At 37.6% G+C, this 72,089-nt stretch overlaps 2 protein-coding genes across 2 annotated transcripts in view; both read left to right on the forward strand.

Moving 5' to 3' along the window:
• Nucleotides 1-9,888: 9,888 nt before the first annotated feature.
• On the forward strand, nt 9,889-40,253 carry CRISP1 (cysteine rich secretory protein 1). The gene is given in 9 exon segments (XM_029243273.1): nt 9,889-10,023; nt 13,549-13,621; nt 26,922-26,989; nt 29,715-29,843; nt 33,665-33,755; nt 35,014-35,162; nt 36,692-36,783; nt 38,913-39,001; nt 40,126-40,253. Coding segments are annotated over 9 exon segments (954 nt in total).
• An 11,740-nt stretch (nt 40,254-51,993) lies between these two features.
• CRISP2 (cysteine rich secretory protein 2) overlaps nt 51,994-72,089 on the forward strand; it is a 26,311-nt gene continuing 6,215 nt past the window's right edge. The window contains 7 exon segments of the mRNA XM_029243768.1: nt 51,994-52,021; nt 54,087-54,157; nt 58,433-58,549; nt 59,341-59,428; nt 63,302-63,447; nt 64,172-64,284; nt 68,471-68,559. Coding sequence (XP_029099601.1) covers nt 54,089-54,157; nt 58,433-58,549; nt 59,341-59,428; nt 63,302-63,447; nt 64,172-64,284; nt 68,471-68,559 — 622 coding nt within the window. The 5' untranslated portion in view covers nt 51,994-52,021; nt 54,087-54,088.

Here is a 72,089-nt window from a genome sequence, read left to right on the forward strand (position 1 = left end):
CCAGTTATTCCTCTCAGTATGCCAAATACTCCCCTTAGTAACCCAGAATTCGTACTTTCACAGAAGGTAGAGCTGCTGTTTTTATATATATATATATATATATATATATATATATATATATATATACACACACACACACATACGTATATATTTTATATATCATTATATGTTATTTAAATCTTCCTGGGACATATTAAGAGGTCACACAGTAATTTCAAAAGCATAGAAATTGCTTTGCTGTTAAAAATAAAATGTCAGAACCTTATTAATATCATGATTGGTGTTCCTTGTACTAGATTTTGTTGTTATCACGCAGGTGAAAAACTGCTATCTGATTTACAATCTTAAAAAAGGAAGACAGGTAGCAAAATATATCCTCATAATGCTCTACAAGCTGTATCGTATTAAAATTAAGAATATCAATTACATTCAGTAATATTTTGTAATTGATTGATTACTGAAAAATTATTTATAACTTTCTTGTTGCTGAATGCCTGCCTTGACAGGATATTGTCAATTCTCATATAACAGATTGGGTCAGATTTGACTGTTGCCTTAATTATTCTTTACTTCTGTGTTGGAATTGTTTTTTTGTTCACTGGCTATAAACACTAAATTCGTGTGTAAATTCTGGTTATCTGACCCTATATTTGCTGCGGAAATAACTTAGTGGTAGAATTGGAATTATAATTTGGGGGATTAGGTAGAAGGGGGAATCTCTTCTCAAATTCTCATTAATCTTATTTGCTGTTAGAAAGAAATGTACCTAGAGAAGATAGAGCATTGTGTCTACAGTTCTTAGCTGTAGGCTTCAGCCTGCCTCTGATCCCCTAACAATGCTTTGTGTTTGGTTCCTAGAAGATACTGACAGACTGTTTCAACTAAACCTACTTGTGATTTCTTGTTCTGACACAAGGACCAGAGCAACAGCAGGGGTGTCCTTATCATCATCAGTATCACTGGCAGGGAAAGAAGAGTGCCAGCACTGAGCAGTCTGTTCAGGCCTCTCTTGGCACCAGCAATCGTGGTGGTGACAGCTTCTTGGCTCTGTGAACGTTGCTAACATACCACACAATCTAGACCCCGAGGGCCTCAATGGGCTACACCTATGTTTTTCTTCTTATTTAGTATTAAGTAGAGTCACGTATGCCTAAAACGATTTAACAAATGTTCTGTAACCATTTAAACTATTGCAATAAATACATTTTTTATTGTAAAAATAGTACTTCAATAGCCATCTGACAGATGATGTTTTTTCCCCTGGAAATATTGTCTAAATGGAATAGTAGTGGCCGAGTGAGCATGGAGGACCCTGGAAGTAATAAATGATGATCAGAGCTCTGTAGAAGGCTAAGATTTGTGGCTATTTCAAGTAGATGACTGTAAGATCTTAGGTGTTAGGGAATTTGAGGACATGACCAGTTTACTTACTTTAAATAAATTCTTAAGATATATGCTGCTCGTTTTCCCTCCTAGCTCTGATTTTCACAAGGCGACTCATAAAAATGTAGGCTCTTCAAGGCATTGTTAGGTTAAGGGCTGTTAATGTGGTTTAGGGGGAAGATACTTCATTGACTCAGGAAACCTTGACATTAAATCTTAAGGCTTTATTTTTTTTCTACCAGGCAGAGTCGAAGCTTTATTGAGGGTCATCCAACTGGGGGTTGTTTAGTGGATAATAACCCTGTGAAATCCCAGATTCTTTCAGGACAAAATCACTTCCATCCATTCAATCTTGAAGGAGCAAAAGACTTCTTCTGCAAGTGAGGGTTAATACATTTGAATGTTCTTGTTTCTGAGATTACGAATGCATTCTTTCTCCATATCCAACAGTTCTTGATCCATATCCAACTGTTTTTGTTTCATAGCCTTCTGTTTATTTTTAGAATGCTAGTCATATTTTTTGAGACGCTTATTCAGTTTATGGTAATTCCTTTTTTTAGATTACTCGTTTATTTATGTTAGTTCAGGAGTGATCTTTCATTGGGATCGTTCCATTAAATTAATTTTTCTCACGGTAGCCATATCGTGGCTGGTTGGATAGTTTCTGTCCATGCTTACTCCTCCGTGTTTGATTTCTCTGCACTGACTTTTCCAGGACCCCAGGGTTCCCAGATGAGAACCAACTCTTATATTTCTGATTCTGTGTTATTGTCTTAAGGAAATATAACCAATCGGTTTCGAGAATGACACCCGGTTTCGGGTGTCATTTGGCCCAGCTCTTCGTCGGAGGATTGTCACTGACCTTCTTTGACATTCCGGTGATATTGCTTATTATGTATGCTATATTGCTCAGATCCTAACCAGAGTCCAAGCTATTTCCAGCCTCCATTTGCAGACCCAGCGCTCTGTTCCCTCACAGAGGGTAGAGCATTGTTAGAGCTAGATCTCATGGGAGTTGAACACAAAGATGCCACGAGTCATTTCCAGTAATGGAGCCTGTGGGTTTGCCTCTTCGAGGTCTTATTTTCTGTGTTTTCATTCCATTCTGCTCCCCAGATAAAGTTAATCCACTTTTGACCATGAATATATCTTTTGAAATATGTACTAATAATATTTCAACTGTCATGTTGTGTTTCTGTGTATGAGGATTCAGTGCCTACTGTCTCTAACGTATTTGCCAGAAGACCTTCCAAAAACATATTTTAAAATACATGTTTTATATTGTCCAAACTAACCTTGGACAGTTTCATAATAGGTTATGTTTTCTACAGAATCCAAAGATTGGAAGGAATACCGAACATGTTAGTTCTCAAATAAAAGCAGGATATTTATCTGGGCATGAAGCATCTAAACACAAGAATGGAGAAACCTGGAATATAAATTTTAAGATTGGTATACAGGATATTTTACAGTTTTAATATATTTAACCTATGGATACAAAATTTAAAAGGTGTCAAAACATACCTATCGGGATCTATCAATCGACTAATCAATTAATAGATAGATAGATATAATAAGCATAGTTTAGAGATTCTGAGACCTGAATATGTGATTGCTCGGTATATAATTCTCCAACAAAAGACATGTTCAGAATGCTATCGAGAATGTGCAGTTGGGCTTCCCTGGTGGCGCAGTGGTTGAGAAGCTGCCTGCCAATGCAGTGGACACAGGTTCGAGCCCTGGTCCGGGAAGATCCCACATGCCGCGGAGCAACTGGGCCCGTGAGCCACAATTACTGAGCCTGCGTGTCTGGAGCCTGTACTCCGCAACAAGAGAGGCCGAGATAGTGAGAGGCCCGCGCGCCGCGATGAAGAGTGGCCCCCACTTGCCACAACTAGAGAAAGCCCTCGCACAGAAACGAAGACCCAACACAGCCATAAATAAATTAAAAAAAAAAAAAAAAGAATGTGCAATTGACTTTATCTTGTAAAATACCTTACTCCATAAAATATCTTACTCTATAAAAATATTTTAAAGTGTCATCAATTCATATTTGACACAAAATGTTGATGTTTTTAAAATCTAATATCACATTAAATCACTTTATTGATTCAGTACAAAAAAAGCTTAAATTGGCAATATGAATATTTAAAATAAGTAGCATGAATCAACTTTCTTCCTAGGTTATTAAACTTAAAATTGCAGAAACCAAATGAGGAAATATACATGCTATTCAGAAATAGGTGGGATAATTTTTTCCTCCATTGGAAAAAATCCATTTATTTCAAGTATTTACATATTGATCTTATCAGTGCTAATAATACTAATACAATTCAAACTTTCAATTGTGCCAAACTTTCAAAATTTTTCCATGCTAGTTTTCCAATGAGAATGTGGCAATATGTATAAAAGTATATATGAACCATTCATTTTTTTAGCCAACCAGTATTTAGGGACATCTACTTTGTATAGAGCATAACTAAGTTTTAAGTAGAACTCAAATAAGTCACACATTTTGCTATGGTAACCATCTGTTATTTTTGTCTACACAGCATCGTTTTCTTTGGGGAATTTTCTATCCCACAGAGCACCTGAACATGGTATGTCAACTTTCAATATGTAGGGGCTCTATCAATATAAATTAAATAATTAAGATGCTTTCTTATAATATGATTCAAATGCAATAACAAATGAAAAGAACAAAGAATTTAAGAACGTAAGAAAAAGAATACAACTTTAAGCAAATGAGAGCCATGAAAATGACTACATTATATCTAATATTTTTTAAAAATAATTTTCTTACTCATACAGAACACAAGAAACAAATTGTTTCTGTATATACAAGCCCATGGTAAGAATTTTTCCAGCATTCAATGAATACTTCTTGGATTTTAAGAGACTATCATTCTGAGATATTCCATTCTGGGGGACTCTCCAGCGTTACATTTTATTACTCTCAGCCACCAGGTCCTCAGTTCTCGCTTCTTCTGTCTCCTTAAATTTCTATGTTCTACCCTTAATGACACCTTTGGAATATGTAGATAAAGATATGCACTTTGTTTTTTTTGTTTCCATCAGATAGCACTGCCATCCCTCCACATGTGTAAAGCACTGTCCTTCCAAGATTGAATCTGACAGAAAATGTCACAGGGATTTTATGTGTCAATATTTCTCCTAGTTGCTCCCAATTTTATCCTTTCCATTACCTGTTTATTTTAAAATGAAACACATTTTTATAAAGGGCATTTGTGTTGAAACTTCCAACCATGATCTTTCTTAGAGGACTGTTCTTTTCTTTAAAATACCAGGATTTGCATATCCAAATTCAGTTTAACCTCCTTGCTTTCATTATCCCAAACTTTCACATATTAGGAAGCTGGTTACCATTCTAAGTTGAAGGGGAAAGTTGGGATGGTAAGAAGTAAAAGACCATTGAGTTGACAATAGCTTTCTGTTGGCTACTGAAGGCTACACTACTTTGAGGAGATGTTTCAAAGGAGAAAAAGGAGCACTTGAAAGTCATATTGAATTTATTTTCAATACATTACAAGATTACAACTTTTTATAATTATTTACCTTTTTAAAACAGCACTTGCAATAAATACTTTGTATTTCTAAAGTCTTACTATTTCGTTATCTTGCCATTTCTTTCCCTTTTAGTTGCCATCCTGAAGGAAGAGTTAAAATTGCATGCAGATGTGTCACTTGTAATAACCAAATTTCAAACACTCTACTGGGAAATAATGTTACTTGAGAAACACACTGATAGCAAAACTCTCAAATCAAAGAATAACAAGAGCTTTCTGTAAAATTAGATTCACCAAATGGTGTGAAACGTTGATGCTCACATAGTCAACCCAGGCACTCTTAATAACCAATGTCACTAGTTAAAGACTAAATATTTAAGTATATATTTAAGTATTAAGGTACTTTATAAACTTGCTTTAGAATAAAAGAATAAATCTTATTAGGTGGAAGAAATTCAACATGCTTGAAATGAATAGAATTAACTATGCATCTCCAATATTATACATTTTGATTTATATGTCAATACCTAATTTATTAATTGACAGCATAGCTCTTTGACTTCTATCAAAATGCTGGTGTCTACACTGAAGAGTCTAATATTGAGAAAAAGTGTTCATAAGATAAAATCAATGTCATGCACAGGAAAGACTATAAACAGAGAAGTGCAAAAGAATCACAGCTCAAGAATTTCATAGCTATGTGACCTTAGGTAAGAACTTAACCTCTTTGTCTTCTGTAAAGAGAACTCACTACAAGCTTGTTCCAAGAGTTATAGTGGCTAGCTGAGTGTCTGGCAGTAAAACTACAAAATAATAATTTAGATTATATCATATTCATTATTATTATCATCAAAATTACTTTAACGGTATATGCTATTTCTCTATACCTTCAGTCGAAGTTCAGGCACTGAGATATTTTGAACATATACTTTGCTCACAAAATATTTTGCAAAGCTGTTACATATTCAAGAGGGAAGAGTAAAGACTTTACATCATAGGTATACTCATAAAGACAGGTACTTAACACTAAATGTAAAATAATGACTCTCCATCTTACCATCTATTATAGAGTCAGACATGGTAAACATATTTTTTGAGTTACCTATAATAAAGAGTAAAAAGCATGCTAGAAAGTTGGTAACTAAGAAAATCCTTCAGAACAGATTTAAGCTTGGTTGATTATAACAAGAACAATAGTCAAGTAATTTTTTTTCTTACAGCTTTCTTAAGAATAAATCAACATTGTCAGTTTGGAACTGTCTACTCATCAAATACGAGCTTTTTAGTTTCAATCCTCTTACTTTATTAAAAAGGAAATATCTATAAAGAGCAAATTAATGAATGTTTATAAATGATGAGTTGAATTCATTTTGCATACACAGAAAAATATCATATTTTAGGAAGATTGTTTTGGAATTATTTCCCCTAAAATGAGTGAGCTTCTTATAACCATGCCAGTATATCTATAAACAGAAAAATAAGTAGAAACAAGTTCTAGGTTAACTGGTCATGATACTAGAACAAATCCTTTAAGTATAAAGGGACTAGATAAAATTACAAGTTTCATATCTTTCTGTCTAGAATAAACTTCTCTTCGTCAAGTCAGCTGGCTCCTCTTTGTCTATAAATCCTCTGAAGAGGCAGTTTACACATAACACAGGTGTTAAATATAATCTACCCCTTTGGTTATTTACCTTTGAGATTAGATATATTCATTGGTTTAAGAGAACAGAAGCCTTGACTGCTTATGTGTTAGGGAGGAAAAGAAATTTTAGGGACATATTCTAGCCTAAGTCAAAGTTAACACGTCTTGGCTTTCATTACTCAAAGGAATGCCAAGTCTAGTTGGGAATAGGACCTGCCACTGTGTCATCACCTCACAACTGTTAGATGCTGACAATAACCCATTTTGGAGGTAATATCCTGACAAACACCACTCTCCCATGATTTAGTTTTGGCATATTTGCAAGTATTCATGAACACTGCCAGAAAAATAAGTTATTCCTACGGGAATTCTTGGAATAAATTAAAAAATACTCATTTCCTTAGTTATGATTTTTATGTACTGATAAAAAGTAGTGAAGCAGGAAAATTTGTGGGCAAAATGAGCTCTTAATCATGTTGATTACATACTTGTAAAACATTAAACATGATTTCATGATGTGCTCTTGAAATCATAAGAAAAGAGAAGCTCAGAATTACAACCTAAGAGGCAAGGGAAAAAATTCTCATGAATGACTATGTGTTATGTAAAATGTTTATAATTAAAATAAAAAGTGACTGCGTTGCTATTCTTCACTCAGACCCTGTATTTTTAAAACTGGGATTCCAGTGGCATTTTTCTAACTATGAGCCACGATACACCTAAAACCTAGTTCTTAAAGAGAAAAGGAGGCAGGAATTTCCAGCCTCTAATTTAGCCAGCTCAACTGTTCAGATGTTAAAACCGGGAATATAAAATCTCACTATATTGTGTGAAGAGCCAAGTAATATATAGATAGCTATAAAAATAAGAACACATAAATATCAGAATTACTTCTTTTAAAAAAATCTGTGATTTGAGGACAACTTAGAAAGTAAGAATTCTTACAAAAACTAAAAGATATTGTAAAGAATGGAATTATACAACTTAAAGTATCTGGATATTAGCTTGAAATTTCCCCCTCAACTTAAATACCCCTATAATTGCATTTATATTTGAGGTAAAATTTAGATTTATATCATAACAATCCTTTCTTGAAATCAAAACATGATTCATTGACTGTCTTTGAGTGACAGTGGTGCTCACCAAATAGGCCCTCTGCTTCCCTATACTTCTTCCTCACCCCCAGGAAGTTAGTGGGACCACGTTAATATCTCCAGCCATTAAACTTTGAGCAAACGTGGTATGAGTTCCTTCTTGGCCTATACAGGTATATGCACGGCTGAGTCGCTTTGCTGTGCACATGAAACTTTCACAACATTGTTAATCAGCTATACTCCAATATAAAATAAAAAGTGGAAAAAACTAGTAAACAATACTCTGTTTCTTCCAAAGCCACAGTGATTCAAGAGTTTACATGTTGCAGAGCCTAAATTATTGCCTTGTCACTTTACGTGTGTGTGTTTCATTTAGTACTCTCAGTTGTCCTATGGAGTAGTGTTATATCTATTTGATAAATTCGGAAACTGAGAATAAAATTGGTCATCACTGACATGATGGACATCGTAAAAATATATGTGTTGAGATCAGACAGAAAAGCGTTCAAGTCCTATCTTTGCCAACTTGCTTCTTATGTGATCTTGGCCAGGTTATATTTTAAAGCCTCAGATCCTTCACCTGAAAAATGGGAATTATTGCAGTACCTCTTTGTGAGATTATAGTGAGAATTTAGTGACATATGTTAAGTTCTTAACATGTTGTAGAAACTCAATAATGGAGACCTATTTTTCTTATATTGTCACAAACCCACAGGCTGTTTGACATCTTTTAATCTTTGACTTTTTTCTAACGGTTAGGATAGGACATAGGGAAAATCAGCTTTAAGATTAAGGGCATTTTCATATTACAGAGAATCAGGTACAGTCAAGTGTGCCACCATGGCACAAAGATATATATTCCTTAGATGGAAAAGATTCTTTCTTTGGTTCTTCTTTTTTTTTTTTTTTTAATGTGGGCAATATACTTTACTACACTTGTCCAAAAATTAAATATTGCAGAATTATAAATTCTGGGTTCCATAGTAAATTCTTTAGAAAACGTTTGTTTTTTTAACCTTTTGTCAATTTTAGGAGAAACACATTTTGAGGTAGGAAGATGGAATTGTAAGAGGAGATCCATTGTTAAGAGTTCTCTGTTAAGATTCCAGGGAATCTTTGAAGAATATTTGTACCTAAGAACACAAGGATGATAAAGGTGATCTTTCTAAATGATTATCTAAAGCTGTCTATTGCCTGATTACATCTTTCCATTTTTTCCCCTCAAGAATAAGGTTTAAATTTTGTAGCATTTGTGTAGACTGATCTGCTTTCTGTTGATGTTTCAGACTCACCACCATCTTTTTCTTGTAAGCATTAAATCAAGCTATATTCAATTTCTCAAGTGATCCATATTCATTTATCCCCCCAGTCATTATACATGCAAACCTATGATAACATTTCCATTGCAGACCTGGGGCTTATTGTTCTCTAGGGTGAGAATATAAACCAATTAAGAACAGAGTCATTTTTAGGGATGAGTAAAGAAGTTGTTTGGAAGATAAACCTTCCTGAAGAGACAAGCACACCTGAGAAATGGAAAAATATCAGGAGAAACAGCATTTGAGCATCTGGATCTAGCCATACACAAAGTCAAAACTATACCATCTGACTTCCCATGTACAGACGACAAACATAATTTCTTTCATTTGCAATTATACTTATTCACAGATTTTCATTTTTATAATTTTCCCCCAAATTTCCTTAAGGGTGTGGACGCTAAATTTAGCGTGCCTAGGAATCTCTGGAGAAGCTTGTTAGTGACAGATTTATGGCTTCACTTTTAGAATTTCTGATTTAACCATTTGGAGAAAGAACCCAGGAATTTGTATTTTTTAGCCAATATCTCATGTGTTTCTTATATATCTGAGGTTTTCATACATTAAGAAAAATTGGCTTTAAGGATTAAGAAATTACATGTTTTGACAGTACTTGAAAAACATAGCAACATACATCGGCAACTTTGCCTGGTACAAATATTGGGTGTTCTTCTTATCCCTGCAAATACACCTACAATGAATAATATTTGTTTTACTCAATCAGATAACTGAAAATATGAAATCAATGACGGTATTTTTTATAGAGTCATCCCTCTGATCAATAACCACTGGCTGCCTTTACCTAACCCTCAACACCAGGGCACACTAACAGATAATCACTGAATTTACTGACTTCATATTGCCCTAGGTTCAGGACAGCTGTTCCAGAAACTTCTGATGTGAACTGATACTTCTCACTGCTGATGGCGACCGTGGCCCATGCTATCGCGCCATCTGCTCAGCTGGCACTCGCAGCGGCTGCTGCTCTTGCCTTGGCAGCCTCGGCCTGGCTATCTGTCCTCGCACCTGCACTACTCCTCTGCGCTGCTAAAATCACAGTACGCTTCACCCTCCGCTCCTAAACAGAGGAATTCCTTAGTCATTTCTCCTTTTAGATTCAGAGAAGCCCTTTGTGAAACATCTACAGGGCTCACTTTAAAAATCCCTTTCTTCTCAAACTTAGCAATTTCATAGTATTAATGATTTCTTAAATTGGAAGTGGGGGCGGGGGGAGGGGCGGGGGGACGGGCTTAGCCTTGTTTGCCACAGCAGAAATACAGAGCTTCACAAATGCAATTGTAATGATACTAGTTTGGATGATGCTTGCTCTTAAAAAAATAATAATAATAAAATAATTTTTAAGGACTCAAAAAATTTACTAAATACAGAAGAGAATAAGCCCTTAGAGATTTTTGCAATTTATTCATATATATTTTTATATATAAATATATATATATAAACAAATGTGATGTCTATAAGCTTACCATATATTTGATTAACAGAGAGAAAAGTAGTATGCTACTCTCAGTGAGAAATATAAAATTTTAGAAACATGAATTTATAAGCCAGTTTGGGAAATATAAATACATAGAAATGATTGAAATATAAGACACAGAATGATCGATTAAAGTGTTTCTTTAGAAGAGCTCATCTCCCCAACAGTTCTTCAGTGCCCTGCTTTATCTCTAAAGGCAGATGACTCCTCCCCTGCAGAAAATGGAAGGTTTATAAATTAGGGAAATTAAACAAGAAGAGCTTTGGATTCAGGGATGCAAAATGAAGCACAAGGCAAGGATGCAATAGAAGGAAAAATTAAGGGAGAGGCTAGTACATGATAATCTCTACATGCTGCGTCAGAATTCTAAGTTCTAATCTTCCTCCCTGCTCCTAGAATACCAGCAGTCAATTCTATAACTATCCATACTCTTTAAATTAGGAGATTATATTTTCCCTTTGGTGTGTGTGTAGGGGGCGGGGACCCTCCACATTTTTGTATTTGAGGTGTTTAAAGAATTTTTTAAAGAGAGAAAATCATGGTTCTTGTACAAGTATAACATAATCGTGTCAAACAAAAAACAAATCCGAATTAGTACAGACAGACCTCGTTCAGAAGGATTATTGTGAGGGAGGGAAAGAGGCTATTGCCTGGAAGAGAGACCAGAAGACTAAGTATGAACTTTATTATGCTGAAGCAGAGGGCAGTCGGATTTCTAAGGGCTGGGTGAGCTAGAAGAAAAGTACTGGAGAAGATTGGGAGGAGGTCAAATGCTATCTGTGCTTGTGAATTGGTTTCTCCTATCTTTAGGACAGGAGGTAGTTTCATAGCTCAGAATAAGGCACCCCACTACAATCAGGGTCCCATCTCCCACAGAAACAGAGAGAGAGTAGTGCTATCTCTTTTGAAATAATTAAAAATAATTCTGATAAGACTAGGGGTCTTTGTCTAGGCACATTATGAAGGTAAATAATAATCTTTCCTATTGTAGAGGAAGACATGAATCAACAAAACAAAGAAGCAAGACCATGGGAACTCAGTAAACTTTGAAAAACATTTATATATATATATGTCATGGCTTCTTTCCAGACTCAGCTATGATAGAAAAGTTTTGCCTTTCTCTGTGTGTTAATTGCTACTTATGCTTTCATATTCTAGAATAAACTGATACTTGAAGATAAAATTATACTATTTCTCCTTGGGAAAAAAATAATATACACACATGTATTTCTCTGTCACTGTTGCTCCTCGTATAGACTTAACTAGCAATAGCAATTGTAACTCTTAATACAAATAACCTAATTTCCATGTACAGAGAAAAACATGGAAGGTAGAAAAGTAAGAATTAACTGTCATACACAAACATTTTAAGAAAGTAACTGAATACATGTAACTGGCAATGTTGAATTGTATCTGAGTTCTATGTTCCTGGAAAGTAGTAACAAATCCAGAAATCCCCAAGCCTTGTGTGTTCCAAGAAAAGGCTAGCCATAAAGGACCTTCCAACTCTCACATATTTAGAAATAAGATACTTCTCCCTCCTTCCTCATGACTCTCATATACTTGTGTATGATTCTTTTGTTTAGTTGCCTCTATAAAACCCCAGACTCCTCCTTTTCTTTGAGACGTACTTCATCTCTATTTCCCTATCACAGTAGGCTGAACACAGTTACCTCCTTAATTGTCCTGTGCATTTGTTTTTCACATAGCACAAGTTTCTACAGCCATGTACACCCCTTTTATAATAATTTACTAATAATTTCTGGAGGTAGGAAAACATTTCACACACAATGAAGGTCAAGGCTTTTCTTAATTACAGACACACCGACTCCCAGACATAAAACAAACACATGAGAGCCTAGTTTCAGCTCTACAATCTCAGCCACAGGTCACAAGTAAAAATACACAAAAACTCGCACATTCCTTCCCAGCAGGCACGAATTTATTTATTTATTTGAGGTGGCAAACAGACAAATCAATGAAAATAACAAACTGGATTCTCCACCATCTCTTACCTAGTGGAGAACAGGTTAATACCATTGATCAACCAAGAACACCAAACGGTCAGACGATAAAACCAAATTATCAATTACTGCTGCCACCCACCAATGCGGAATCATTTAGTGGTTGTACAGGAACCAGAGACAAAAAGGAAAATACAGAATCAGAAGAGAGGAGGAAAAAAAGCAAGAGTAAAAGAGAGTCACAAGTTTTAAAATTTCATTATCATTTGGAATTCACTCAGGGAGCAAAGAAAAGCCATGCCTGGGGTTAAGCATCCCCGTAAGCACTCTTCTCCATCAGTACAGTTTACTGTACTGAATGGTAAAACCCCACGAGTATCTTGGGGTTATCTCTAAAATGAAAGCCACATTGTTGTTTGATTCCTCTATGGTCAAGTGTACCAGTTGCTAATTCTGCCCTCACAGATTGAGCTTCCTTGTCAGCGTCTGTAGTGTTTCATTCTCAAATATAAGCTGACAGCCATAGATCAGCAAATATTTTGAGCATAAGAATAAAAGATATCAAAGCCAACAAACAAGGCAAGTCATTATAAAGTAAAAAGAGCCCATTCAGTTTACAGGTTTTTAAAACGGGAGAAAAAATGATTTTGCATATTACACAAATATGCTCATTGTGTTATCTTATCCACCCCTACCAGAAGCAGCTATCAAATAATTTACTCAAGAAACAAAAACGCAGAGATTTGCAAATGAAGTTTAAGTGGTTAAGAAGGCAAAGGAGAACAAAGAGGTAGGCAGGATCACTTTTTGAGGGAAGTGATTTGTTCATTAATACTATGAAATATATCATAAAAGCTATAAAGAACCACTGGGGAATTCTGTGTAGGATATGATAGTGTACACAGTACTTTCACAAATATTAACATTTTTTGAAACATAGCACATTATAAATTCACTTCAGGATTTTCTAATGTCCATCCTAATAGAGAAACCAAATGCTTAAAATAAGTCACGAACAATTTGCTTCTAGGTGACTCTGTTCTAGAAGTTAGAGCCCATATTTTCATTCCTATTCTAGATTTAAGATATAGAAGTACATATAGGATAGTCTCTCCATTTCCCAGGGTTACTGGAGATTGATAAAAGAGAGGCAACTGGGGAAGTACAGGGAGTGTGTCTTACACTACCGCCAGTTAGGTGAGTTATCTTCTCTGACTACACATCCAAAGAGAAAGATTAATCTTCCTACTGACCCTTCAGAAGCTGAGGAGCCCGCTTCTGCATCCAAATGTGTTGTGCACCAAAAATGTACAAAACTCATGGGTTACTTAGGGAAGGCTTAAGGAATTTTGTTTCTTTTTTGCATTTTTAAAATTGTTTAGCATTTTCTAATTTATCTCTCTCTGTCTCTCTCTCTCTTTTTTCCTGATTCTCTAAGTGACCTGTATTTCTTCTACTGTCTTGTCTTTAAGTATTTCTTATCCACTACTTCTTGAAAATAGTTATATCCCTTTGTTCTTCTTGTTCCTTTCTTACTCTGCCATTTCAAGCGGAATATAAAGGATATCATTCTCCACCTACAGTGCTGCTGGGTCTGAAGTTGGGAGGGGTAAACTCTGCTCCCATTGGAGGATGGTGACATTTGCAATTTTAATCTAACCCCGCCTGTGCTAGATGTGGAGAGGTGCGTTCTTGAGTTCACCTTAATTCATTACTCTGATGTCTCCTCAAAATGAATGCTTCACAACATCTGACCTGGAGTATAAAAGATGAAGAAGAACTGATGAAGAACAATAAGAAAGGTAGTGGGAAAGAAAAATTTCACCTAACACTTGCTAAAAATAGCAAGGAAAACTGTATTCAAGACTATTGCAGGGACTTCCCTGGTGGCACAGTGGTTAAGAATCCTCCTGCCAATGCAGGGGACACGGGTTTGAGCCCTGGTCCGGGAAGATCCCACATGCCATGGAGCAACTAAGCCTGTGCGCCACAACTACTGAGGCTGTGCACCACAACTACTGAAGCCCACGTCCCTAGAGCCTGTGCTCTGCAACAAGAGAAGCCATCGCAACGAGAAGCCCGTGCACCGCAACAAAGAGTAGCCCCCGCTCGCAGCAACTAGAGGAAGCACGTGCACAGCAACAAAGACCCAATGCAGCCCAAAATTAACTAATTTGAAAAAAAAAGACAGAGGATTTTAAATGCTGGAGTGAGCTAATGGAAAATTACTAGGGGGCATTAAGGGGTAGTTCAGTCCATTTGATTAGGCCTCTGTGTTTACTAATTGTTGCTTATTGAAATTAGGCTCCTAGCCTCCCACAGACACTGGGAGCAGTGGCTCTGCTTTTCTTGATGGTTACATTTCAAAGGATGGTTGCAAGGTCCTTGAGAAAGACATTCCTGGGTTGTAGAAGTTTCACATTTCAAAGAAGAGAAAAAGATTTTACAATTGCAAGTTTTCTAAAGTAAATGCTCTAATAAAAGGGAGTTCAAGGGCCCATAGTCAGGAAGAGGCCTCACATTTTGTCCAGCTGTTAAGGCTGTCTTGGTCAGTAGCATAGAAGGTATTCTAGGAAATACATGTATTTAAATTTAATTTATCAAAAATCTGGAATATGTATGTGTAACATAATCAAATTAAATTAAAATCCTGTGCCTATTTGTCTTATAATAGTGAAAGAAGTGATATCAATTTTTCCCTTACTTTTCATTTTGTTGTTCCTTTCTTTAACACTTACTGAACAAGTCTTCTTTGTTAAGTTCTTTGTTTGAGAAACACAAAGCACACACACACATACGAGAGACGCAGACTTTTCAACAGCAGTGGGAATTAAGTCCTTGAAATTAAGGCTTTTACTCAGAATCATCGAATTCCAGGAGAAGTTGTTACTAACAATGTTTAGTCGAAAAATTGAGCCAGGATGATGGATCCATGGGCTGGAATTCAGGTAGGATAGAAACTAGAAATGGAATAATTGCTCCTACAGCATTGTATTCCTTTCACCAAAAAATCATAGGGAAGTTAAAGAAGATGGGTCAGGTGCTAATTCTTATGCACAGGAGCTTCTTTCCAGGCTGACAGAGTCATTACCTGCCCCCCCCAACCCCGCCCCCATTAATACTCATTTCTTACACTGATTCTAGAAGCTCTACTATATTTTAACTGGGAGTCCCTACATCATGACTTCAGCACTAGAAGAACCAAAAAAAAAAAAAAATAATAATCCAAGCTGTAGCAGCTATTAGTTTTGTCTTTTAAAAAATTTAGTTATTGAAAATTAATGAATCAGCCTATTGAATATTCTTAAATATTTGGTCAGGAACAGTAGAGTCTTCTCAGATGACCAATATTTTATTTAATAAAAATGTATCAAACACATGATTATTAGAATAACAATTTTGGGGTTTTTTTTAATTGAAGTAGAGTTGATTTACAGTATTGTGTTAGTTTTAGGTGTGCAGCAAAGTGATTCAGTTATATGTATATTTTTTTCAGATTCTTTTCCATTATAAGTTATTACAAGATATTGAATATTTGTTTGTGCAAGTTCGTGTGCCCGACACACAGTGAGACCCAACAAACCGAAACATCAGAGTTTGGAGAAAGGTTTATTTCAGGGCCATGCAAAGAGACGGGTGGCTCATGCCCCCCAAAACCCGGAACTCCCCAAATATTTTCAGCAAAGCATTTTTAAAAGCCCAGTGAGGGAGGGGTGTCGCAGGGTATGTGATCAGCTCATGCACAATTCTCTGACTGGCCAATGGTGAGGTAACAGGGTGGTGGCACAGGGGTTACCATTATCAGTCCTTACGCTCCAGGAGGCCTGGGGCTATGTGCTCATGGGCGTGGTTCACTTTTGTAAAACAGCTCAGGAAATGTGCATCAGAAACTGTTATCTAGGTACTTCAGAGAGGAGCTAAAGCAGAGGATATCTATAGTCATATTTTAGAAAGATCCATGTGATTATGGCACTTGGCGTTGCTACGGAACTCTTTTGTGTATGGGTGCATTTTATTTATCTGTCCTTCCTTTTCTTTTTAAGTTTTAGGCATGACGTTTCAGCACTCTTATTTCTGAGAAAGGAGGAACATACTATTTTTATACTTCCTGCTTCCTACAGATGTCTTCCTGAAAATTGGAGAGAAATTACAAGCCTGTCTTTAAGTTGAAAACAGGAAAAACTGGACATAGAGTTAAAAAGGGGGCGGGGCTAGGGAGTTTATGACTGTAACTGCCAAGATGACTCCAATAATTCTTGCCTCCTGTTATTTATGCCCTTATGTGATATCCTTCTTAACTGAATTAGGGCTACTCTGTGTGACCAATGGAATACTACAGTGTGTGACTTCCCAATCTACATGGTAAAACTATCACAGCTTCTCTTTGTGCCCTTGGATCACTTACTGGGGAACAATAAACGGCCCTACTGTGAGGACATTTAAGCATCCCTGTGGAAAGGCCAATCAGGAGAGCTACGAAAGGTCCCACCAACAAACAGAACAAGTTTTCAAGAGGTATGAATGAGTGAACTTGGAAACAGTTAAGCCGTCAGGAGGGATAGATGCCTGAGCCTGCAGACGATTGCATCTGACTGCAATCAATGAGAAACTCTAAGACAAAACTGCTCAGTCAAGTCGGTCCCAAATTCCTGATCCCCAGAAACTGAGAGGTCATATTTATTGTTTGAAGCCACTAAGCTTTGAAATGAGTTGTATTACAAGAAGTAAAGAATTAAAAAAGGAAAATTGAATAAGAGAATGTGTACTGACTTTCATTCCAGATTATGGAAGTGAAGGGGAGCAGAATACGTCACCCCAAATGTGCCACTTTGGCAATTTGATTGTTTTGAGCTGAAGACAGATAGGACCCAGCAGACTCAGGAAGAGCTTTTTGCCTCTCCTTTAACTGTCGAAACTAATTTAGACTAGGAAAAGAGCTATTACCAGAGAGAACTTTTTATATCAGAAAGACTTATCTGTATGGCGGGGCAAACATCTGTTTACCAAACTCTTCTCATCCTCCTAGGAATTAATTGTCTCACTCCCCTTTGAAGCCTTAGACCCCTACCCACTTCTCCATAGCTCAGGATGGTGTATAAGCCTCAACTGTCTGACTGCCTATGAGTCTATTATATTTTATGGGGACGCCCATACGTACAAATTTTTTTCTCCTTTTAATCTTACATCAATTTAATTATTAGGCCAGCCAAAGAACCTAAAAAAGAAAAAGGGAAAAGTTTTCCACCCCTACAGAAGCTATAAATCATAGAACAAGAGTGGGAAGTAAGTTTAAAGGGCTGTAATATCCAGGAGGTTTCTTAGAATTTATATTCCAAAAATTCCTTTGACTTTATTCTGTGTGTGACAGATGTTTGAATTTCATAGTGTCTAGAGAATTTCAGGTGTAGGGCCCAAGTTTCTGGGCAAGTCTAGAGTTGTTGAGGCATTGCGACACAGAGGACTTTGAAGCAAACGTACAGTTTTACTGACTGATGTGAAGAAGCAATCAGGGCTTCCCTGGTGGCGCAGTGGTTGAGAGTCCACCTGCCGATGCAGGGGACACGGGTTCGTGCCCCGGTCCGGGAGGATCCCACATGCCGCGGAGCGGGTGGGCCCGTGAGCCATGGCCGCTGAGCCTGCGCGTCCGGAGCCTATGCTCCACAACGGGAGAGGCCACAACAGTGAAAGGCCCGCGTACCGCAAAAAAAAAAAAAATGTATATATATATATATATATATATTATATATATATGTACATCTCAGCAGGAGGTTCTCACAGGAGATGGTATTAGGTTAACTCTTACCCTAAGGATATTATAGCCATAATGTATGTAACTTTTCTTGTACAAATATCATTTTCAAATAGCGTTTAACGCACAGACACTGGTTTCTTCTTTCTCTGTATTTATGTTTGTGTTTTCTGAAATTTTTGGTAGCCAACCTTCAAGTAAATGATTGATTTTTTTAAGTTTTTTTAATTCATATATTTTAACAAACCTGATGTGCTTATAAACATATTAGTCTTCCTCTATCTCCAAAAGATTTTGGGGGATAATTCCAATTCTATTCTATTCTATCATGTTATCATATCATATGTTAGACCAATGTGTCTTGATTTTCTGTTTTAGAAAAAAAAGTCATGGCAGATCATTTCTTACTATGCTAAGAAGCTTAAACAGAAAAAGAACAATGTATGAAAATAAGAGAGATGTGAATGAAGCAGCCAACTGGCATCCATGCTTCAGACTCATATGCAAATCAAGTTATTCTGTGCTTTCCAACACTTCCCAAATTCTTTTAAAACCATATTTGAAGCTGGATAGCAACTCTCTATGAAGACATCAGTGATAAAAATGCAGACAGCATTGTGTTGGGTAGAGCAATGCCAGGAGTTGACAGGACCAACAGATAAAACCAAAGCAATTAAGTTTCCATAAACACTTAACTTGGTGTTGAATCAACACTCTTCTTTCTAAATAGCAGTGTAGCAAGGCATAAATGACAAATCATACATTTCCAATCTATAAACCATGCTGGTTTGATGAAGTAACAGAATTCTTTTCCAGCTTTTCTTTTTACCATGTGGAAGAAAAAAAAAGTTACTCAGTAATTTGTGAGTTTTACTTGAGACGTGAATTTCTCTGTCCACAAAATATTAAAAGATTTATAGATGAGATTTGGCATGCTTCCAGCTTACTACCATCCCTCTCCAGCAACAACGACAAATTCTTATGGCTAGAGGTAAGCAATTTTTGAATGACATTTAGTCATCCTTTCTCACAAACTGTTTTCCAGGCATTTATTACCACCTCTTTGGAAAGCTAGAAAATGCTGTCTCAAGAGCCTTCAATCTTTCTGTTATTTTTTATTTCCTATCCGCCAGCTCAACACATAACACAAAATAACTCATGACTACACACTCTTTTCCTTATTTCATTCCCTTGTAGATAGGTATTCAATTGACCTTTCTCAGGAAAGATCCAAGGAACACATTTTTTTTTTTTTTTTTTTTTGCGGTATGCAGCCCTCTCACTGTTGTGGCCTCTCCCGTTGCAGAGCACAGGCTCCAGACGCGCAGGCTCAGCGGCCATGGCTCACGGGCCCACCCGCTCCGCGGCATGTGGGATCCTCCCGGACCGGGGCACGAACCCGTGTCCCCTGCATCGGCAGGCGGACTCTCAACCACTGCGCCACCAGGGAAGCCCCCAAGGAACACATTTTTATTAAATAATAGTGTCTTCTTTCTTCCAAAGAACAAAGGCATAAGCCACAATGGAAAAAAAAAAAAAGGATACCAGAACCTATGTAGAGACTTAAATATAAACGGCCATGCACTCATGCAAACAAGCATTTCCCAAGTTTTCAGAATAAAATAAATCAAAAACATCTGATTTTACCTGTGATTTTCTACACTCATATATGATTTCCGTCTGTGCAACAATGTCCTTCTTTGCTTTAAAAGTCTTATTTATTTGCCCTCATCTAGCTCAAATGGCATCTAGAGTATTTTAGTATCTAATACAATATGATTTAAAATTTCCAGACGTTTCAAGGCAGTCCGTTGCTTCCACAAGACTTTGGACAAATTTTTATTAGAATGCTCTCATATCGCAGGTAGTTTTCCTGTTAAACAAGAAGCTCCTTAGGAAAATGGGCTATTTATCTTTTCATTCCCAGAATCTCAGTGTCTGGCATTTATAGTGCAGTTGCCATAAATACATTGTATGTACTATATACCAGGTGCTAGATTGCAAACTTCACGAGATTGAGCAGTTTATATATTTGATTATTTCAGGTTTCTTTAGTGTCTAGGGGAGAGCATGTTACATATTAATATCTCAATAAATATTTATTGAATGCATCCATTCTTGCATGCAAAGAAAGCTGATAAGCTGCTTTTCTTTTCTGGGCCATGGGGTCACTTTCCCTTTCATTGTTTTGCTATCTGACTGTGGCTCCAGTGAATCATGCAACTAATCTTTGCCGCTTGTTCCAAATGTGGAAGTTTAAGACTGGTGAGGTTCTTAGATGACGTCGTCTAGATTACAAACTAGAAACGCATCCACAATCATGACTTGTAGGCTGCACAGGCTCTAGATTTGTTGTGATTATTATGTGTTTATGCCCCTTGTCTGCTGTAAATTCCTGAATCTCTTGTAAGCATTTTCATTGAGCTGACTTCCTCATAGAGCAAATCTTCTGTGTGGAGCACTGTGTAAAGGCAAGAGCACACTATACAGCCAAATATCTGGTTCTCATCAGAACACTGAATATTACAAACTGTGTGAACTGGGGTAAGTTATCTATGATTTTAAGTGTCCGTTTAGTTATTTGAAAAGTGAGATTAATGATAAATGACTACTTAATAGCATTGTCATAATGTTAAGTAAGAGATAATGTGCAGCCTTATCTTAGCACCATCCATTATAATGTAAAAGTAAACGTTGTGGCTGCCAAGGGGGAGAGGGGTAGGGGAGGGATAGAGTGGGAGTTTGGGGTTAGCAGATGCAAATTAGTATATATAGAATGGATAAATGACAAGGTCCTACTGTATAGCACAGGGAACTATATTCAATATCCTATGATAAACCATAATGGAAAAGAATATAAAAAAGAATGTATGTATATGTATAACTGAATCACTGCTGTACAGCAGAAATTAACACAACACTGTAAATCAGCTGTACTTCAATAAAAAAGTAAATAAAACAACATAACCACTTTGGGGGAAAAATAGTAAATGTTAGCTATTTCCATGCTTTTAATAAAGGGATTAATAAACTTAGACATACTATGCAAGTGTAATATTACTTATTCAGATCACTCTCGAGAACTTCTTGTAGCAAGGCTAAGAAGAAACTGATTTTCATGTAGGGCCAATTACCACGTGGTTATATACATCTTAGAGTGCCAATGTAGGCATCTTTTATTTCATGAACTATGTGACACTGCTTCCAAAGCAACCAGCCAGTCATAAGACAGGGATCCTCTGTCTCTTTTATAACTGAAGGCAGGCTAGTTTCAAATTTTACCTTGGGAGTCAACAGGCATTTCATGGATTGTCATAAACCGCGTAAGTATATATGTGATTCTGTTTACATATTCCATTATATTACACTGGTCCATTTATCTACAGTGGTGTCACTAGTACTCTTTCTTAATTACTATAGAATCATAGTAAATCTTGATATATGATAGTATAAGTCCTCCAGCTTTGTTCGACTTCAGTATTTTATCAATGTTCAAATCAAGCTTAGAGCAACTTCATGACTCATGACTTAAATAGGATGGACAGACACACATACACACACACAAACACAAGCACTAACCATAAAGAAAGAAAGATAAGTGGAACGTATTTAAATAAAGAAGTTTTTAAAACAAAAGATACAATTAAAAGAGTTCAGAAAGTAAGACAGGCGAAGAAGAAAGATTTGCAATACCTACATTTGACAAATACTTTATATCAAGAACATACAGAGAATTAATACAAACCAATAAGAAAAAGGCAGTCAACCTAATTACAACAGTGAGCAAACAATTTGACAGAGACTTCACAAAAGATGGTATCAACGTGGCTGACAAACATATAAAAATGTGTTCAATATCATTAGTAATTAGACGAATACAAATTAAAAACCCTGATGAAATTCCATTACATAAACATAATGGATAAAATTAAAAAATAATAAAAAAGAATACCAGGTATGGGTGAAGATATGAAGCTGGTAGAAGTAAAAAGGTATATATTTCTACAACTCCATTGGAAAAATATTTGACAGTACCTACTGAAGGAAAACATATGTATACCATATAACCTAATAATTCCACTTCTGGGTATATGTCCAAAAAAGTAAATAATAATATGTATCAAAAGGCATATGGAAAAAGTGTCCATAGAAATTTTATTTGTAATAGCTCTAAACTGAAAACAAACCAAATGTTCATTAATAATAGATTGGGTAAATAAATTATATTATCTGCATACTACCCAGCTATTAGCAAAAGTAAACTTCTTTAAAAGCAACATGGATGAATCTCACAGGCATAATATTAAGTGAAAAAGTTTAGATACTAAAATATATATATTCTGCTTATGTAAAGTTTCAAAGCTGATTAAACTAAGCCGTAATTATGGAAATCAGAATGATTTTTACTCTTAGGAATTACTGACTGAAAGGGGAACCAGAGACCTTCTTGGGGGAACTATTTTATATATATATATTGCTTTGGTGGTTACACAGGTACATACATATTTACAAATTTATCCATCTGTACACTTAAAATTTACATACTTTACTAAATATAAGTTATACCTTAGTAATTATTTTTAAATTTACAAATTCACCGAGGCAAAGAAGATAAAAAGGATTGATGATCTAATCCTTGTAGAGTTCATTCTTTTGAATTCTTTAATTAAGGGAAGGGAGGAACTGTTCTTCCTGTAAGTGCTTTCTGAGAAGGACATGGTCTAACAATTTAATCCATATATGAGAATGCATTACCAAGGGCATGCCAGAGGGCAGGACTCAGTTCTCCTTAGTCTTTTCCCTCATTTTTGATCTTTCTTCCTACCAAATATTAAGTTACAAATATCCAAGTTCTGTTTATACGTTAATAAGGCATACAATCTGAAACAGAAATGTAGGGAAAATTATTTTTAATAGTCAGTGTATCAAGTTTCTGGTATTACTATTGGAAAATAGTTTGAGCTTGGGCTTAAAATTGCCTATTGCTTATTAGATAACTATGTTAAGTAGGGATTGATGCTCAAGTTAATGAACATCAGTGAGCTGATATCTCAGCTGCTCTGTAATACTTCTGTTCAGAAGAGCTGGCTTTACCTGAGTACTGTGCAAGCAACTGGAATTCTTTAGTTAAAAATGGCCTGCTTAGTATCCAGGTTTTGAGTCCTCCAGGCAGTGGAGAATCATTCAGATCATTCTGGAGGTTTGGCCCTGGTCCTGTTCCTGAAGCTACCCTTGTTCTAATTCTCCAGTAAACAAGCCTCAGTGTGTCCCCAGAGTCTCTAACCCTGGGGCCACTTATTTTTCCACCCCCATAACCTCTACTCAGCCTCGGAGTCACGCTCTCCAGTTTTCATCTCTATTTCTGCACCTTGGTCACTTCTGCTGGAGTCACTGTTTGCCAAAAGCTCTGCCTATTGCCTGCTGCTTTCTAGTCCTTTAACCTGACCCTCTGACTCTATCTCTGAAGACGATCCCAGAGCCCAGTCTGTACTTTTATAATAATTATGGGCCAACAAGGATGCCTTTATAACTACCTGGATCCAATCTCATTCTAAAATGCTTAATATACTACTGATGCCCAAGTATTAACCTCTACCTCTCTGTTTTGGCTCAGTTGCTCCAAGTGGATATTTGAACCTTAAGTAAAGGTATCCTCTTATTTTCCTCATAGCCTCTGATTTCTGAAGAGTTTTAGGTCAAATGCACACATTCTACCTATTCATAGACCCCAAGCCAAAACTTAGGCTCAAAAATCTGAGGTCCCCTGTGGCTTAGTTGCCCTTAACTTCAACCAATCAAAGTTATTTGGAGGAGCCAAAGTTGCTAAGGTAACTGGAATCCCAGGTGACACTGATTGTCCCATGAACACTCTCACGAGGTCACGATAAGTTTGGCCCATAAATTCTGGCATTAAATAATCAATACACAGTATTGTATCTAATTCCTTATGTATCTTATATAACAAAATGATGATTTTTCACCCACTTATGATAGAAGAAAGATATTATATCTCTATGTAAAATATCCAGGTTGTTTTTATCTATTTCCAGTAATATGGGGGATACTGTATGCTTTCAAAGGCCATCTATCAGAATTATAATCCATTTATAAAGTAACATATGCTTTCAAATTTGGATTAGGAAGCCCATTGAGCAGATTGCAACATTCTAAAAAGAACAATAGTAGCCAATTCTAAAGAGTTGGTTGTGTCTTGTAGTCCTATGAATTTGAATGCCATCTTGTTGGATTTCATTCTAAGCAAAAATAAGTTGACTTTCAGAGAACTTGTGGATTTATCAGTATCATAGATAATAGGAAAACCTAGGATAAAACATTAGTATTTTAACTCCAGGATCACTATGACTTTTATTATACCATAGGTGTTGATTAGCAGAGTGTGTGTGTCTGAAATTATTATTCAATTATTATTTAAATTATTAAATTATTATTTCAATTATTTCAACTGTATAAAATTTAATTTATTTAATAAATATTTATTAAACACTTATTATGTATCAGGTATACTTAGAAGTAAAATTAGTTTTGTATCATGTCAAAAGAAAAAAGTGCAGGGCTTCCCTGGTGGCGCAGTGGTTGAGAGTCCGCCTGCCGATGCAGGGGACGCGGGTTCGTGCCCCGGTCCGGGAAGATCCCACATGCCGCGGAGCGGCTGGGCCCGTGAGCCATGGCCGCTGAGCCTGCGCGTCCGGAGCCTGTGCTCCACAACGGGAGAGGCCACAACAGTGAGAGGCCCGCGTACCGCAAAAAAAAAAAAAAAAAAAGAAAAAAGTGCAAAGATTTCAATCAATTTCCAATTCTGAAGCACAAATCCTATGGTAATTTATGAAAAGTATCCTAAAAATGGCTGGGTGTTTGTGTTAAAATATTCATGATAACATTACTTATTGAGAAAAATATTAAAGCTTAAAATCAAACTCAGCCAAAATCTTAAGTTAGTTACAACTTATTCACCTTATCAAAATGATGCTCTTAATGAACATATAATAACAATAGAAATGCTACTGAATACGATTTGGGGATATATTATGTGTTTATGTATAAATCTAAGTACAGAATTTACACATAAGAAGAAAAGATTGGAAAGATGAAATCTAAATTGTCAATGCCAGTTGTTTAGTGTGAAACAGGTAATATTTTTGGAATTTCTTAAACATTTTATAACAGCTTTTTTGAGGTACATGCTAGTGTATATCCAGAAAACATCATAACAATTAAGATAACGAACATACACACCACCCCCTAAAATTTTCCCTTAGAAAATGCAACAGAAGTTATAGACAGCTTCATTAAAGGGACTAACTTGAATAATAACAATTCACTGAATAGAGACAGAGATACAGAAAGAGATATAGAGGTATAGTGTGAGGGGTATAAATATTAATACGTGTGTATATATCAACCTACTATAGTTCAGAAGCTTTTTTAATTCTATTTTTTCTTCAATAACTCAGGGAAAAACTTATTTGCTTTATTGGATTTTTGAGGACTGAGTAAGAGAATAGGTTGCATATTTCATCATCTGTGTTACTATATTACTGTCTATCTTAGGGTTTGAGGGTTTGTAACATTTTGGAGGAAGAGAGGAAGTGAAAGAAAGAGATGAAAAAAAGTGCAATAAGGGACAGATTGTTTGTATGTGTATGTTCTCTGAAAAAATTGATTCACAGAATTCTTTTCATACAAATATGTTTGGCAGTGTGTGGGAGGACCTTGAGAGCAATGGCAAATTGCACTGTGTGTATTATTCTGCACAAATCACTTAATCTGCTTTTTGAAAGTTTTCTTTAAAATACGAACCAAACTGTTAGCCTCTTCTGCTTCCCACTCAGCAGGATTGATTCAGAAATAAATTTGTCAGATCGTAAAAAGAAGGTACCAAACAAATTTAATAACCTATGCTTATTAATATCCTAGCATCAGCAACCTATATCAAATTGAAATAAAAGAGAGGGTATATTAGCTCTGATTTGCTCCACTCACAATGACAATCATTTTTAGCAGAGTGATCAGACTTTACAGAATATCTCTAAATCATGTACATACATCACTTGTAGAGAATTCAAATCTAATCTTGTTGTTTTATGTTAGTTTCCTGTTGCTACTGTAACAAATTCCTATAAACTCAGAATCTTCAAACAACACAAATTTACTATAGTCTGGAGGTCAGAAGTCCAAATGGGGCTCACTGAGCTAAAATAAAGATTCAGCAGGAAGACCCCAGGGGACACTCCTTTTCCTTGCCTTTGCCTACTTTCAGAGGTTGCCCATATTCTCTAGCTCATGGTCCCTTCCTCTATCTCCAGAGTTAGTCGTGGCTAGTTGAGTCTTCCTCATAATCCATCATTGACACTGGCCCTCTCTTCCACATCTAAGTACCCCTGTGATGACATTGAGTTCACCTGTATAATCCAGGACAATATCCCTACTTTAAAGTCAGCTGGCTAGCAATTTGAACTTTACCTGCTACCTTAATTCTCTTTTGTCACACAATGTAACACATTCAAAGGTTACAGGGATTAAGACATTAAGTCTATTATTCTTCCAATCACAGTTCTCTCTTCTTCTCTTGGTCCTAATGACTAACATATTCAACCTTGCTCTGATCCTGCAGGTCTCTTTTTGCAGAAGCTGCAGGTATATGTAAAAGTGTTTCCAAAAAAGGCTTTATTACAAAACATTATCCCACAAGTTTGCAATAGTCTAAATTTATGTTACTTTTCTTTCCAGGGACGACAATGAAACACTTCTTATTACTGGCTGCTGCTGCCGTCTTCCTGCACGTTTTGATTACAAGAGTATGTGAGGATTGTTATGTTTTATGATTAATTTTGAGAAGAGGATAAGAGCTACCCCTCTGCTAGAACTCAGTTTGTTACAGGCACTGTTGTGAGGACGCTATGCCTATTACTCATCTAGTTCTCACTATAGCCCTATTAGGCAAGTACTATTCATAATCCCAGATTACAGAGAAAGAAACCAAAACATAAGGAGGTTAAGTCATATGTCCAAGGTCAGATAACTGGGAAGTGACAGAGCCTGAAGGTAAATTCAAGCAGTTCGGCTCCATGGGCCTGTGCCTATGTCATTATAGCCTCTCTGGATAATTCAAAAAAGCTAAAAATGTAGGGCGGGAATTACTTTCTTTACAACCAATCCATGCATTTTCCAAGACAAAATGGGAAAAAGGTATTATTTATTTTTAGTTTTTACCCAGAAAAGGTAAGTATTTCATCAATATCCCAATTGAGCTCTCTGACTTATGACTATAACACATCCAAATCCAATATAAAATGAAAGGTGCAGCAGCGAGGAGAGAAGTGTGAGGAACTGTTAGCAATGGGGTTAATATATGAGGCTTGAAACTCACTGCTTATTAAAAACAAGAGTTTCAACATTCACACAAAAGAAACCAAACATTCAATGGTATCTAATAAGATATAAATTCCTAATATTTTATGATCATCAACTAACATGTACCTCTAAATAACCTCAATGATATAAAGAAAATATTACACTTTTTAATGTACCCAAAATATTTTTATGATGAGCTGAAGTTAATAGTTTTGGTAAAGAACATGAGTGCCTTTTTATTTTCATGTGCTAAATAGGAGAAGTCAAAAGTCGAAGGCGCTTAATTCAATCAATGAAAGAAAATCCGTATGTATTAGATTACTGGGGTGCTGTTTTGGATCTTTTCACTCACACTTTTTTCCCAAAGAGAAACCCGGTGGAGCTCTTGCCCAATACACAATCCTCCAGTAAGCTGGAGGTGCGGCATTTTGGAGTCATCATCAGGTATAGGCTGTGACCATCACGGTGGGGAACTAAAAAGCCTTGGAGGAGAGGTTTAAGAGAGGAAGAGTTCAAGTTCTGAGATATCAGATGGTTGAGTCATCCATGTGGATGCTGAAGTCCCTCCATATGACTGCAGAATTTGGGGTGGACAAGATGAATTGTTTTAGGAGACCCAGTTTCTATAAATGAGAGAAATTGACAGGAAAACCATTATAGGAGAGTAAATGTTCAGGAATGATGTAGGTAGAGCTAATTGCCATGAGTTTCACTGGAGCAGGGTTGTTTTGTTTTGTTTTGTTTTGCGGTATGCGGGCCTCTCACTGTTGTGGCCTCTCCCGTTGCAGAGCACAGGCTCCGGACACGCAGGCCCAGCGGCCATGGCTCATGGGCCCAGCCGCTCCACGGCATGTGGGATTCTCCCGGACCGGGACATGAACCCGCGTCCCCTGCATCGGCAGGCGGACTCTCAACCACTGCGCCACCAGGGAAGCCCGGAGCAGGGTTTTTTTAGAGGAGCAAGGAGAATTATAATCTGAAACTTGTAAGGGGATTCTCATGGATCCCCAACCTTCCCTCAAATCTAGCCCAGGCTACCTGCTGTATGACAGGAAAATAACACCTCGTGAGTGTGCTTTTGAGGAAATCATGTCCATGGGGGACGGTCTCTAGAGGAGTCTACTGATTTTATAGTTTTCTCCCAATATCCTTAAACTGTTGATATAAAATAAATGACAATAACTACTTCTATATTTGAGCAAGGTATGGCTGAATCCCATCCATTCAGAAACTGTATTGATAGTCTTGTGGTAGTTGAGGAATAGATAGATACCACTCAAATTATACTACATAAGCTTTGTCACTTTAAAAAAATAGTATGAAACACATGTGATATATTACACACACACACACACACACACACACACACAGAAGAAGATGTTCTTTATAAAAATTAATGCTAACCTAAAATATTAAGGCCATGCATTGTTCTTAGTGAGTTACAGGATAAAAGGTAAACAAATGAAAAGAACGGTCACAAATTCTAGACTGTAGATGATTTGAATTCTATTTTGTTTTTTTTAACAAATAATAAAATAAAACTTTTATTGTCAATTCCATATTACAGATTTTTTTTGAATTCTATTTTGTATGTATACATACTGATACAAATACCAATGTTTTCTCATATGAATAAGACAGAGATGCAGAACCTGGGTTGAAGATATTAGTGGTTTTGTACTCAATAATGAATCTTTTAGATTCTCCCAGACACATACCTTTAAATAATATTCAAGTACAAGTGTTTATTTGGGAAGCAGAGAGAAGGCTTGTAGGAGGTGGGGTGAAGAATGCGCCAAGGAAGGGAAGTCGGTCAGTAAAAGGTGTAATATTATCAAAACATCTTCCACTGTGGTGCACATTGCCCAATAAAATGCTTCAACATGGTCCAAAATACCAATCATATATCTGAAGAAAATCAGTCACAACCAGAACAGTCACTGTTCTATAGACTTGTATAATGTCAGGCTGATGTTTAGAAGTCCTCAAAACCAGCACTGGAGAAATGGAGACTAATATACTGAGATGTTATAGATTAAAAAATGCTGTAGATCACTATTCATTCAACATCAATTATAAATTCATGTCACAAAGTCTACAAGTAATATACTATGCATTGCAAATTCCACTTAAAAGAAGTAAGACTAATTAATAATTTTCTGGTAACAGGCAAAACCACCTAAAGTTCCATATGATACACTCCTTACAGAACCGGCAACTGTCCAAGAAGAAATAGTGACTGTACATAACACCCTCAGGAGAGGAGTATTTCCACCAGCCAGCAACATGCTAAAAATGGTAAGATTAATTAAACAGCAACCACAGCAATGCCAATAATAGTAACGGTGTTTACTGAGATTTTATTAAGTTCTATTTGCTTTCCATATACTAAAAGTTTGGTCTTCACAAACAAACTGATCATGCAGCAGCAGAAGAAACAGAGACACAGAGAAGGTAAGTAGTTTTCCCAAACTCATAGTAAATGAGTAGTAAATGACATAGTAAATGACAGAGCCACAATTCCAACGCAGAAAGTCTAATTTCACTCTTAATGGACCCTAAGACAGTGCTTGTCAAACTTGAGCGTGCTTAAGAATCAGCTGAAGAACTTGGTAAGGCACAGGTCCCTGGGCCCCACTCCCTGAGGTCTGATTAAGGAGGTCTGGGGTGGGGACCACTCCAAGCTCCTAGATGATGCTGACGCTGCCGGTCAGTATCGTCCATGTAGCAGACTTTGTTTAATAAATTACAGAGGCATTTCACAGCTGTCTTCATTGAGCAGCAGCCCAGAGGCTAAGGCACTCTCTGAGAATCAAGATGTCCAGGTTCTAAGCCAGGTGGTGCTGCCAGATGAACAAATATTAGCAAATCTATTTCCCAGTTTCCTGGCATCCCATAAGAGAAAAGAGAAATTGTTTTTCCACTATAAACCTGCTGCATGAGCAGACTAGGTGCTGTCAGACAAACAGACTTAGGGACTACTCAGGTGTATTAGGTGATTAGCCTCACCTATGTTATATCCCGGAAGTATCACTCAGGTGTTTGGTATCGTAAGCCTGGCTCTTTAGCCCTGGACTGGCTTAGCGTAACAAGGGTCAGAAATAATGCAGGCTATGGGAAGTGATTCTAAGAGACAGCTTCCTCATGCAAATGACAAAGAGGAAGGAAGCTAGTGATGAGAAAAAATGATTTTGAAATTTATCTCTTGGTCATCTTAGAATCCAGAACAATAAAAGCCAGTCGTAGCACAGGCACTCTTGCGTTGTGAGTGCTGTAGCTAACATGCAAATTGTGCTTACTACTGATTGGCAGGCAGTCTTCTAGAAGCGTACTGCATTATTTCATTTAATCCTCTCAGTCATCTTGTGATATAGATGATACTATCATCTCTATTTCACAGATAGTGAATCTGAACCTCAGAAAGTTCGGTAGCGCATCCAAAGTCCTAAGTACTGGATCAGTACAGATTCAAATACAAATGGCCACAGCTCCAGGCACCTGCTCTTAACTCTACCTTCCTTAGGACAAACAGGGTTCAAAATCCTTGGTTTCCAGATGAGCAAACAAGTGTAGCTGGGATGTAGTAAAGAAGTTATGGAGTGAACAGAAAATACAGTCTCTGATTTCAGAGACTTCATTATTGTGGATTCAAGGTGAATACAGAGGAAACATTAGAACATATTGTTTGAATATATAGAATGAATATATTCAAGTGCTGAGGTGCAAAGGTATGAGAGATCAACAAGATGATAAAGTAAGTGCACCAGTAAAACTGAGTAACATTTTAAAGGGAATATGGGAGTTGAGTTTTTCCATAAATAATGCATAGGGCACAGATAGAAAGGAACTGATAGAATTACAGTAGAGCTGAAGAGCCAATCACAACTGCCAGGCAGAGATTTTCCAAAAATGAAACGAGTTTCTGCACATGGGATTAGAACTTTACGTGAATAGAACCATTGATTAAAGCCAGAATTCATAACTTTGCTGCAATAACCATGAATACTTACTTTTGATTTTAATCACGGATGTATCACAAAAAAAGTTAGCATCTTAGCAACATTAATCAGAGGAAATATCCTAAAGAGCTTCCTCAAAGAGGTCTGAACTACAGACTGTTTGCAATTAATGGTGCAGGTAGTTTACACAATAAGATAACAGACTCTGAGATGGAGATTAGCATGCATGATGCTTATTGGGGAATAATCTCCAGATTTACACCAACCATGGATACAGACAGAAAAGCAACATAGGGCATACAAAGAAGTTTGGTTGTGATGTAGGCATAACAGGGGCCTCAGCTAATCCTACGGGAAGCTGGACAACCAGGACCACTCAGTACAACCTTGTCCTGAGTTGGAGGGAGGTTACATGGCACTTATAGTTACTACAGCTACTTGCTGTTAGATATGGGCTGCCACAGGGAAGTGAGTATTCTCGCCAATAAGGATAATTTTTAGAGAAGACAGTAGGGCAGGACTCTCAGCTTAAGAGGAAATAAGTGCTTCAGTTCAGAAAGTGATCTGGGTATGGGTAGTGCATCATGCATGCACAACTAGCAATCAGCAGTAAGTTAACCAGATAAGTTCCAGTCCTACTTATTTGGTAACCTGGTCATAATAGGCAAGATTTTATGCTCGTGAGTCCAATGATGGTATCCCCGCTGCCAGGAGATGCTATGCCCTAATGGGATGTGTTATGTCATCTCTACTTTTTCAATTAGATGTATCCATCACTGAAGTACATCTTTTCTTGCATGAAACAGTCAAACCCTAAAAAACCACATTTTTACTTTGACCCTAGGCTAATGAGTTACTTAATTAACCTCACAGTTTAAACAATTCATCAACCTGAGCGGTAATTCTGTAAAACTCACACAGATGGCAGCCTATGCATATAAGAGAGAAACTTCTTTGATGTCAGGAAAAATATTGAAAACCTAAGTTAGGGCATCATTCAAAAATTATTCTCAAGCGTAGCTGAATGATTTATGTGAAAGCCTGTAGTAAATAAGAAAGGCCACAACTTTTGTTGGTAATAACGTGTTGCATGCAGGTATCGGGACAGTCTTTTAAGTGGATGTGCGTAACGTGAGAATGAAAGAATGCCTGGGAGGACATCCGTCACATAGTCCCATAACTAGTGTGGACATAGTCCCGTGTCCTTTGATTTGTGTGTGACTCATTCAAATCACAAAAATGTGTTATCCTTTTTTACACAAAAGACCTCAACTTTGTAGATATAAACTTTGTCTCTTTTTAGTAGATTTTCTGCCTTTCATCTGCTTTGGAGAAAAACCGAACAAAATGCTTCAGCTTAGCACAACTGACACACATCACGAGTTAGGAGCACACACGCCAGAGCCAGAACCTGGATTCCAATTCTCTTTTTGCCATTATTGGTTGTATTATCCTGAAAAATTATGCAACATCTCTGCACCTCAGTTTCCTGATTTGCAGATGGGGATAACAACAGTGCATCCCTTGTAGAATTGCTATGAGTAAAGATGAGAGAATATACATATAGAATTGGTAAGAGGTCCTGGCATGAAGTATTAGCTATGATTCGCTATTATTATTATTCATAATTTAGATGGAGATGTGTAATACTATACATGTTTCTAATCACAGAAATATTTATTGAGCATGTAGCATAAGATTTATCATGTCACAGTTGTATTGCATAAATTATCACATTAAAACTTTTGAACAAGCTATTGGGTATGGATTGTGGGGCATATTTTACAGATGAAAAAAAAACTGAGATTCAAAGAGATTAAATAATGTGTCAGAGGTAAAACTACTAATAAATGATGGGATGGATTTCTAACCCTGGTCTGTTTTACTGGAAGCATTTACTTAAATTCTTTAATACTTCTGAAAGAGAGGCTACAACTGAATGTTACTGTCAGATTTTGATTTTGTAAATTCAGGGGCTAAAACAATGGATTGAAAGATTTGTCTTCCTCTTCCAACCAAAATATGTAAGAGAGGTGCTGTGATTTAAATTGTTAGCTAATACAATTGAGGATATTGCTAGCCTTGGATTTTTAGAAACAATAAACTAGAATCTTATCAAAGAAATGTTAATAAGGCCATGTGCTTGTATTTCACCTGTAGAATTGGAGAGAAGAAGCTGCAAGAAATGCCAGAATGTTGTCAAAAGATTGTGAATTGGTAGAGAGCAATGCATTTAAGAGGCGAATTACAAGTAGGCATATGACACACCTTTCTGCTCAAAAGTTCTCAGGAATTGTTAAGTAACCTGGTATGGGTGAGTTAAGTCATCTAGCCTGTATTTACACTTGCCCCATAAATGGTAGGAATTGTGGCCCACTGCACTGTTTCATTATTATTAATTTTTGAATTTAGAAATTCAAATTTTCAAATTCCTGATTCTGATCACCAAAAGAAAAGAAACCAAGCTCTCACTATCACAGAAGAATTCAGTAATATGATGATGACTAGCTGGAAAGCTGTACAGCTAGAAGGTTTCCACTCTATATATTTATTTCAGCTTCTCACAATGTTACCATGGGGCTATCCTTAGCTTTGGAACACTAATAACAGTTGAGAAGTGAGTTATATCCAACTCTACTGAGCTGCCCATGAGAACAATTTTAGGTGCTCAAAAATGAGTCCATCTCATGCCATGTATATTAGGTGGACCCCTGCTGGTTTCCAGAAAAGCCATCAGTACCTCCTATACAAGTAGACATTAATAACATTTATAGGATACTTGTTTATTATAAATATTTTTAAATATTAATGATACTGTATAATTAATTTTAAATATTAATGATTTAAAGTATTTACAGATCATTAATTTTAAATATTAATGATCTGTAAATACTTCCATATTTACAGATCACTGGGCATCTTTGCCCAATGTTGTTAAGCAGTGAATTAGCAATGTGAGTCCCCCTGCTATATTTACAGATTATTGGGCATCTTTACCTAATGTTGTTGAGCTGTGAATTAGCAATATGAGTCTTCCCTGCTCCAGAGAAGGGCAGTTTACTCCCAAATATCATATTTGATCAAGGCCCACGTCACAAGAGGATGGATGGTTAAATGAGCACATATTTATTTCAAGGTCTATGCACGATGAACACCTCTGTGTGGCTGCTTTCAAGCCATGGGCCTGGTTACAATGCATAGGTTATTCTGATTGGTTTCACCCTTCTCCATCAGCTTGGACATGGCAGAGACTGAAGTGTTGGTTGATCTGATCCCCAAGCTTGCAGATCATCTCCTACTGTCAAATTCTCAGCAAACTTGAGCACCACAAGTTTATTCATCAGTGAGAAAGAAAACTGTTAGCAGAGATAGAGCTGAGTTTGCTTCCTCTTATCAAACATTGCTTGGATGCCCAGTGAAACATTTGTAGAATAAAAGTACGAAAAGTATCCTTATAAAGTATTTCCAAATTTTGTAGAGTATGACCTAGCCCTTTTTCCTCCTTTCAGATACTTTTTGTGGAGAAAATATGCATCTGACATCTTATCCTATCTCATGGTCAAACGTAATCAGAATCTGGTACAGTGAGTCTAAGTATTTCAAGTATGGGGGGTGGACCTCGACAGATGATGACATGACGATTGAGCATCACACTCAGGTAAACTGTGTGCTGGCAAATATACCCATTGGTGAAGTGACTATAAGCATGCGTGGAAAACAGGCGAATGAGAACCATGGAAAATCATTCTATCCATTTTTTGCAAACTTACACCCTTTTAAGATTTTTGTTTACTTTTAGTGGGAAATAATATTTGGAAACCAGTATCTGGGATCTGGGTATGTGCAAGGACAGAGAAAAAACTAGGGAAGGGGTTGGAAAAGGAGGCTGGAACTTGAGAAATGCAAGAGTGGAAGGAGATGAACACAGAAGGGAAGTGGGACTCTGTCACTGGAGCCTTATTAGCTATCATCAATTTTACATTGTATTTTAAATGCAGTAGAAGTCATTAAACAGGTGAATGATTTAACCTGATTCATGTTTTTAAAATACCATTGGGCTTCAGTGTAGATAATAAATTAATTCTACAAAACTGACTTTGAATATCTAAATCAGGTGAGTTATTTTCCAGTAAAAAATAAATTAACAAAACTCATCCAGAGTGGATAGATTTAAACATTGAACACGCAAGAAATACAAAAATGTAAAAACAGCTGTTGTCCCCAAAGCAGAAGACTCAGATGTGACCGCAAAATCTATAATAAAATTTACTTAAAATAAAGCGTACTTAAGATTAATGTTAAAAGCTGACAAAGATAGTACATTTAAAACTCATAGACTTAAATCACTCATGTATAGCAATGCAGGCATTTCTAGGTAAAAGATTAGCAAATAGCATTCTTCTAAGACTGATATCCTTGGACAAAAGCAGTATGTGCCAGGAACCCAAGAATATTATAGCATTAGACGATTTATTTATATAATTTACGTTATCAGAGGATAAAAACCAAAATAATTACCCAGAGAGTTAAAAATATGACAAATGTGTGACATCAATTCCTACTTTCCATTTCTTTTAGATAAAAGTAGACTAGCCCCACTATTTCCATCAAAAGAGCATGAGCTCTATTACTTTGGAATAGTAATTTAATATTTCCTCTTCCAAACACTTAAAAGGTTTATTATTTAATCCCCACCATATACCTATGATGTAAAAGATAATATTATTATATTCCATTTTAGGAATAGGAAAATGAAATTTCAAGATAAAGCAAACTGGTAAATACCATCCCACCAGGAAGTGGTAGAGACAGACTTTGAACCTGACTCAATTTTTTCTCGAAGGTCAACTCGTTACTCTCCACCATGCCAGTTTTTTGATGATTAAGTAAAGTCCCTTCCATGCTTTGATTTTTATATGATCACCAAGCAGCCTTCATCAGGTTATTCCATATAGATTTGATAAGAAGAAGAGAATGAGTCAGGGTCAGCGATGGCAACTGGGTGTGCATATGTATGTGTGTTATCTAGACACATGGGAATCCTCCTGTTTCTAGGACTTCCTAATAAGCCATGCTCAAAGCATCCTAAAAACATGTGTGTTTATTTTCAATCAAGGGTAACAACATTCAGAGAGTAATCATTTAGCAAACTACCAAATTGTTAATAAAATAACCTTATCTTTACAGGTTGTTTGGGCCACTTCTTACCTTATTGGCTGTGGCATATCATCACGTCGTAAAGGAATTCAGTATCTCTACATTTGTCACTATTGTCACGAGTATGTACTTTACAGCTTAGCTTCACATAGCTTTTAGAAATATATTTCCCTTACTAGTTTCCCTAATTTAGTTTCTCAACCATTATGAAATAAAACTCAAATAAACATTTCTTTTCAGTTAAGAACTTTAGGGATACAATGTCTTTTAGCCAACACCTAAAACACTACACCCACACACACATATTTTTATTTATATTTTTCTAAATAAATCCTTATCTCAATATAATGTTCAAATTAGGCACTATTACCAGTCATCTCGCTATGTGTTATTCCTTCTTCAAGTACTATTAGTTAAGAGAAACAAATTTCATCTAGCTTAAGCAAAAAAAAAAAGGATATTTATTTTAACAATGCAAGAGTATTTTTAGAATGCAAGGGCAAAAATGCAGTGGAGTATCAAGAATGAACAAATGAAAAAGCCAAGTGTTTTTGTATTTAGCATTTTAGTATTGACATATGCATTTCCTTTAGAAATTAAATTTACATGTTACCAAAGGTGTGAGCAACAATTCCAAGAAGAGATCCTCTGATTGCTCTGGTTAGGGACAGCTGTACTCCTTTGTCTTGTCACCTCTGGTTATGAAGCAAGGCCAACTTCAGAAAAGGTAATTGCAAGAACCCACAGGGACCCACTTGTGTGGCTTGAGTGGTGATTATCAGAAAGCAGGGATTGTTCTGAGCTGGATATAAACCTCCATTAGTTTACTACAAATGCCAGTTTAAATGTTCTTCTGCTAAGGAAAGTTGTTGGTCTGCATATGTCTCCTTCAGCTACCTGTGCTTACTTGTTCAATACACAAGTCTTTCCTCCATAAGATGAGCTTCAAGTATGGTAGTTATTGAACTCTCAGTTCCCATGTGTGTAGCACAATAAAAGATATGCAACATGAATCAATGAAATTGATTTCTCTCATACTAAGTTACCGTATTTATACTTCAAATGAGGTCTCCACTGTCCCTGTAGATTCAATAGATGTAACATATTCATACAATAGCTCTATGTGAGCTCTCTTCTGGTTTTATCATGTCTTGATTTCAGTACTTAATATTTGTTGTGATTTTATCTGTGTGATTAGTACTAAAGACAGTAAGGTCTCCTTGCATATACAATGCATCAGTTGTACTAAATCCTTATGGGAGCTCATGGTCTGCAGTAAACTTCTGACAACACAGAAAAGTAGAATACATGGGGCTGAAATAACGAGAATTTTCTCAGCCAAAGATGAGGCCAAGAGTCTGACAAAACCCCTTGCTGAACTAAGTAATGTTTCTTTTATAAATTCAAATTTTAACAATTCATTCAAGGAGAAATATATCAGATAGAATGTTGTTTCAACTAGAATATTTACTTTATTTTTTATGCAATATTAAGTGCAAATCAGGAGTTTGGGGTTTTTTGAGCACGCACAAGCCACTCGTTCTCCTTGCTTGGCCTTGCAATAAACCTTCCTCTACTCCAAAAGAAAAAAAGATTTAAGTGAAAATCAGCCATAATCCCCATTGTTTTCTTAGATATGTAAGGGAAGACCGTTTTCTCTGAAATTTTAAATTGGCTCAAAACAGGAAATTCTCATTTATTCTCTCTCCCCAAACTCCAACACTTTGGCTTTATCCATGTTGTTGTACTTTCATCTTTTATAATAGTGCACGTGTTTCTACAAATGACACTGACATGTATCAAAATTCTCATGATATAGGGCAAGATGAAGTTAGAACATCTCCAATTTGACTCACTTAAAAATTTTCTTACATTATTAAGAACCATGCCCTTTTACGTAAATGTTTATCAAATCCTTATGGGTATAAATAAGGATAAGAGTCCTATCATAAATGTTTCTAAAGCCCCCTGCTTGTTAGAACTTGACTGTCCAAAGAGATGCAAATTGTCTCAAAATATTCTTAGCACCTCAGAGTTGCCTGCGGTATATTCAAAAAGATAAATTATTCTCATTCTGAGGCTAGAAATCTTACATGTCATAGAGATTACATACAAGTGGTTACAAGTGGTTTTCAAAAATTGTTTCATTGTTTTAAATTATTTTAATTGATTTTCAATCGTGAGTAAAATTTTATATGCATTTTTCAAACATCAATTTTATTAGGCCCTTTTTTCTTTATTCTTTTTTAAGGGGCAATGATCCTGACAAAAAGAATGTACCTTATAATAAGGGAACTCCATGCGGAGACTGTCCAAATAACTGTGAAGATAAACTTTGTAGTAAGTTTTACATCTCAGTGTGCTTACTCTTGACTGTTGATCTGGGAGCCATGTGTCCTTAAAATCAAGCATGTAACAATATTGTACTTTTCTATTATTTTTTCTTCAATCATCCCAAAGGAAAAATCAACGTTCTCTGATTTCCCTTCCCCCACCCCCAGAGTGACCCAGAAGACCACTGATTAAATCTTTTGGATTGGAAATTAGAATGTCCAAGTCTAAACTCAAGGTTCCACCCTAAAGCTTAAAGTTCCCACCCTAATATGGGCACCTCGGATAACATGTTAATATAAGTATAAATTTTTCTCTGCTCTATAAAAAGTTTCTTGGCTCTCTTATTGCAGCCCTGAAGTTGGACATCTTGCTTTCAGGTTACCAGTGTTCTCAGATTACCTGCTTGTCATAACCTCCCTAACCTGCCTGACCACTTATCATGGCCGGCAATTTCTCACTGAGTGATCCTTATTCTTTGAAGTTTCCGTTGACACACTGGAAGATATTAGCTGATGATCACACTGTCCGTTTACCGCACTTCCTTTCATTTCCTAAGTAAATCTTACCTAAAATGTAATATTAACCACATGAGTTCCAATTACATGTTCATTTCCTTAGATAGCAAAAGTTTCTTTTTATAGAGCTTCCTGCAGGCATAATTCCTTACTCCACAGGGATATGTTTATATCATAATTTTCAGTAAGTTTGTGGAGAAATAACAAACCTCCCAAAAAAAAATATCCTTTACCTTCAGATTTGTAAGACCAAAAAACTTATTTTCCTTCACCTGACCAGGTCATTCTGTTTGCTTTTAAATCCTATCACTTTCAGTAATTCATTTCTGAAAATAAATGTACTTGGAGAAAGATCATATATCTACTAATTAGCTTTGCTACAGGGAATGGGGTAGGTTTTTTTTATCCAAGAGACAAAAGCAATGTCTACAATGGAATTGAAAAATGCAATAGAAGTGAAATGAGAGTAGAAAAGAAAAAAAGTATTACTTAAGAATATTGACTATATAACACAGAATATACATCTCTTAAGCCCTTTACTCACCTATAAATGCATGAGAAAATGAGAGATGAGCTTTTGAGTCAATATCGGGTAACCCTGCTTCTTCCTTTCAGCGAACCCTTGCATCTACTACAATGAATACAGTAATTGTAAGACACAGACATGAGGTCCTGCCTGCAGCCACCTGTCAGTTCAACGACTCTGCAAAGCTAGTTGCCTGTGTCCCACTGAGATAAAATAGCCTTTGTTATTTGCAGCTGTAATGTGCTGTTGAATCATACCTTTGACCTTACTTTGCTTCAGCAGTTTCCCCTGCATTTCATGTGGTTTTAATTACACCCGAGATCTTAATTTTCACTAATCAAATATGGGCATCAGTATGTTTACGACAGTGCCCCTCACTCCTGTTCTGATACATCGTGAAGTAACACTGTTTTAAACTTTCTTAAAGCTGGGGTGAATATGATTGATGAAGTATGACTGAACTATGAAATATGATTTAAATATGAGGCAGTTCAACACCTGCCTCATATTTAAATCATGTGATGTCTCGTTCTCAGGTTGACATGATTCAGTGGATTGGATAACTGATTCAGCAACCTGTGCTAAAGGAGGGTCCTTCCCTGTTTGTCTCCTTCCCCTGCTTTCCCAGGTCTCCAACCGCCCTGATGTTTGTCTTTCCTGTACAATTTACATGCACGAATAATTCTTCACTTCTTAACTTTACTTCTACCTTAAATCAACTATTAAAACAATCCACGAAGCAAAGAGTTCAGTCTCATTACTTGAAAGGTAAACATTGGTTAATTGGAAATGATTTAAATGTCTCATTGTTTCATTGCCATGTCTATACACGTTTGTAAAGCAGGGCAAGAAAACCTCGTGAGTGCTTAATTTAACAAAAGATGTATTCATCATTGATTACAGGCAAGGGGTAATCCATATATGGAGGATACTGTCTTCCTCATTTCAAACCGAATTGGAACATTAAAGAAACCTAGTGAGGAGGGCTGTAGTAAACAAAGAGCCCATGGCTCTTCATTGGATGAGTCCTTGCCAAGAAAGAAGAGCCCTTCGTCTTCCTGTTGGGCTCTGCTATCCTCACAGAGTATGAGAGCTTCCCCTTCTGGTCTCCTGACTCTACTTCACTGAGGTTTCTGTTTATTAACCTTTCACGAGGGCAACTTTTTGAATACTTCCTAACCTCACTCCAATGACCACAGCTTATCAGGAGTGTTTGTGGACACAGCAGCATTCTTACACCTAGACTTGAAATCTCATGGTATGTTCCAGGGTCGCCATCGGGGGGAGTGTCAAGACTGGACTCAGGAACCCAAATACATTGTTCTATTAAAAACAGATGTGTGGAGACAGCCCACACTCTGTCTATGGAATGTGTATCTCTCTAAATAAACCTGCTTTCAGTTTTTAAAATAAACACGTGTGTGTGTGTGTATACTAATGGATGTTCAGAAAACCTGTAAAACAAAGGTAGTAAAGAGCCTCATTGAGGGCAAAAACCTGATTAGATTGTTGGGTTTGTAGTGGAGAGCAAATGGGCACAAAAGTGGATCCGGGTTACAGGGAAACTTGAAGGAAAGACAAACTGAATGACTTGGATTTGATGCCATAAGAAAAGGTAACACATCTTGATTTTCAATTTAAAAAGCTCTACAATATAGGCAGAACACTCTATGACATAAATCACAGCAAGATCCGTTTTGACCCACCTCCTAGAGAAATGGAAATAAAAACAAAAATAAACAAATGGGACCTAATGAAACTTCAAAGCTTTTGCACAGCAAAGGAAACCATAAACAAGACCAAAAGACAACCCTCAGAATGGGAGAAAATATTTGCAAATGAAGCAACTGACAAAGGATTAATCTCCAAAATTTATAAGCAGCTCATGCAGCTCAATAACAAAAAAACAAACAACCCAATCCAAAAATGGGCAGAAGACCTAAATAGACATTTCAAGAAGATATACAGACTGCCAACAAACACATGAAAGGATGCTCAACATCACTAATCATTAGAGAAATGGAAATCAAAACTACAATGAGATATCATCTCACACCAGTCAGAATGGCCATCATCAAAAAACCTACAAACAAGAAATGCTGGAGAGGGTGTGGAGAAAAGGGAACCCTCTTGCACTGTTGGTGGGAATGTAAATTGATACAGCCACTATGGAGAACAGTATGGAGGTTCCTTAAAAAACTACAAATAGAACTACCATACGACCCAGTAATCCCACTACTGGGCATATACCCTGAGAAAACCATAATTCAAAAAGAGTCATGTACCAAAATGTTCACTGCAGCTCTGTTTACAACAGCCAGGACATGGAAGCAACCTAAGTGTCCATCATCGGATGAATGGATAAAGAAGATGTGGCACATATATACAATGGAATATTACTCAGCCATAAAAAGAAACGAAATTGAGCTATTTGTAATGAGGTGGATAGACCTAGAGTCTGTCATACAGAGTGAAGTAAGTCAGAAAGAGAAAGACAAATACCATATGCTAACACATATATATGGAATTTAAGAAAAAAAAATGTCATGAAGAACCTAGGGGTAAGACAGGAATAAAGACACAGACCTACTAGAGAATGGACTTGAGGATATGGGGAGGGTGAAGGGTAAGCTGTGACAAAGCGAGAGAGAGGCATGGATATGTATACACTACCAAACGTAAGGTAGATAGCTAGTGGGAAGCAGCCGCATAGCACAGGGAGATCAGCTCTGTGCTTTGTGACCACCTGGAGGGGTGGGATAGGAAGGGTGGGAGGGAGGGAGACATAAGAGGGAAGAGATATGGGAACATATGTATATGTATAACTGATTCACTTTGTTATAAAGCAGAAACTAACACACCATTGTAAAGCAATTATACTCCAATAAAGATGTAAAAAAAAAAAGTTGCAGTAAATGATCTAGAAGGAAAAAAATAAAAAATAAAAAGCTCTACAATAAAAACTTATTTCTATTCAGATGTAAATGGAGGCATGTGTAATAAAATTATCCAAGATATGCAGATGGACAACTGCCTATATTAGGGGTCACTGTTCTAAGCATTTGGTAACCTGGTCATAACAGCTAGATTTCTTTACTAGTGAGGGCATTAGTGTTCCCTTTGCCAGAAGATCTTATGCCCTGATTGGGTATTTTCTGTCAGTTCTACTCCTTCAGGTACATATAGTTTGATAGGAATATGTCTTTTTGTATGAAATAATTAAAAGCTGTAGAACCATGGTTTTCTCTCTAGTCACTTCATTCATCTCAGGGTTTAGAAAATTCATTCACATGAAGGGTAATTCTAGAAAATGACCACAAGATGGCAGCATATACATATTATCGTTAAACTTGTTTTGAAGCCAAGGAAAATTAACTGTTAGATTGATATGCTAAAATTATTCTAAAGAGTAGCTAAACGATTTGCATAAAAAGATTATAGTAAAAACAAAACAACCTCCACACTTTGTTGGCAACAGGTCACAGTCATTTAAGTGGATACACACAATGAAAGGATAATAGTGCTAGGGAGGTTATTTGTCTCACACCTACTGATTACTTGTAGAATAGCTGTTGCTGACAACGACCTGATAACATATCTGAGCCTCAGTTTCCTCATTTGCAAATGGGGATAATAATAGTCCCTCCCTTGTAGAGTTGCTGTGAGGGTAAAGTAAGGGGAAAATATATACAGAATTTCTAACAGATCCCGGCATGTTGTGTTAGCTATTTTTATTATTTTTATAATTCACAATTTTCCATTGAGATGCTTGACACTATAGTTGCTTCTAATCAAAGCTGTCACTTATTAATTGTGCTTGTAGTACAAAATTTAGTATATCACAATTGTATTGCACGGAGTATCTCGTGGTAATAAAGGTAATACATGGCCTTCATTAAGTTGAGGTAGTTTCTTTCTATTCTAGTTGAGTATATCACAAAAGGGTGTCGAATTTGTTCAAACACTTTTGAAACAACGATTGAGAAGATCATGTTTTTCCCCCTTCCTTCTCTTAATGTGGTCTATTAAATTGATTTATATTTGTAGGTTAATCCATCCTTGATACCAGGAATAAATCCCACTTGGTCATGGCATACAATCTTTTTAATATACTCCTGAATTCAGTTTGCTAGTATTTTTGAGGATGTTTTCAGTAATAATCCTAAATTTTATTGTAGTTCCCTTTTCTTCTAGTGTCTGTTTATGGCTCTGATGTTAGCCTAGCACTGGCTTTCCAGAATAAATTAGAAATCCCTCCTCTTCAATTTCTTGAATGAGTTTGAGAAGGATTCTTGTTAATTCTTCTGTAAATATTTAGTAGAATTCACCAGAGAAACGTCTGGCTCTGGGCTATTCTTTGTTGGGAGATTTTGCTTACTAATTCATTCTCTTTATTATGTATAGGCCTACAGAGCTTTTTTATTTCTTCATGACTTAATCTTGACAGGTTGTGTGGAATTTGCCCATTTCTTTTAGGTAATTCAATTTTTGGCATACTATTGTTCATAGCACTCTCATAATCCTTTTTCTTTCTGTGATTTTACTTATTTGTCATCTTTTTTCTTAGTCAAATCTAGCTAAATGTTTGTCAATTTTGTTGATGTTTTTGAAGAACCAGCTTGTTGATTTTCTCTACTGTTTTTCTATTCTCAAATTTATTTATCTCTGCTCTAATCTTTATTGTTTCCTTTTTTTACTACCTTTGGATTTAGTTTATTCTTTTCCTAGTTCCATCAAGTGTAAAGTTAGCTAGTTGACTTGAGGTGTTTCTTTTTTTTAACATAAACATTTACAATGATAAATTTTCATCTCTGTTTTTCTTTCTCTGCAAACCATAAATTTTTGGATATTGTGTGTTTCGTTTTCTATAATTTGAAGACATGTTCTGATTTCCCTTGTGATTTCTTCTTGTCCCATTGGTTGTTCAAGAGTTTTGTGTTTAATTTCCACATATTTGTGATTTTTTCACATGTCTTCAACCAATGCCTGGTGAACTTGAAGCCAGCAGCCTGGGATCAGGAATTCTGGGTATTTTTCTGAAACTTGTGCTGTTACTCTTCTTGAATTTCCTGACCACAGAACTGCTGTGGAAGGCAGGAGGAGAAGCAAGAACACACGTGTTTGTGAGCAAACCTTCAAAATGCCAACTTTATCTGAGTGCATTGTTGACACCACACTGGTATTGGGCGGCAAACTCAAGTATCTATGGACTTTTCCAGTCAGCTCTTTAAATTGTTAATTCAGGAGATCGTGTTGGGAAAGGAGGGCCTCCTTTTTCAGCCACGCCCTGGGCATTTTGAATCCTGATATTATCTCCATCCGGCTCGTACTGTTCTGTTCAAGTACGTGAGCAGACATTTATTTTCCTCATTAAGTGATGGTAATGACGGTAATGAGCAAATGTGTAGGGTTTTCACGGCGCATCCCTGGAGGGAGATGGGGGAGTTGCACGAATAATTCCATTGACTCAGGACTGCGCTGAGGGCATAAAGCCCGGTGACGTCGCCCGCACGTGGCCGGCGGGGTATTTTACACACGTGGCCGGAGCGGTGAACAGCAGCCGGTCCCTGGCCGCTGCCCTGCAGCAGAAAGATCTGGGCTCTAAGCCAGGGTAAGAATTAGAGCAGGCTGGTTTAGACTAATTCTATTCTCCTTTAACTCAGAAATCTAAGAGCTCACATGACAGCTACCCAAGGGATTTTGTTTTTGGTTTTTTTTTTTTTAGTAAACTAGTAGTAATACCATAGCTTTCTGCTTCACAGTTCAAAGTAAATAATTTTATCTTACACCATAAAACTATGATGTCTCCTGTACTATTCCTTCAGGTACATTTTAATCTAATACAACCATTCTGCAAACATGAAATGACAGGGCAGTCTTCTCCAAGTCGGATTTCAAGCTCAAATATATATGTATAGCTATACAATGCATAAATACACAAACGTACACACATGCACCTTTTTATTACCTCAGAATGAAAATGCAAATGCGTTTATTAGCCTAAGAGTGGCACCAAATGGAAATGTATGCACATACATTTAGATAACAGAACCCTTGAAAATAAAGCAGTTTGCAGCTATTAATTTTCCTCTTGACAGTTTTTTAAATTCCTCAAAAAAAATGAAACAGCATGAATACTGTCAATATATCACAACGGCCACATTAGGTTTTGTGATATACATCATAATATAAAGAGCACTACTTGAGAACCATTAAATCATTCTAAATCATTGTTATATTCCATTAGTGTCAATGGTGAAACCATGTAATAGGCTTTACTACAAACTTCACCTTGGTAGGCCACTGTCTCTAATAACCACTTCTCTATGATGTGGTATCATACCCAGAAATCCAGGGAGAAAATAAAGTCTCCCTTATTTCTTTTTTATTGGATGGGTAAAGTTAAATTTAGCTGTAAGTAAAAAAAAAATCCTGAAGCTTTGTTCACTAACTGCGAGTTGCTGCTACTTGTACAAAAAAAAATTAGGCAGACTTTGGAAGAACAGTTTGAAATACATTTAAAACCTGGCAATGCTGAGGCCAGGGCAGGCTGGGCAGTGCCTGCAATTACGATGTCATTTTTGAAATGCAGTTTAGCACATTTGTGCGCCTCTTTACACTTTTGTTCAGGAGCAGAGTACTGATTATAGGAACACTGTAAGTTTCAAACCTGCCCTTTCCCTTATTCTCCCCTGGTTTGCGCTGTACCCTTTTAAAAAGTCATTTGGGCACTTTGTTGAGGTGAGGCTGGTAAGGACTTCAGCTCAAACAGATCAATTTTCAAATGTTTCAGGGAGAATTGTTGTACAGTGTTCTGCTGTGCCCCTCTTCTTTACAAATAGAACCATTTATTCCCCTCCCCCTACTACGAATTTAGTCACAATCCCTTCGCTCTATTTCTTAGATACACTTACAAATACAATGCTCACTGCAAAGATTTCTACTACACGATAGACACCTTTGTTATTGGCTAAGGACGTTTTAGGATAGGCTAAAATAAGTGAAAGTCAGGTGCAATTGCATAACTGAATAATAATATAACGAATGACTGAAATAATTCATCATTTAATAGACTACCAGATCAAAGACAAAATTCTTTATATTCTCTGTTAACTTTGATAAATTGTAAAGTGTTTAAACAATTACTGATTGTAAATAAGTACTTTTTTTTAACATCTTTATTGGAGTATAATTTCTTTACAAAAACAATAATCTACCCTTTTCAGGTGAGCTCTGAATAAAGCCAGTTTAGGGCACTGAAATAGATTATTACTCTAATGGCTCCATTTTGCTTTTGGTCCATTCTTTAGGAACAGACTTAAAAAAAAAACAATAATACTACATGTATCCCTATGATAAGATGATGTTTTAAACTTAGGAAGAGAAAGCAATACGGCAAAGAGGAACAAATAACAAATACATTAAGGGAAGTAGAAATAAGTCACTAGGAGCTGAATACTTCAGAAGGATAAACATAGTGAGGAATCTGGTAGATGTATGTTTATAAGAATTATCTAATAAAAGGGAAAAAAATAAATAAATTTGGAAATTATAAAGTAAAGTGTAAGAAATATAGAAATCCAGTCTCATACCTGGTAGACTTATTTAAAGTGTCCTCATGCCATGAAACACTTTTAGATTTCTCTGTTAATAGTGTTAGATTTCTTTGTTAATTTGCTTACGCACATCACATGTACCAGATTGACATAAAAACATGTCTCTCCATCCCTCCAATTTCTCTTCCCTTCCGTTTTCTTTTCTTCTTTCTCTCTGTCTCTACCTGCCTGCCTCCCTCTCCTTTTCTTATCTTTTTCCCTCTGTCTCCCTCCCTTTCCCTATTCTGTCCCATCTCCCTCCTGTTAGCTCTCTTGCCCTCTCTTCTTCTTTCTTTCCTTCCTTTTTAAAAAATTAACAGTCTTTTTCAATGCTGGTTTATGCATAATATGTTTGGAAATAGCAATGCAGGAAAGTGTTAACATAGCACTTCATGGAAGGGAAATTAAAAATAAAAACCTGAGGTATTACGGCTTTTTTTTAATGAGGATTTGAACAGAAAAAAAGCATAAGCTTGATTTGCTGTCTCTGTTGCCTAAAGAAAGTCTTTTAGCTAAAGCCCTCACCTCTGACCTTGTTCTTTACTTTCAGGGTATATTGTATTTCTCTTTTTGGTTACGTGTCTGGTTTGCAATGTCACTGATGTTAATAGGAAAGAGAGAGAATTGCTGTTTGAAAAGTCCATGCTCTGCTTTATGAAGGCTAGCTTTATTTTCTATTTTTGTGATATTTTCTCTTTTTGCTTTTGAAAAAAAATCATGGTAAAGGTCAACTCTTAAATACATTGGAAAACTTACCTGAGTCAAAATTACAACATTTAAAAAATAATAGATATTATCTTCTGATGTCAAATTGGCATATCAGATTTTATCACTTAAGAATTTAATCTCAAAGTGTCATGAATAAACTGGTATCAGAATTAAAAGGAAAACATTGTTGATGTTTGTTCTAAAGTGCTGGTTTTAGGCTTCAAATGGGAAACACACTAGATTTGATTTGTATCACACAGTTATCAGACAGAGTAGTTGTATCTTCCAGATCAAAGGAAAAAAAAACAAACCCCAAGTCAAGCCATATATTATTGCTTCTTAATTTCATTTACCTTCTAATTCCAGAGAAGATTTTGCTGAAGGCTTAGTAAGAGTAAGAATCTACAGGGAATGCTTCACTTGTGGCTTTGCCTAATTCTACATTCCTTCTAGATGGAAAATGGTGACAGTTGGAAAGGTGTGGGGAAAACTTTTTTTTTTTTTTTTTTTTTTTTTTTTCGGTACACGGGCCCCTCACTGTTGTGGCCTCTCCCATTGCGGAGCACAGGCTCCGGACGCGCAGGCTCAGCGGCCATGGCTCACGGGCCCAGCCGCTCCGCGGCATGTGGGATCTTCCCGGACCAGGGCACGAACCCGCGTTCCCTGCATCGGCAGGCGGACTCTCAACCACTGCGCCACCAGGGAAGCCCCGTGGGGAAAACTTTGCAGTAGGATTACACTATGGCTAATCTGCAGGATCAAATAACCTACTTATTACTGAATATGCTAATCTATTTTCCATATTCTGTACCTCCATTCCAATTTTAAGAAACAGTGCTTAAGGAATCTGGATTAATATGTGATCATAAAGCCTGCATGGAAAACCAATGCCATTAAATACTCTTTCATAGAAAAAAAGAAAAAAAAAAGAATTAGAGCAGGCTGGGAAACTGGAAATGCCCAGCCCGGGGATGGGGGTGGGGAGGTAGGTGGGTGAAAAGTGGGGAGAGAAAGATCTGTGGGGTGAGGGGTCTTCTGATCCTTCATGCCTCTTCAGGCACTCAGGTTGGTACATGACCTGATTCGGTTCAGACAGATGACAGAGTGGTCAGTTTTGTTGCTCAGCACCTAGCCACCAAAGACTCAACATCCTGTCTAAGATATCCTACTGAAACTCATTACCTATTGTAAAAGACAAATCATTCTATTTATGTGAAACACTGAGTCATAGCAGAAACCTGAAGTCATTTCTAACTCTGGTTTTCCATGAGATCAAACTAAGAGTTTTAGTTTCTTATGTTTTGAACAAACAGTTATTAGAAACTGTATATTACAAATAATTAGAATCGTGACTGAGGACTCTTCTGGACTTTATGTAATCTGCTGGCTTCCAGGAAAAGACATGAAGAGATATAGGTGGGCCCCCCTAAATCCACTCAATACATGCCTGGCTATTTACAGAAATTACCTTCTAAAGAGTGTATGGGTTGGAGGCCTAGATAAGGAGTTGAGAGTCTTGAAAGTGTGCTGTGATTTTCCAAGGAAGTCGGTCAACCAACAGTTAACTGAGCTTCTTTAAAAAGCCCATATCTTGGGCTTCCCTTGTGGCGCAGTGGTTGAGAGTCCGCCTGCTGATGCAGGGGACACGGGTTCGTGCCCCGGTCTGGGAAGATCCCACATGCCACGGAGCGGCTGGGCCCGTGAGCCATGGCCGCTGAGCCTGTGCGTCCGGAGCCTGTGCTCCGCAACGGGAGAGGCCACAAAAGTGAGAGGCCCGCATACCGCAAAAAAAAAAAAAAAAAGCCCATATCTTGGGACTTCCCTGGTGGCACAGTGGTTAAGAATCCACCTGCCAATGCAGGGGACACAGGTTCGATCCCTGGTCTGGGAAGATCCCACATGCTGAGGAGCAGCCAAGCCCATGCGCCACAACTACTGAGCCCACGAACCACAACTACTGAGCCTGTGTGTCACAAGTACTGAAGCCCAGGCACATAGAGCCTGTGCTCCACAACAAGAGAAGCCGCCACAATGAGAAACCTGCGCACCACAATGAAGAGTAGCCCCTGCTCGCCACAACTGGAGAAAGCCCGTGCGCTGCAACGAAGACCGAAAGTAGCCAAAAATAAATAAAATTAAAAAAAAAAAAAAAAAAGAAGCTCACATCTTTGTTAGTGTTTAAAGGAAATACTGGGACATCAAAACACAAAATGATATCAGAAGGAGATTACTGTCTTAATGGTGAGATCAAATAAATGCAGTAAAGCATTAGAAAAACAATACGAAACAGCTGAGTCAAGTTTTAAGTTTGTGACAGGGATTATTGATACTACCTATCTCTTCTTCATGTCTTTATTTTAAATATTCTCTTTTTCCCTATTCTAGGATTATGAAACCATACACCATGCTCTTCTTGTAGACACCCTAGAAGAACCATATCATCCTGGTCTTAAAACACCTACAAGACAGGGCACAGTACTTTTCCATTAGTAAGTATCCAGGTAAAATAATGGCAGCCAGCTTTTCAACTATGCATGAATTAGGGTTTAAAGGAATAAAATATCAATTTTTCTTTAAATATATGTCACCCAAAGTGTCACTGCCTTCACTGATACAACAAAAAATTAGGTTGGGTGAGTGAGGGAGTAGGGAGAGGAAAGTGTCAGGGAGGAGTATGTGGCATCTTTTGTCTATTAAATTATGGAATTACGGATCATCTAATGCAAACCTGTGGCATGATTAAGCTATACAAAATTGTCAGGCTCATGTGTATGTCTTTCAAAGAGCTGATAGGATACAGCTCTTTGGGTATCAAAGGATACAACAGCCCAGATATCAAGTTAGCCAAAAGGTCTCCAGCGGAACTGGGCCTTGAACATTGGAATATATGATTAGATTATAGAGATTTTTTTCCTATGACACCTGGAAGTAAAAACAGGTCTTATAAACACTTCTAAAACTAGCAGTTCAAACAACATGCATTTATAGAGAGAGCGTATGAGCTCAGCAGACTGCTACTCATTGCGAAGGGTAATAATAAAATATTAATAATTTCCATTTATTGAGTATTATATGTTAGGCATCATAGTAGGTGTTTTATGTACATTATGCTGTTTTCAAAGCAAAATTATGGTATGATAATCCACAGTTTACAGAAGATAAATCTGTAGATCAAAGAAGATTTTTCAAGAACTGATGGTTTCCAAAGACTGTGCTCTTATCCAATAAGCTATAGAAAGTTGGCACCGGGAAGTAAAAGTCATAGAAAGCTGAGCCACAGAAGTTCAGCTCTAAGGTAGGATCTTGGTTACCTTCACAGTGATTAACCAGTCTTCAGTGGTTATTATAGAAATACGAGGCCAAAAAGGCAGCATCCAGATTTTAGTTTGCATCAGAAGAGAAGAGGGCTGGCCAGGAAGTGAGGGTATGCTTTACTTACTTGTGTTAAAAGCTACATGAGAACCAAATAATGTCAAAAACAATGTCCGATAACTGGCAATGAAATTGGAAGCTATTGGTGTGAAAAATTCTGGTTTGGAATTGTACTGACTTAGGTTTACTTGCACAACCAGAACTTTCTAAAACAGAAATAGATATAATATATATTGTGCTCTAACCTTCTCTGTACCTTTCTTCTTCCTACAGACAAAGCAGATACTTCATCCTGCTCTGAAAACAAACAGTAAGTGATAACTCATTTATTTAAATGTGAACATTTTATTTGTCAATCATTTTTATTTTGCCAACGGTAAAATTATATATTTAACAAATGTACCCATGATTTTCAAACTTTATGGATAGTTATTGAGACAATGATCTTGAATTAATTCTACTCTCACTATGTCAAGTTGAAACAAATGAATTTTTTACATCTCATTCTAAAATGGATAATAGAAATAGTTCCTGTGTTTATGATTTTGAAACAAGTATACTAGAACTATATTGAATAGAAAACAATGTAAAATATGACAATTTGTATATATTGTATATTATTCCATGTTAGTGATTTTTACTATGAACATACTGTATACTGTTGTATATTAACACAGGAATTGTTAAAATAAGGATGAGTGTCTCCATTGAGCTACAAAATGTTTGATTTTCCCGGTTGAAACTATGTTTTCCTTTCAATGTGCATTGATTTGGACATCATAATTGGTTGAAGGTTAATTTCTGCCATTACTTAAGAACTTACCAGGACTTTCCCTGGTGGCTCAGTGGTTAAAAATCTGCCTGCCAATGCAAGGGACACGGGTTTGAGCCCTGGTCTGGGAAGATCCCACATGCCGGGGAGCAACTAAGCCCATGGGCCACAGCTACTGAGCCTGAGCTCTAGAGCCCACGAGCCACAACTACTGAGTCTGTGTGCTACAACTATGGAAACGCCTAGAGCCTGTGCTCCACAACAAGAGAAGCCACCGCAATGAGAAGTCCGCGCACCGCAATGAAGAGTAGACCCCGCTCGAGGCCACTAGAGAAAGCCCGCACGCAGCAACGAAGACCCAACACAGCCAAAATAAATAAATATAAATAAATAAATAAAAGAACTTACCATTGGCATAGGTTAATTAACTCTTATAGGCCTCAATTCCTTCATCGGTAAAACACCACCATACCTGCGAAGGTAAGAGAGTGAAATTAGACATTGTATTTTGCCCTACACTGTCAATAAATGTTCATTCCTCTCCCTTTGATAATCACACTATTGAGAAGAAAGGCAATACATGGAAGAGGTACCAACTGTCCACTATTTACAGATCAATCAGGCCTGAGAAGTACTGCAGATAAATAGTTTAGAATTTTCTTTTCCTCCAAGAATTTGGGGGTAGCAACTGCATAGGAAGACAGTTAATCTAGGCAGTATTGCTTTAATTTACAAAGTGAGTAATTTTTATATGATGAACGGTGGGGAAGAGAATATGAATGCTTCCTAAACTTCATGTTCTTTTTGCTTCATCTAAAGGACCAAGGATTTTGTGACACATTGAGAAAGCACAATGTGGGCAACCCAATGCTGAGTGTCTTTTAAAAAGTTAATGAAGATATTAAGTAACCTTTGTACCCAATCATGGATTCAGCAAATTCGAACAGGCTAGATTTTCAATATATTAGTTCTATTTGTATTTTTTTCTATACTTGGAAATTTGAAAATATAGACAAGTGTAAGGAATAAAATAAACATAACTTCTAATGCCTCCATTGGAGAAATTACTACTACTAAAGTATTTGTACATTTCTGTGTAATCACAACCCTGAAATCTTGATTAGAGTTGTGTATAAATAAAAGGACAAGAAGTCTACTTTTCATAGACAAGAGGAAAAAAACTAAGAAATGGTATACACTGAAAATAAACTTTGCCCTAAAATTGAAATGAATAATCAATGCAAGATCATAATTAACTGTGGCGAAATCTGTTTTCTTCCATATTTTCTTTCTGATGGGCTTAGGAGCAATAGAAGTGGGCAGAAAGAAGTGGTATGTCCCTCACCTTTATAGGTATAATTCAAGTGCAACAGTCAAGTTCCTCAGCTTATTTTTTATTGTCCCTATCAGAGACAAGGTTGGTTCTATTATGATTCTACTGGCACCATATGACAGTCCTCTCTTGTTACATTACTTGTAAATTTGGGAATCACGGCTCCTTTGAGATAACCAAGATCATTACATTAGTTCTTCCCTCCTAGTTAGAGGTCCATGTACTACATGTTTCAATGTAGACCTTTGTTCTCTTTGACTTACTTCCTAGCAATGGCTTCACTCCCAGTTGTGCTGTTTCTGGCTGCTGTGCTGCTACCATCTTTCCCCACCGAAGCAAAGGTAAGGTTAAAGTGGAAAAATCTTTCCAGACCTATCCAGGCAGCTCTGTGGGATGGCAAGGCACTTTGAGAGCGGAAGTAATGAGAGTGTCTAGTACATCACAGAGTACTCCTTGGTAGCTCAGAGCACTTAGCGTAATTATCTAGATGAAAGTTCAAGGACGAGCAGTCCAGTACAGCAGCTATCTGTCACACACGGCTATTAAAGACTTGAAATGTGGCTTTTCCAAAACAAGATGTGCTGTAGGTATAAATTACACACCAGATTTCAAAGATTTAGTACAAAAAAAGAAAAATATTGCATTATTTTTATATGGAGTACATGATATTTTGGAAAATTAATGCATTAGGTCCTTAGGGCTGTTGTAGGAAATTAACATAAGTTTGGTGGCTTAGCCCAACAGAAATTTATTCTCTCACAGTTCTGGAGACCAGAAGTCTGAAATCAAGGTATCAGCAGGGCCATGCTCCCTCTGAAGGATCTAGGAGGGAGTCTGTTCCATGTCCCTTTCCCAGCTTCTGGTGGCTTCCACCAATCCTTGGCTTGTGGCTACATCACTGAAATCTCTGCCTCCATCTTCACATCACCTTCTCCTCTTGTGTCTCTTATAAAGATACGTGCCATTGGATTTATTTTTCATTCAGTATTGGCCCCTGTCCTTAGGAACGTACAAGTAGGCAGGAGAAATGGATGCACAATGAGATCATGGTGATAAAATGTGGTCAGACCTATGTTCACAGTATTTGCAGAGCTTTGAAGGGGACTCAGTATTGGGGGAGCAGAGAATGACTTATTCCAAGGTGTCAGGGGAAGATCAACCAAGGACCCTGTCTATTCAGACTTACACTTCAAAATCTTACTCATGCTGGGACTTCCCTGGTGGCACAGTGGTTAAGAATATGCCTGCCAATGCAGGGGACATGGGTTCATCCGGGAAGATCCCACATGCCACAGAGAAACTAAGCCCGCGTGCGACAACTACTGAAGCCTGCACACCTAGAGCCCGAGCTCCGCAACAAGAGAATCCACCACAATGAGAAGCCTGCACACTGCAATGGAGACCCAACACAGCCAAAAACTAAAAATAAATAAATTGATTTTTTAAAAAAATCTTGCTCATGTAACATCAGCCTTTTGTGTAAATTTAGGCTATCAAATTGCTAGACCTTGTGGGAGCAATTCACACACCCTACTCCACCTCCAGGTTTAGGACCCATCCCCCCCAACACACACACACACACACACACACACACACACACAAAGATACACCAAAAATATCAGCAACTGATTTAATACCTTATCAATTATATTTCTGTTTCTAAAAGGGACAAAGTCAGCAATAGTCCATTCACTGGATGGCTTTGCTCCCTCCAAATGGCCTTGGAGATTTTTTTAATGGGGTCTTTTGAGTGACCCTATAAAATCTACCTATAACAGGTAGAATCACCCATAGCCAACATCATTCTCAATGGTGAAAAACTGAAACATTTCCACTAAGATCAGGAACAAGACAGGTTGCCCACTCTCATCACTATTATTCAACATAGTTTTGGAAGTTTTAGCTATAGCAGTCAGAGAAGAAAAAGAAACAAAAGGAATCCAAATCGGAAAAGAGGTAAAACTGTTACTTATTGCTGATGACGTGATACCATGCATAGAGAATCCTAAAGATGCTACCAGAAAACTACTAGAGCTAATCAATGAATTTGGTAAAGTAGCAGGATACAAAATTAATGTACAGAAATCTCCTGCATTCCTATACACTAATGATGAAAAATCTGAAAGAGAAATTAAGGAAACACTCCCATTTGCCATTGAAACAAAAAGAATAAAATATCTAGGAATAAACCTACCTAAGGAGACAAAAGACCTGTATGCAGAAAACTATAAGACACTGATGAAAGAAATGAGAGATGGTACAAACAGATGGAGAGATATACTATGTTCTTGGATTGGAAGAATCAACATTGTGAAAATGACTCTACTACCCAAAGCAATCTACAGATTCAATGCAATCCCTATCAAACTACCAATGGCATTTTTCACAGAACTAGAACAAAAATTGCACAGTTTGTATGGAAACACAAAAGACCCCAAATAGCCAAAGCAATCTTGAGAAAGAAAAACAGAGGTGGAGGAATCAAGCTCCCTGTCTTCAGACTATACTACAAAGCTACAGGAATCAAGACAGTATAGTACTGGCACAAAAACAGAAATATAGATCAATGGAACAGGATAGAAAGCCCAGAGATAAACCCACGCATATATGGTCACCTTATCTTTGATAAAAGAGGCAAGAATATACAATGCAGAAAAGACAGCCTCTTCAATAAGTGGTGCTGGGAAAACTGGACAGCTACATGTAAAAGAAAGAAATTAGAGCACTCCCTAACACCATACACAAAAATAAACTTAAAATGGATTAAAGACCTAAGTGTAACGCCAGACACTATAAAACTCTTAGAGGAAAACATAGTAAGAACACTCTTTGACATAAATCACAGCAAGATCCTTTTTGACCCACCTCCTAGAGAAATGGAAATAAAAACAAAAATAAACAAATGGGACCTAATGAAACTTCAAAGCTTTTGCACAGCAAAGGAAACCATAAACAAGACCAAAAGACAACCCTCAGAATGGGAGAAAATATTTGCAAATGAAGCAACTAACAAAGGATTAGTTTCCAAAATTTACAAGCAGCTCATGCAGCTCAATATCAAAAAAACAAACAACCCAATCCAAAAATGGGCAGAAGACCTAAATAGACATTTCTCCAAAGAAGATATACAGATTGCCAACAAATACATGAAAGGATGCTCAACATCACTAATCATTAGAGAAATGCAAATCAAAACTGCAATGAGATATCACCCCACACCAGTCAGAATGGCCATCATCAAAAAATCTACAAACAATAAATGCTGGAGAGGGTGTAAAGAAAAGGGAATCCTCTTGCACTGTTGTTGGGAATGTAAATTGATACAGCCACTATGGAGAACAGTATGGAGGTTCCTTAAAAAACTAAAAATAGAGCTACCATATGACCCAGCAATCCCATTACTGGGCATATACCCTAAGAAAACTATAATTCAAATAGAGTCATGTACCACAATGTTCACTGCAGCTCTATTTACAATAGCCAGGACATGGAAGGAACCTAAGTGTCCATTAACAGATGAATGGATAAAGAAGATGTGGCACATATATACAATGGAATATTACTCAGCCATAAAAAAAAACGAAATTGAGCTATTTGTAATGAGGTGGATGGACCTAGAGTCTGTCATACAGAGTGAAGTCAGAAAGAGAAAAACAAATACCGTATGCTAACACATATATATATGGAATCTAAAAAAAATGGTTCTGAAGAACCTAGGGGCAGGACAGGAATAAAGACACAGACATAGAGAATGGACTTGAGGACACAGGGAGGGAGAATGGTAAGCTGGGATGAAGTGAGAGAGTGGCATGGACATATATACACTACCAAATGTAAAACAGTTAGCTAGTGAGAAGCAGCCCCACAGCACAGGGAGATCAGCTCTGTGCTTTGTGACCACCTAGAGGGGTGGGATAGGGAGGGTGGGAGGGAGATGCAAGAGGGAGGGGATATGGGGATATACGTATATGTATAGCTGATTCACTTTGTTATAAAGCAGACACTAACACACCATTGTAAAGCAATTATACTCCAATAAAGAAGTTAAAAAAATAAAACAGGTAGAATCATTTTACTAGAATACTGAATGCACTTCAACTGAACCTCAACATTCTTTCTCTAAATACATTCTAAATATATTCTTTCTCTAAAAACAGATACCGTGTCAGGTCAAAGTTCCCCTTAAAGTCTAGGATGAGTCTTGAGGTCCGCTCTTACCCCACTGCTGCAGCCTGATTGAACGTGGATGAATCTGTCTTCATGTTCTTATTGTATACCTTTGTACACAATATTATAAAATATAAAACATTATCACTTGTATGTCTAGAAAAATCACACTGAGAGTTCCCTTGAAACTAGAAATCGGCATTTGCGGCCTCAGAGGAGTTTTTAATTTGTCATGCCGTGAATTCCATTCCCATTCTCAAAACTTCAAACTACTTTTTTCCTATTTGTCATCGCCTTGGTTCAGTTCATTGACAGTGCTTAACAACTCATAGTGGCTTGAACTGAACACTTTGTAAAGTCATCTCAGAGCCCCTGAATTAACTTATTCACTCTTAAATGCAATTTTCAAAAGTGTTTAAACAAAAAACCCTAATTTTATTTCCCTGTAGGATCCATCCTTTACTGCGCTGTTAACCACTCAAACAGAAGTCCAAAGAGAGATTGTAAATAAACACAATGAACTAAGGAAATCAGTCTCTCCACCTGCCAGCAACATGCTAAAGATGGTAAGAAGCAAGAATATAAATAAAGTGGTGTGAGCCAGCAGTGGTAAGAGCAGGCAGCTAACTGGCATCTCTTAAGACTCTTGTGGCTTATAAAGTTCTGTCTCTATTTTTCTACTTCATTTAGCTCTGTCATGGGCAGGGCAGAAATGAATTTTCCTTTATAATGGTTAAATAACTTGTCAAGATTACAGGGCTCTTAAGTTGGGAAGGCAGAATTTAGAAGCCAGATCTTCAGACATCAAATGTGAAGGTGTTACATTTTTGGTTCACTATCTTCCCTAGTCGAAAATAAGAAATCTCCTATCCTTCAGGATCAATGCCATTTAGGGTAAATAACAGCCCATTTCCCAGGGAATAGTCCATAAAAGCTAGACATCTCCCATGTGGACACAGTGGGCTACAAATGGAATAGGCAATAAACTAGGTCAGCTTATTACTAATGAAATGTAGTCAGACTATCTCACATGTTAATTAGTATTTAGAGCAGCAACATTATTAAAAATCTTAGGTGTGGCTGCTATGCTATCATAGTCAGATAATATTGTATTAGGTATTTCTCTCGTTAGACATACCTGTGGACTTGTCTTTGTGTGGAAGCTGGCACTGGGACAGATAAAGACCCACGCACACACATACACACAAACAAAAAGGTACTTTAATACCAATGACAATTAGATAATACATCTACAGAAGTTTTAAAGTAATGCAAATCAGCCTGCCAATCAGATTTTGAAGCATATACTTCATTGGAGTTGAATCTTTGCGTATTTTGTTTTTCTTGTGACATTTAGGAATGCAGCAGAGAAGCAACAGCAAATGCCCAGAAGTGGGCAAACAAGTGCACTTTAGAACACAGTAATCCAGATGGCCAGAAGACCAGTATGTAAAAGAGTCAATGTTTGTTGAATAAATGAGCAAATAAAATATTAGACAAATAAAATAGGATAGACCATTCTGGGGCATTATATTCAGAAGACTTTTTGAATAAATGTTGCTTATATGGTTGTACTTTTAAAATTAAAGTATCTGTATAGAGAGAGATACGATAAGTACTATTTCATGCTTGTTGATTATTTACATTATGCAAATTATTTCTTAAGCAGCATCTCATTTGTTCCTCTTGATCAGCTCATGGTGAACAGGTCATGCATAATCATTTTCCCGATTTTAAAGATTAAAAAGTAAGGATGTGGAAGGAATGAATTATGCAAGAACACAACTGGTAGGAGTATCATATACTGGAAAGTTAACCAGGCTTCCTGATTTCTCACCCTTTGCCCTTTTTGTGATACTGTGTAGCTGTATGGTGTTTTGAAATCAGATTATTTTGCATTCACAAAATGTGTTAAAATATGTTGAACTGTTCCTGAATTTTACTCTAAAAATATTTAAGCTATTTTTAATCAGGATGAATATTTTGGGTGTGTTGATTCATTTTTTAAAGTTTTGATAACAAATTTTCAAGTATTTTGTATAGACTGTGTACCTATAATGCATAGAATAATATATTAGACTCGAAAAAACTTGAAGACGTATCTTACCAAGGATCATAAAAGCCATGAGAGAAAAAAAACTTGTATTCACAAACCTTACATAAAATGTTTTACATTATCAAGCATGATATACACATAGGTACACCCAATTTAAAGGTAGTGAATAACTTACCTGTCATTTCAGTAGAATTGTTCTTGTTTATATTGTTGATGCAAACATTATGATGAAATTACAACAGGAGGCGACTGTGTTCAGTAGAACATTGGAACAAATGGTCTTAAAGATCCAAGTCTACTGTTAGTTTCTAAGTTTCTGTCTTTCCTTATTAAAGGAGATATCCAAAAACATTTTATACTTTCTTTAAGCAGCACGTAAACATTATATTTCAAGTCACCAAAACGTAAATATTAAGAGAGGGCTGAAAAGGGTAACGTTTCTGGACCTCAAGGCACTTCTTTCTTCTTTAAATTAATTTTACTGTGGTAAGAACACCTTTTTTATTTTTTGGTTTTTAAAAAATTTTATGCTGCTAAGAACACTTAACATGAAATCTACCCTCTCAAGAAATGTTTAAGTGTACGATACAATATTGTTGATTGTAGGTGCCATGCTGTCCATCAGATATCTAGAAATTATCTTGCTTACCAGAAAGTTTATGCCCATTGATTAGTAACTCCCCATTCCTCCTTCCCCCCAGCCCAGCAACCACCATTCCACTCTTTGATTCTACGAATTTGACTATTTGAGATACTTCATACTGATAGAATCAGGCACTCGTTTTCTGTGACTAGCTTATTTCACTTAGCAAAATATCCTCAAGGTTCATTCATGTTGCTGCATGTTGCAGAATTTCCCTCTTTTCTAAGGATGGATGATATTCCATTGTGTGTATATACCACATTTTGTTTATCCATTCATCTGCTGATGGACATTTAGGTCATTTCCACATCTTGGCTATCATGAATAGTGCTGCAGTGAACATGAGAATGTAAATATCTCTTCAAGATCTTGACTTCAATTCTTTTGGATAAATACTCAGAAGTGGAATTGCTGGATCATTTGGTAGCTCTACTTTTAATTTTTTGAGGAACCTCCCTACTGTTGCCTATAACAGCTACACCAGGTTTTATTCTCACCAACAGCGTACAAGAATTCCAGTTTCTCTTGCTGTCTTTTGTTTTTTGAGAACAGACATCCTGACAGGTGTAAGGTGATATCTCCTTGTGGTTTTGATCTGCCTTTTTCTGATGATTAGTGACACTGAGCACCTTTTCATATACCTGTTGGTCATTTGTACATCTTTTTTGGAGAAATGCTGTTCAAGTCCGTTTTGCTCAAGGAAGATTCTTAAGTCGTTTCCTCAGGCAGCCCCCAGAAGAGATGGATCTCTGACAGTCCATCCAATTCTTTCCCTCCCCAGGGAGAGGCTAAGAGCTGGAGTATGTTGTTTGTTCACTCTGTGCTGAACCAGGAAGGGAGGCTATGGCAACTGCCAGCCCAAATATGTGTCTCTGTTCTCACTAGCCACAGGCAGCGAGCTTATGCTAGGTCTTGACAGCATTCCAAAACAGGCAAGTCAGGAGCCAGTCCTTCAGGCAGCCTCTGGAAAATGTGTCGCATCAGATGACCAAACCAGCTTCTTCCCTCCCCAGGGAGAAGCAGGCAGCTGTGGTTTTTGTCGGCTTGCTCTGTGCTGAGCTGGGGAGAAGGGCTATGGCATCTACCAATCCAAACTGCCATCTCAGTTGTCCCCCAGTTGTCCCCCAGGAAACAAGATTGCGCTCCAGGACTGGCAAGAAAGATGCCAGTTCTTTGGGTAGCCCCAGAGAAACTGGACCACTGGACACATTGATCAACTCTGCCTCCCAGGGAAGAAAGGAAAACAATGAAAGGATTTTTCATTTGCTTGCTCTGTGCTGAGCCAGAGGGAGGAGTTACGGTGTCTAGCAGCCCAAACACCATCTCCACTCACCACCTCCAAGACTAGCAAGACAGAAGCCAGCCCTCTGGGGTGTCCCCTTGGAAACGTTGGGTTGCTGGACACATGAGCCAACTCTTTCCCTCCCCTGGGAGAAGCTGGGAGTTAGAGGGTCTCTTCCTGATTGTATAGCACGGTGCTGAGGGTAGGGATTCTCGCAAGAGGGTTTTCCAATCTCCCTAGAGGCTTCAGTGAGTCTGGTTTCATACCCCTCAGGGTCAGGAGGCCTTTAGTTTTGCTTTTGGATTTCTGACAAGGGCAATTTGTTCGTGAATTGTTGCTGAATCAGTGTGTGTATTGGGGAAAGGAGAGTCCAGGGCTTCCTACCTCACCATTCTGCTGATGTCACCCTCTGCAAGGTCCTTCCTGCCTAACTCTCTGAGGAGACATTATGACTCCTCAGAGAGTTATAATATAACTGTAAGTTATAATATACAGTTATAATATAACTGTAAGTTATATATAACTCTCCTCAGAGAGTTATAACTGTAAGTTATATAACATTAAATAACTATAATGTCACATTGTGACATTATGACTCATGGATTAAGGGAAGAGCTACAAGTTTTGAACACCTTCCTGATGTCAGTTGACTCTTGATTGGGACTCTCAAAGACTGCCCGTAAACCTTTTTTTTTTCAAAGTTTATGCAAATTCATAATCATAAATATTTATTCTGGCTCCTATATGTGAAAAATCTCTGCTGAGGGTGGGTAAGAGGAGAGAAAAAATAAAATTTGGTTGTTGCCTTTCGTAAGCTAACAATACAAAGCTGAGAGCACACACATTATACCTGTAAAGAATTTAGCATGAAAAAGAATGCATCTTTGACAATCCACAGGGAGAAGGATTTTGTTTGGTTTGGTTTGGTTTTGATTTTTATTGAAATATAGTTAATTTACAATGTTGTGATAGCTTCAGGTGTACAGCAAGGTGATTCAAATATACATATATATATATTTTTTTACATTCACTTCCATTATAGGTTATTACAAGATATTGAGTATAGTTCCCTGTGCTATACAGTAGGTCCTTGTTAGAATAAATTCTTCTCAACCTATTCAAAGTTTGCATATTGTGGCCAGCCCAGTGGGCTAGGTAGATCTGTCTTCTATTCAGCTTTACAGTTGATAAGGAATGGAAGCATCTTTTACATGTATTAACAGTTAGCAAATACAGGCACTGAGTTTGAAGGGCAACATCCTTGTGTTCATGTAGTTGACTTCTCTTGCCATGGCATGCTTTTTTGTTTTCTTCATGAATGATCTGTTCACACTTAGGTACAAAATGTGGTGAGAATCTCTACATGTCAAGTGACCCTACTGCCTGGTCAGATGCAATCCAAAGCTGGTTTGAAGAACACCACAATTTTGTCTATGGTGCAGGACCAAAGAGCTTCAGTGCAATTGTTGGACATTATACCCAGGTAACCAGAACAAATGAAAAACTTCTGCCACAAATGCTCTAACAGAGAAAGCTTCTCCAAATGATGACCAACACCAATGTTCAATCTGGGGGAAGGGCTTGAGTATAATAGAGTCCTGGCATTTGGCTGGTATTTCATCTAGAACTGTCATTTTTTTTTTCCATGAGCTGCAAAATTCTTGGCAGGGAAGTACACTCTGTACTTTTCCAACATTATAAATGGATACATGAAATTTAATATTTTTAAAGTTTGTGACTTTGTTTCAGTAATTTAAATATTTCCATAAGGTGTATGGCTACAAACTATAAGTCACTTTTTTTTCTTTCTTATTAAATATTTGGCTGCATTGGGTCTTTGTTGGTGCACGCAGGCTTTCTCTAGTTGTCGTGAGCGGGGGCTACTCTTCACTGCAGTGTGCGGGCTTCTCATTGCAGTGGATTCTCTTGTTGTGGAGCATGGGCTCTAGGCACGCGGGCTTCAGTAGTTGCAGCATGTGGGCTCAGTAGTCGTGGCACGTGGGCTTAGTTGCCCCGAGGCATGTGGGATCTTCCGGGACCAGGGATGGAACCCGTGTCCCCTGCATTGGCAGATGGATTCTTAACCACTGCACCACCAAGGAAGTGCCAAGAATCACTTTTTTGTTTTACATTTGCTATTCTTTGTTTTCCCAATATTTTCCCCTCTTCCTTAATGTACTCTTACATATTTCCTTATGCATTTGTAGCTTGTTTGGTACTCATCTTTCCGTGTTGGATGTGGAATTGCCTACTGTCCCAATCAGGAGAGTCTAAAATACTATGTTTGCCAGTACTTTCCTGCATAAGTATATACTTTAAAGTTTAATACCAATAATTCCATCGGCAATTTAATATTTTAAAATAATCTTACATTTACCCAATCAAAATAAAAAAGCATATTTTAATAAAGAGAAGGGATAAACCTTTGGAAATACTGCTTAAGGTAAGATACATTCAACTTATCAGAGAAGAGACCAAGTTCTCATTTCCAAGAGTAAAATCTGAAACTCTCTTTCCTCAATTATGAAGTCATGTCTTTTCTCTCAATTGCCTTTCCCCAGGGCTCAAGGTTATTCTCTGGGCACGTGTAATATGCATTTCTCTAGACTTGATGTCATCAGTTCTCACTAATTTCACACCCTAGGTGCGTGGAAGCTTGATGGTTAAGCAAGAGGCAGTAGTGGAGTGGAAAATAAGGGATAGTAAATTGTGATTTCAGCCCTTTCTGCTGAAATGTTCCTATTCTTACTTATCTTGAAAACCATATACGTTATTATCATTAGAAATGATTCATTCTTCTGGGTCTCAAAGGTTTTTCAAGAGATCTTTAATATATGTTAGAGTCCAGAAAAAGGAAACATCTTAAGCTTTTGTTTCTCAGAAGTTTTCACCAAGAACTCCATAACGAACAATTCCTTACAGTCTTTATTTGTAACAGGAAACATGCTCTTTCATTAAGCAAAACGTTTTAAGTCCTCCACAACAAATCCTATGGATAAACTAAAGACCTAACCTCAACATATCTGCTAGTCTTAATTTCTTTTAAAATTTGAAGTTCTTTACCACTACAGGCAGGGAGGCCCCAAACCAAGCCTCACATAGGATTTATTTGGTACTATAGATGACCCAGGGATATGGGTCTCCAGTTTGAGAAATATGACCTCCAAAGTCATTTTCCTGAAAACAGCTATTAGAGTTTAGTAGAAAGAATAGATAGGTCATTTGGGGAAGGACAACACGGGCCTAGGAAGACCCTGAGCTCACCTCCTCCCATGCACACACTGAATCTACACCTACATATAAAGAAATTGCCCCCGAAGCTGATTTAACAGCTTCTGCAGATAGAAGGACCACATAGAAATTAGTAGGAAAGATGGAGACACTGTATCCATGGGAACCCCACCCCCATTTTAGTGATCTGCAGTAGGAGGGATATAGCTGAGGGGCTTGAGAACAGACTCACCTGCCCTGGGACACAGCAAAAAAAACCCCAGCAATTTAAAAAGCATTCAGACTATACAGAAGGAAAATCCATCTACTAACCTGAGAGCTTCTTCCAAATGAACAGGGAACTGCTGGAGCCCTCCCCAGAGTCGAAGGCACCAGCGAGCACCATTGTTTGGTCCCCCTGGGACTCCCCCCAGTACACACCTTCCCCAGCTGCAGCCCTAGCCATCCCACCAAGGCAGCCGTAAGCACAGTGCTCCCCAGGGACTTCCTCTAGCCTGGCCCATTCCAGCTCAAGCTGGTCTGCTAAAGCCACCAGTCACAAGCAGTCACAGGGGATGCTCTTACACAAGGCCACTCCTTCAAGACCAAGAGCGGTAGCTGTTTAGCCTAAATCATAGAAAAAAACCCAAAATTTAGCAACTATACTCCAATAAAAAAATTTTTTAATAATAATAAAAACAAAATTCAAACAAAATGAGGAGACAGGAATATGTTCCAAATGAAAGAACAGAATATAACCACAGGAAAAAACTCTAATGAAATGGAGATAAGTAATTTACCTGATAGAGTTCAAAGAAATGGTTATAGGATGCTCACTGAACTAGGGAGAATAATGGAAGAACACAATAAGAATTTCAGCAAAGACTTAAAAAATAAAAGAACCAATCAGAAATGAATATAGGAACTGAAATAAAAAATACACTCAAGAGAATCAATAGCAGATTATATGATACAGAAGAACAGATAAGCGATCTGGAAGATAGAATAGTGAAAAATCACCCAATGAGAACAGCAAAAAGAAGAAAGAATTTTTTTTTAAATGAGGAGAGTTTAAGGTACCTCTGGGACAACAGCAAGCTACCAACAGCTAGGGGTCCCAGAAAGATAAGAGAGAGAAAGGAACAGAAAACATTAAAAAAAAATAATGCCTGAAATCTTCCCTAACCTGAAAAAGGAAACAGACATCCAGGTACAGGAAGCTAAGAGAGTCCCAAACAAGATGAACCTAGAGTTATACCAAGACATAATTAAAATGGCAAAAGTTAAAAAGGAAATTTTTAAGGCAACAAGAGAAAAACAACTAATCACACAAAAGAGAAACCCCATAAGACTATCAGCTGGTTTCCAGGAGAAACTTTAAAGGCTGGAAGGGAGTGGTAGGATATATTTAAAGTTCTGAAAAAACAAAAACAAAAACAGCTTACAACCTGGAATATTCTGTTCAGCAAGGTCATCATTCAGAATTGAAGGATAGATAAAGAGTTTCCCAGACAAGCAAAACTAAAAAAGTTCATCATCACTAAACTGGCCTTACAAGAAATGTTAAAGGGTCTTCTTTAAGCAGAAAAGCAAAGGCCACAACTAGAAACAGAAAACACATATAAAAGAATAAATCTCACTGGTAAAGGCAAATATATAGTAATGGCAGTGGATCATCAACCACTTAAAAAGCTAGTATGAAGTTTAAAAGACAAAAGTGCTACTATCAGTTGTAACTGCAACAAGTAGTGAAGGACTACACAAGGTAAAAAAATGTAAAATATGACATAAAAATCATAAAACAGATGGGGGTAGTAAAAATTTAGTGCTTTTAGAAAGCCTTTGAACTTAAGTGACTATCAGCTTAAAACAGCTATAGATACAGACTGATATATATGAACCTCATGTTAAGTACAAAATAAAAACCTACAATGGATACACAAAAAATAATGAAAAAGAAGTCCAAAGCTAACACTAAAGGAATCCATCAAACCACAAGAGATGTACAGATGGTAACTGGAATTACTGTGGTGATTTCATAATGTATAAAAATATCAAACCACTATGTTGTACACGTGAAACTAATAGAATATTGTGTGTCAAGTATAACTTAATAAAAAAATTGATAGATCCTTGGAGAATGCATCCAAACTCACTGCCTGGCTGTGAGAGGGGAGGCATCGGGAACCAGGCATCTGGAGTGAGAGCTGAAGTGAATAATGAGGAAAGCGGGAGTGACAGCACCTCCAGAACACTTTTGTGTCTACGTCACAATCTTTCCAAGGGCTACCACAGGGACAGCCAGGTTCTGTGCAGGAAGACAGATTCAAATACATCACTTTGGGCCCTTGGCTCCCTTGACACTACTGAGATTCCCATGTATTTTCCGATGAATTAGATAAATTTAACAGCCAATAGGATAAGCATCATCGATGAGTTACAAGTTAGTCACTGTAATTGACTACACCCAGGCTATTGGCGTTTATCAAAACTTTTTAATCTCACGTTCCTTTTTCGGTAAACATAAAAATCACGCACTACCTCTGGAAACTCATAAACCTTCCCCAGCTCTTCCTGACCCACAAATACACACACCACAAACTACTTAAATAGCACAATGCCATCTCGAAATTAAAAATATATATATTGGAGCTTTACTGTCCCTAGTTCATATTAGAGGAATTAGGGTATTTATCCTCTTTCAAATATAAAATTATATTGCAACATTGAGTATTCTTTTTCGTACTGCAACCTCCTGCCCCCAGGATCTTTCCCCATCTCTCAAAGTGATATATTTATCCCTAGCCAGCTCTCTGTGGGGCACAGCCTTACCAATCTGACCAAGTCTACTGGGAGATGAAAAGTGTATTGCTGCAAAGAAGTTATCTGGATGCTTTAGACTAGTTATGCCAATGTAGCTACCCAGCCTGAAGAAGTAGAGTCAAGGAGATGGGTCGATGTGTGTGAAGTATTTCCTTAATTTGGATGTTACGTAAATTACATGTTGGGAATTGTAATTTTTCAGATTTGTTTTGTAGTTTTTTTTTTGGTTTTTTTTTTGGCCTGGTGGTGTGGCTTGTGGGATCTTAGTTCCCCGACCTAAGGGGTCGAACCTGGGACCACAGCAGTGAAAGCCCAGAATCCTAGCCATTGGACCGCCAGGGAATTTCCCTCAGATTTGTTAACAGAACTAAAAACGTTACATATATACTTATATACATTTAGTGATTGATGTTGCCCTTGGCAACTAAACAGTAAAGTGAAAAATATTTGACAGTGTGTATTTTACATTACAGTGGTAATGATGTGAGTAAAAAGAGTACCCCTTACCAACAAGGAACACCTTGTGCCAGTTGCCCTGATAACTGTGACAGTAGACTATGCAGTAAGTTTGAAGTGATTAACTTGCTATTATAATCAAGAATTGATGTTTAATTTTCTTTTTATGGATAAAGAAATCTCCCAAAGTAACCAATTTAAATAACATCTTTATGCCAAGACAAAACGATTACCCAACAGAGTGTGTTTAAGTAAACATTTTACACATTTCAATAACCTACATATTCTCTGTAATGAAAAGAATACAGGCATACCTCAGAGACGTTGTTACACATCACTGAAAGAAAGAAAATATGGCTATTAAGCGAGTCACACAAATTTTTGGTTTCCCAGTGCACATAAAAGGTATGTTTACACTATACTGTAGTCTATGAAGTGTGCAATAGTATTATGTCTAAAAAAAAAAAAATGTACATTAAATTAAAAATAATGCTTTTGGAGAAATTGCACCAATAGGCTTGCTCAATGTAGGGTCGCCACAAACCTTCAATTGTAAAAAACACAATACCTGCAAAGGACCGTAAAGTGAAATGCAACACAATGAGGTATGCCTATATTACCATATGTAAGATAATGAAACATCTAGCATCCATTTGTTTCTGTGACGTCGCAGAGCTCATTAATAACTATACATTCATGCTTCTGATAATTTCATCAACGTTAGTATCATTACACCAAAGGTAGTATTTTGAAAGCATAAAAATGTATAAATCTAAGGATGTGAGACCACATTGTGTCTCAGTCTATACAGGCAAACTGAATGTTTCTTTTGTGCAAATGAGTTCCTCATGCTGATTACTGCATTTTTTTTCTAAAGTATAATTGGAAGCGTGGTGATTAACATAATAAATGATCACTTGCCCTATAATTTACTCATGGTTTTGTGCACATTTTTAATGACAAAGTCCAACCTGTATATGATATGGGTTCATAGAATCCATATTGTTGCAAAAGGAGGGAATAAAATGTCATATGTGTCATTTCTAAAGTTGTCATGATCTGAAGTAAAAATAGCTGTTGGTTTTTTATAGTTGGGATACTTTTATTAAAATTATTATGGGGCTTCCCTGGTGGCGCAGTGGTTGAGAATCCGCCTGCCGATGCGGGGGACACGGGTTTGTGCCCCCGTCTGGGAGGATCTCACATGCCGCGGAGCGGCTGGGCCCGTGAGCCATGGCCACTGAGCCTGCGCGTCCGGAGCCTGTGCTCCGCAACGGGAGAGGCCACAACAGTGAGAGGTTCGCGTACCGCAAAAAAAAAAAAAATTATTATGAACAATAGAGTTAACTCATTCCCTGAGATTTTTACCTTTCAAATGCATTCACCTTTAGTCAGCATTCTTTCTTACTGAATTATAGAGCTATAATTCAGAATACTGATGATGTCAAAACTATAAATTAACTAAAGGAAAAAAATCAGCTAAAAAAACATGGAATAGGCTTCCGGGAAGATGGCGGAAGAGTAAGACGCGGAGATCACCTTCCTCCCCACAGATACACCAGAAATACATCTACACGTGGAACAACTCCCACAGAACACCTACTGAACGCTGGCAGAAGACCTCAGACTTCCCAAAAGGAAAGAAACCCCCCACGTATCTGGGGAGGGCAAAATAAAAGAGAATAAACAGAGACAAAAGGATAGGGATGGGACCTGCACCAGTGGGAGGGAGCTGTGAAGGAGGAAAGATTTCCACACACTAGGAAGCCCCTTCGCGGGCGGAGACTGCGGGTGGCGCAGGGGGAAAGCTTCGGAGCAGCGGAGAAGAGCACAGCAACAGGGGTGCGGAGGGCAAAGCAGAGAGATTCCTGCACAGAGGATCAGGGCCGACCGGCACTCACCAGCCCGAGAGGCTTGTCTGCTCACCCGCCAGGGCGGGCGGGGCTTGGAGTTGAGGCTCAGGCTTCAGTCGGAGCACCGGGAGAGGACTGGGGTTGGCGGCGTGAACACAGCCTGCAGGGGGTAAATGCACCACGGCTAGCCGGGAGGGAGTCCGGGGAAAAGTCTGGACCTGCCGAAGAGGCAAGAGACTTTTTCTTTCCTCTTTGTTTTCTGGTGCGCGAGGAGAGGCGATTAAGAGCGCTGCTTAAAGGAGCTCCAGACGGGCGCGAGCCGCGGCTAAAAGAGCGGAACCCAGAGATGGGCATGAGACGCTAAGGCTGCTGCTGCCGCCACCACCAAGAAGCCTGTGTGTGAGCACAGGTTACTATCCACACTCCCCTTCCGGGGAGCGTGTGCAGCCCGCCACAGTCAGGGTCCCGGGATCCAGGGACAACTTCCTCGGGAGAACGCCCGGAGCGCCTCAGGCTGGTGCAACGTCATGCCGGCCTCTGCCGCCGCAAGCCCGCCCCGCACTCCATGCTCCTCCCCCCCACCCCCGCCCGGCCTGAGCCGGCGACCTACATGCAGAGGCGGAGCCCAATCCAAAGCTGAGCCCCGGGAGCTGTGAGAACAAAGAAGAGAAAGGGAAATCTCTCCCAGCTGCTGCAGAAGCAGCGGATTAAAGCTCCACAATCAACTTGATATACCCTGCATCTGTGGAATACCTGAAGAGACAACAAATCATCCCAAATTAAGGAGGTGGACTTTGGGAGCAAGATTTATGATTTTTTCCCCTTTTCCTCTTTTTGTGAGTGTGTATGTGTATGCTTCTGTGTGAGATTATGTCTGTATAGCTTTGCTTCCACCATTTGTCCTAGGGTTCTATCCGTCCGTTGTTTTTTCTTAATAATTATTTTTTATTTTAATAACTTTATTATATTTTATCTTACTTTATTTTATTTTACTTTATCATCTTTCTTTCTTTTTTCCACCCTTCCCTCCTTCCTTCCTCCCTTCTTTCCTCCCTCCCTCCCTCCTTTCTTTCTTTCTTTCTTTCTTTCTACTTACACTAATTCTTTCTTTCTACATTTTCTCCCTTTTATTCTGAGCCGTGTGGATGAAAGGCTCTTGGTGCTGCAGTCAGGAGTCAATGCTGTGCCTCTGAGGTGGGAGAGCCAACTTAAGGGCACTGGTCCACAAGAGACCTCCCAGCTCCACATAATATCAAATGGCGAAAATCTCCCAGAGATCTCCATCTCAACACCAGCACCCAGCTTCACTCAATGACCAGCAAGCTACAGTGCTGGACATCCTATGCCAAACAACTAGCAAGACAGGAACACAGCCCCACCCATTAGCAGAGAGGCTGCCTAAAATCATAATAAGCCCAAACACACCCCAAAACACACCACCAGAAGTGCACCTGCCCATCAGAAAGACAAGATCCAGCCTCATCCACCAGAACACAGGCACTAGTCCCCTCCACCAGGAAGCCTACACCATCCACTGAACCAACCTTAGCCACTGGGGACAGACACCAAAAACAACAGGAACTACGAACCTGCAGCCTGCAAAAAGGAGACCCCAAACACAGTAAGATAAGCAAAATGAGAAGACAGAAAAACACACAGCAGATGAAGGAGCAATATAAAAACCCACCAGACCTAACAAATGAAGAGGAAACAGGGAGTCTACCTGAAAATGAATTCAGAATAATGATAGTAAAGATGATCCAAAATCTTGGATATAGAATGG

The sequence above is a fragment of the Monodon monoceros genome, unplaced genomic scaffold, assembly GCF_005190385.1.
Source record: "Monodon monoceros isolate NGI ecotype Baffin Bay Population unplaced genomic scaffold, NGI_Narwhal_1 Super_Scaffold_3, whole genome shotgun sequence".
NCBI lineage: Eukaryota > Metazoa > Chordata > Mammalia > Artiodactyla > Monodontidae > Monodon > Monodon monoceros.